We start from the raw sequence: 72,089 nt of genomic DNA, 5'->3' as shown, positions 1-72,089 counted from the left end.
GTGCTGATGATGAGAATTCAGAGGACAGAAAGAATGAAACCTACCTAATGTAAAACCTTTGTGAAGTAAGCAAGAGTATTGATGACGCACGAATCAGAATGAAATTATACATCCAAAAATGCCTCAGTTGATGAAAAATAAAATTGTACTATGAACAAATAAATGCAAACCATCAATGAAATTAAAGAACTACATCAAAACGTCAACTGATTTCCATAAATATAAGAGACCTCAATAATATCCCGTTTATCGGTAGAGGAGAAACTGGAACAGATATAAATGTAAAAGAAATATCGCGTGGGTCCTTCCTCGGCAATAGGACGTAAAGGATTATAAAATATTTTACGATAAACTCGTTTCTTACAGATACGGATCTCACAACCACGAAAGCAATAAAGCACCACATTCGTTGATCATATTCACAACCTAAAAGCGAGGTAACACTGATATCCTATCGGGGATATAGAAAATACAGATCCCTTAGCCTCGAGTGTCCTCCACACTGACGCTCATCAACAGAAGTCGTTTACGCACACTCATACACACAGCGGAATCCATTAAAATTAAGTAATAATAAGATATATTAACACCGATGGTTTTTTTTTACAAACTAATTCTTTAAATATAACTGTGTATTCTGCCATAAAAATGTTATACCATGCTGTAAAATATTGAAATTTCAAACATTATCGGAGAAAGCAAAGGGTCACACAGACCTCTGCTCGTCTTTGTAGGTATAGTTCCCCGACCCGTCTTTTCAATGTTAATTTGTATGAGTTAAAATACATGCTAATAGTTATGAAAAACGATATTCTTCATTTAAAAATATTTATTTAAGTCATATAGTATCAAAATATATTATATACAGAGGAAAAAAAACCGTCACTTTGACAATTAAAAAGAAAAAAACGTCGGTGTTCTTACTAATTTCTTAGCAAACGGCTTTTCAAGGCGACACAAAATGAGAAATCTTCAGTCTGGATGGAAATTTCGTGGTTCTAAAATTGTTTAGTAACTTGTGGAAGTGGATGACGAAATACATGTGAAAAATTTAGTTTCATAAAGTAACAACTTTAAATTTAGTTTCATGTATCTGGAGAAACTGGAGAAACCGCGAGACACCCAGTTTCACGTATCTGGAATAATTATATATTAAATTTTTGTTTGTTGAAAAAGATGGAACAATTGAAAAAAGGAAATAAATAATCCTGAAATTTTCTCTAACGAGAAAGCTTCAAGTATTAATCCTAAAGGAGATGAGAATGTAAACATTTCGGGAATTTTACAAAATCTACACATTCTACCTGTTATGCATAAATGAATGTTTTGAGACGAAAAAAATGATAAAAATTATTATTATAGTGTGTAGTATATATAGAGAGCGTGATTTAGTCGTAAAATCAATAGTTATATTGCATTTCCGTTTATAACTTTGTTAAAACGTTTCAACTTATATTTTACGAAGCTCTGGTTTTTACTAAAAAAGTATTTGGTGAGTGAGATGTTGATAAATTTATATATGTGTTTATCTAAATTAAAGCCAAATCGAAATTAAACCGCATCTTAGAGTGCTCGAGAAGGCACCCTACTTGTGCAAATGACATGAAATTCGGACACATGATGAGCTCATTATTTATAAAACTATTTAATTTATTGGAGATATGTCACGAATAGTCAGGGACGTCAATTCAACTTTTTGCGGGGGGGGGGGGGCGGCGGCAAAGAACATGTACTCAGTGGATGTGTGTATATATATAAAATTTATATATACAGATATGTATATATATATATATATATCCAATTTTTAGTGCATTTTCAGAAGCCAGGAGGGGGCAGCGGCACCCCCCTGACCCCACGGTCCTGCGAAAAGGTATGAACTTTTATAATGCGACCATGCGTTTACCAAATTAAGTCATAATCAATTCTTTTTAAATTCCTTACTTTTTTTTGTTTTCACATCCACACACACAGTGCCCCTATTCATTAAAGTTACGAAAACAAAATTTCATTTTATTAAAACTGTCTTTTTGATCATTAAGTCGTCTGCGAGAGGAAAAAGAATAAATAAGCAGTCGAATGAGTAGTGAACTGTGAATTCATCTATGACGTGATTTTAAAACCGGCCAAAGTCAGTCAGGTCTGCCTCGAACGTAACTCTTGTAATGGTATTTGAACCATTTGGAAATTCAAGGTCAACTTCAACTGTGAAAATTCATTCGGGACTTGAGTATAAAAGCGCAGGCTTCTACTCGATCTGATCACAGTTCTATCTTTGCATTCAAACAAGAAGCAAACTAATCAATCAGAAGAAAATGATCGCCAAGGTGAGAAATATGCTACCCCATGGTTTTTTATTGATAGCTTTTGCATTTTAAGGTATCAGCGCAACTCTTAGAGTTTGACTATTGTTTACTTGCTTCGAGCTTATTTTCAAGGGTGATATATTGTTTTTCCAAACTAATTATTTGCGAACACATTTTGATTGTAGTACTTGAGGAAAATTAAATTCTGTAATTTAGATGATATTTCAACCTAACCCATCCAAGTGTTTGATCGAAATCACGTAGAAGAATTTCATGTACATTATCAAAGATATGAATGATTTATAATTCGCAAATATTTAATTTTGCACACACATTTGTCAGTTTTGGAAAGAAGTCATTATTGATATTTCATTTTCATTTCAGTTTGTCCTTATTGCTTTCACCGCTGCCACTGTACAAGCCGATATTTTACCACTTCATGGAGTAAGTACTAATTTGACAGGTTTAATTTCGAATAACCATTGATGAATGAAAGATCAATCCAGAATATTATATGGACGAATTAAGAAAAAATTGCCGTAAAAATAACTGAAAATTTGAATATAGTTTCATGGCTTATAACTTATAACATATGCCTTTAGATATAAAAGCGTTATAATTTTTTTTGTCAATGAAAATAATGCATACCACTGGCATTTCAGGCTCACCACCATGCACCTCAGCCATTCTCTTTTGGATACAGCGTAAAAGACAAACACGGTGAACAGCACAGACAAGAGACTGGTAATGGTGCCGGACATGTGAAAGGCAACTACGGATTCACTGATGACCGCGGTGTCCAACGTCAGGTGAACTACGTGGCTGACCACGCTGGCTTCCGCGCTCAGGTCAAGACCAACGAACCGGGTACTGCCAACCAGGATCCAGCTGCTATCAAAATCATCTCTTCAGCTCACCCATACTTCGGTGCCGGACATGGACTGGGGTATGGTGGCTACGGATACGGAGGTGTTGGATTCGCCGGTAATGGAGGCTACGGACTTGGACTCGGTCACGGTATCAAGGTGCCATTGGCCGCAGGACATCTCGGAGCATATGGTGGATATGGCCTCGGATACGGTGGATATGGACTCGGATACGATGGTTATGGCCTCGGATACGGTGGTTACGGACACGGTACTGTCCAAAGGTACGACAGCAGAGAACAACATCTCGGCCTGTTTTAAATCAGAATGCATGTTGTTAAGAAATCATTCAAAATGTAAGCTTTTCCAACTTCGGTCACATTTTTATCAACATCGAAATAAACATAACTTATAATTTATTATTTGTTTGCAAATTCTTTCACTTCTTTTAAATGTTTGAATTCACGTGAATTATTAATATCTTTACCAATAAACCCTAAATGTTCATTAAATATATAAAATTAAGCGTAATTTCGGATCAATGACTGAAAAGTGGAATAGTTGTCTTTTTAATATATTGTCTATAATTTCAATAATTTCTGATGCTCGTGAACAACTTCACGAAATGTTGTCATGAAATAGCTATAAAATATAAAGGCGTATACAATATTTTCGACAGCGTATACGTAAATAGCTTATAAATATAAAGGTTATGGTGCTAAAATGTTTGATAATAGAAATTTAGTAAAAATGCTGGAGATACATCAAGTGGCTTTCTACATTTATTACACCAAATAAATACCATCCGTACTTATCAAATAAGTACCATGCATATTCAGTGAATAAATAAATACAGCGCAACAATAAAAGAAATGTATTTAATCTGATAGGTCCGCTAAAGTACTGTTGATGGGAATTCGGTAACGAGTGTTCAGTTCTTAAGTAGTAGCTACATCTTAAAAGTTGATAAATATTATTTAATCACAGATACTCAAAAAAAAACATGCCCAGTAAATTTATTAATTCAGCAGATGAATTATATGATGCTTGGTTAGACTGTTTTCATCAGAGATTTACAATAATCTTGATTAATAAATTTATATCTCATTTCCGACAACTAAAAAACTGACGAACGTCAAAAATACAGAAAAGGAATATACTGTGAACACATCTCTTCCTGAGCATATATAGACTAAACACCGCAAAATATCAAGCACACTAATTATGACATGTAGACAATTTGCCATTCAGAATTATCCACCAAGTACAGTCAAATGAGATAAAAAAAATTACCTAACTAATATTTTATATTTGGAAGCTGTCCATTATGATATTAAGGTATCTAGACATTTTCGGATTTTACGACCGGCATTCGAAGATCTAGTGTCATTGGTCTAGTACCATGATCTTATTTGACCAATGCACTTTCCTTAATTATGAAGAATCCTAAGTGAAGATTTTTTGGAATGAGAAGACATCAAATTAGATCATAAGAGGAAATTAATGCCTGGAATTTTGTGATCATACATGCTGCTAATTATGGAAAACCATATTTGATATTTTGCTGATTATTGTATTATATGGAGAAGAAAGAAATCCTCTGTTGAAGAATTCCATAAATTCGAGTAACGGACATACAGATGATGCACTGACTTTTTAATAAACGAGAAACAAATGTCACTGAAAATTCTCCGATGGATTGCAAATAATTTTTTTGCATATTTAATGCGTATTTATATTGGGTTTCAAAAGCTTTCGATTCTAAAAACGATATACTGCAACCTTATGATCGCATTGACTGCATATCCCAAGAAGATCCCCCTCGGATGTGGAATTATTTCCCGGTAGACCAATAACTGCAAAGCTTATGAGATCATCGTTGATAACCAAGTTGTGACAATATGAACATTTCTGAAAGACGATTTATTTTCCCAAGGTTTTTAAGAAATGAAATGGGGAGCACACATAATCTAAATCGGTTTCCCAAGCTTACCTTTCTATCGCCCCATTCTTAAAAATTTCCTTTTTTCAACGCCCCCATAACTCCAGCATGCGCATAGGATGTTATAAAATATTCATAGCTGTTTTTACTGCTCCTATGGATATCGCCCTCTATCAGGTTCGAAGTTTCTTTTCAGTTTTATGCAATTGTTTTTCCGATTGATGACAACGCTTTTGATGACAATTGGTGACGTCCCGTATTTAAGATCCCAGTTCCACTTGTTTTTCTGCATGAATAAATAAATACAGAGATTTGTTCACAACTAGTCATTTGAACGTTTTTTCGTCAAGTACAACATTATTTACGGTAGCTTGTAGCGTTTTTTTTTTCAACTTTCCCCATTTTGGCAAGGATTAGAAAATCGGTCGATTATTGATATCCCGCACTTAAGAACCGATATGTGGATATTGTTATTATCAATAAAAACAATTGAATAATTTTTCTTTTTTTTTGTTGTTTTTTCTTAATTTCAGAATTTTTCATTTACTTATAATTAAATTATAAAATCTGCCTGCGGACAACTTATGCCAATGTTGTTGGCCAGCTCTGGTCAACGATAGGTTGAGTAACTCTGATCCGAAGCTCCATGAACCACAGTAGAATGCATTCCAGGTCTCTCTGAGATGGGGAAATTTAACTTCGATATTTCTTAATACGTAAATACAGGGGGATTCTGAATTCGCGGGGGAAAATTTCAGAAGCAGAGCAAGACCGAGAAAAATACATTTTTTGGTAGCAATGGTAATGCATTGTAGAGGTTCTTATAGAAAATGCACTATCGCTGTTCACCGTAATCAAGCGAAATTCCATTTTTTCAAGGTTGTGGCTTACAACATGTAATCCGTGGTTACTCTGACGATGTTAATCACTAAATTCAGTGAATAAATAAAAAAAAGAGGCTTTTTTTAGTGGGCCTCACCAATTATATTCTTAAAAAGGTTCCTTGAATCAATAAGTTTGGGATCCGCTGGTTTGAAATGTGCGAACGACGCTACGATCGAAATGATACTGAAAAAGGAAAAATTGTGAACGAAAATGAGAGAGGATGCCAACTGAACCACTAAAAAATTTATATGAAATTTCGATTTAATTTAATGAAATATAAATTTCAATGTAAAGGTTGATTAATGGTATATTTTGAAATGCTACAAGAAAAAAAGAAGAACCATGCTTTTAATATCAAATCCGTATGAAACCAGTTTTTCAGTAAAGTACAACATTTTATATATAAATGTGAAAGTATGTATGTATTTGTTTTTTATACAAATCCGCACTGTTGATCGTATCACTCGAAATGCAATTCTTTTTAGAATTCTTCGCTAATGTGTGGAAGGGGAGCCGTAAACTTATTCCCGCCAAAAAATATTTTTATGAATTCTTTTAATATAGCAGAAGTTTTCCAAAACACCCTTTTTTCACGACGTTTTCATGTTTTCAGTCAGATGCAACTAAGTTTCCCAAATGTTTCCGGCACTAAATATGCGCATCTTAATAGGTTTTCCACTGCAATTTAAAATTTAAAAATCGGTTAACAAATAACGGAGTCAGATACGTTTTTGTTTCAGACCATATCTTAATTTATGAGTACAAATGTTGCTTTGACGAATGTATTTTTTACAAATGTAACTGAATTTTTAGAGAATAATTAATAAAAACTGATATCAAATTTTGAACTTTCTAATTTTTAACATTTATAAAACTTTAATTATTAACATTTATAAAATTTTAATTATTAACATTTATAAAACTTTATTTATTACCATTTAAAAAACTTTAATTTATAACATTTATAAAATTTAGTTATTAAATTTATTTAATACTTAAATTTTAGCATTATGGAATGACTTTTTAAGATGAGCCAGGAAAATACCAGCTGATTGAACTATAAATACATAATATTTTTACGGGGTGGGAAACGTCACCGACTGCAGCTAGTTGAAGATAAAAACCGAGATCATAGTTAGAATGTATGGAAAACTCTTTAACACTGTTCCTGTCGCAAAACGAAAATATTCTACAAATATTTGTCAAGTACAATTATATAATTAAGTTTTGTTTCAGGAATTTCAATTACTTTTATAACAATAATTACTAGTTAATAAAATTATAAATTAACTATAATTAACTCATGATTAATAATTATTGCAAGCAAAATTTTCAGTAACATCATTTTTTAAAATATCAAAAATTAAGTGTGTCGTGGAAGTTCAACTGTGCGCTGCATAAAAAGGTTCAAAAACGCTGTGCTACGCATCGTGTAAACTGTTCAGACAAACACTTTCAAGGACCTCATCGCCCAAATCAGTGACATCGGTGACTTAGCCCGATGGGTTTTGTTACTGTATCTGGACACGAACCTTTCATATTCTACCACATTTGTTCCATAACAAAATATATGCTTGTTTCTGTGTATTCTATCATCCCTTCAAGTTTGACCTATGAAATTTGAATCACCCTGTATGTCTGGAATACGCATAAAATTTTTTTATAACACGGTCATGTGCCAAGCAACATAGTTCCTAAACCAATTCTTTGCGATTCGCTTATTTGCAATTTTTCATCCTCGCGTTACTCATTTGTCTTAAAGTTACGCAAAGAAAAAATTTATTCGCCAGGTTTTTTTTGTTTTTTTTATGAATATCAAGTAAAATAAGAAATGAAACGTTGAACGAGCTGGAAGAGGACTGTGAAGTGATCTATGACGTGATCTTAAAAAGGGGCCAAAGTCAGTCATGTCTGCGTCGGAGATAATACTTTCCTTGGTATTTGAATAATTTGTGTGCAATTTCGAGTTCAAGATCAAGTATGAAATTCAGTTTGGGTCCTTCAGTATAAAAGGCATAGTTTCTATCCGATATGATCACAGTTCTCTCTATCTTTGCATTCCAACAAGAAGCAAACTATCCCCTCAAAAGAAAATGATCGCCAAGGTGAGAAATATAATTTATAGCTCATTCAATATGATGACTTTCGCATTCGGTAAAACTTCTATAGTTTGAATATTGCTTACGACAAAAGCTTACGTGGTTTTCCGCATGAGTTATATAGTATTTTATCCAGAATAATTATTTGATAAAAACATCTTTAGCTCCTCAAAAATTACAATTTTCATATAAAATGATATTTTCATCAAAAGTCCACACAAGTCACTGATCGAAACCAAGTAACAAAAGTTTTCATTTAGACTATCAAAAATATTCACGATTGAAATTTCTCGCAAAAGTTCGTTATTTACCGCATAATTATTATTGCAAAATGGGATAAGTTATATTGATATTTCCATTTCAGATTGTTCTCATTGCTTTTGCGGCTGCCGCTGTACAGGCCAGCATTTTACCACTTCCCAAAGTAAGTTTTAATTTAGGTTTCATTTCGAATGAGCGTTAGTGGGTCGAATGATATAAAGGATATAAAACAATCATGGATATAATATGGATCGATAAAGAAAATATGTTATGTTAGTATTGCCGTAAAAAATACCTGCATGCTGGAATATAATTTTATGGCGAAAAAATTGTAAATTGTGCGTTTAGATATAAAAATGGTGTCAAATGAAAGTAATGCTTGTCACTGGAATTTCAGGTTCACCACCATGCACCTCAGCCATACTCATTTGGATACAGCGTGAAAGACAAACACGGTGAACAGCACAGACAAGAAACTGGTAATGGTGCCGGACATGTGAAAGGCAACTACGGATTCACTGATGACCGCGGTGTCCAACGTCAGGTGAACTACGTGGCTGACCACGCTGGCTTCCGCGCTCAGGTCAAGACCAACGAACCGGGTACTGCCAACCAGGATCCAGCTGCTGTCAACATCATCTCCTCAGCTCACCCATACTATGGAGCCGGACACGGACTCGGATATGACGGCTATGCTTACGGAGGTCTCGGAGGCTACGGATTCGGTCACGGTATCAAGGCACCATTGGCCGCTGGATATCTCGGAGCATATGATGGATATGGTCTCGGACACGGTGAATATGGTCTCGGATACGGTGGATATGGCCTCGGATACGGTGGTTATGGCCTAGGATTCGGTGGTTATGGACATGGTACTGTCCAAAAGTACGACAGCAGAGAACACCATCTCGGCAAATTCTAGATTTCAATAAATGTTCGTCAAAAAATTAACCAAAATGCAGCTTGTGCAATTTCTGTGATATGGTTATTAGCAGAAAAATAAACACAGTTATGATTGATAATTTGGTGTAGCATTTGTTTACTAGTATAACTAATTGCTTTGTACACGGGGCATTCAAATTGTTTTCTAAACTCCTAAAAGATTTGGTCCCATATGGGAAATAAATGATTGGATTGGTATCACATAAAACTTCCCTCTCTTCTGATTTTACAATGATCAAAAACCGTTTATGGTACATTAAATGTGGTATAAATATATACTTTATAATAATACGCGTTAATACACGTTATATACATTTAAATATGTTATCGTTTAATATTAAATATATTTTTACTCAGACAAAAGCTTAACTCTTATACCGTTATCTTTGATAAATAAGCCACTGGGATGTATTAGCACCAAATTTTTTTTCGTAGAAACGTCGGAGAGTTTTACATCTCACAGCTTCGTAGAGTAGATTCCGCAGTCACATGCAATTTTCCTTCTAGAAGTAAACAGAATACAAAAATTTGAACAAAACTAAATTTTGTAATGATCAACTTATATTTAATCTCTTTGAGAATTTTATAATATTACTGCCCAAACATAAGTCGTTATCTTGGATTGGATACAATAAAACTATGCTACAACAGTACTCCATATAACGATAAATTTCTCTATAACGATTTCTTAAAGTTTTGTTGGGAAATGTCCTATGGTCTAATTGCTAAACTGTTACCTCACGATATAACGTTAAACCCTCTACAACGATAATTTTTCTTGCTCAACAGAATATCGTTAGATCGTGTTTTCACTGTATTTCCCAAAATTCCATTAACATAATTCAAAATTAATGTCAGAAAAAGTTGTTTCATTGACCGCGGTATGGAATTTGCCGCGACAGAGAAAAATTAACTTCGCAGTATAAGCTATGTTTTACAGTAAGGGGAGTTACGGGGAATGTATATTTGAGAGCTAAGATGCCTTAACTCAGTGTCTGGAATATAATAGAAAGAATGAGGAAGGTATTCGGAGAGTTTAGCTGTCTAAGAGAGTCAAAGTGAAATGCATTTCAGAAATTCTTTGTTTTCATAATTAATGAAACAACATGTGACACATTACTGAACATGCGATGTTTTATTTGAGACAGTAATATACTGGGTGCATAGCTGGCAGCACGCACCGCGAATTAATTGAAATATTTTTACATTAAATGAGAAAACGTATCCAAATTACGTGCGGACCGTAGACACGTCATTCATATTGCAAGAGGTTGTGTAGTTAATAAAATAAAAGTGTAACCACACTCAAATGGAGACCCTGTGTTCAAAAACAAATCAGGAAGTAGTTTTTTCGTCTCTTCCTGATGAGGCTAAAAGGAAGAAAAGACAATCCACGTTTTTCCGTGAAATATCCGCAGATATATTTGAATTTGAAAGACGGAGAAGTAACGAGAAAGCAAGATAATAGCTAATGCAATAACAAGCAAGGTGCATAGCTAATAGCTTTAGCTATGCTCCTTGTATAATGCCTATGTTGTTTTGAAATTTATTTATCTATTGATTTATCCAAAAATTCATTAAATATCAATACATTCTTGATGAAAATATTTCACCCAGACGCAAATATATCTTCTCAACTCAAATACCATTACCTTTCTTTTAATTATTTAATTTGATTAATTGACTTTTTCAGACAGATGTATTTTCTATTATCGAAGACCAGCATCTTAACTCTACGCCACGTAGAATAACTCTGAGAGCCCTCCGGCACGGCAATTCTCTGGCTAAACCTTCATCCTAAACGCGTACTTTCAATTGGAAAAAAATATGCAAATAACGTGTGGCCCTCAGATAAATCATTCATCTTTCAAAAGGTTGTATCGTGATTGAAATGGAAAAATATTTTCTTATACGAATGAAACGGTGGTGCTCTAAAACCCAATACAAATATTATTGTCCCGTGTTTGCTGAGGCAAACAAAGGGAATTCCATGTTTCTAAATGCAATATTCCCTGAGATATTTGAATTCAAATAATGAGTGAGAAGAAAAAAGCATAAAGTTATGCTGCTTTATGTGAAAGGACATTTTGCACTTGGAAATGTAGAATCTATTTTGTTTTCGTATCTGTTTCTAACTGGCCACCTCTGTAATTCGGTTTTTGAGTACAGGGTGTACATATAAGAAGTTAATTTGTTTGTGTTTCAAGCTACTCGCTAGCTTGTTACAAAATTGGTATTTACACTAGAAAGACGAACGGGGTCTGTGTCATACTGTGGTCTCTTTCTGCTAGAATATCTCAAGTAAGATGAATGCTTCGAAATTTCTCGAATTTACCTGAATTATCATGTTCTTAGAGTACACCAAAGCTCTTTTCATTACCTTTCTTAACAACGGAGAAAGGAACGTATATACCTAGAAAGACGGAAGGTGGCCACAGTGACCCTCACCAATATTTTAGAATACATTCGCCATATAATACTAGCAACGTTGTCAGAATTGATTTTGTTAGGTCGAAATTCTTCTGATAGTTTGTTTCTGCATCAAATATGGTATAACTCCCGAATTGTGAGAGTTATCTTTAACCTTCATTCCTATGTGAAGATGTTGGTCAGCAGGTGTCTCAGCTTATGTTGTCGAGCGTTTTTGTCGTCTTGTGCAATAAATTGTTTTTTCTGCAAAGTAGATCCTTCGCTTATAATTGCTGTAGAAATGCCATAAAGATACAGAATCGCCGATGATAAACTTTTCAGAAGTTGGCAAAGATTGTGCGTGAAACACCAGTAGTGCTGATGATGAGAATTCAGAGGACAGAAAGAATGAAACCTACCTGATGAAAAACCTTTGTTAAGTAAGCAAGAGTATTGATGACGCACGAATCAGAATGAAATTATACATCCAAAAATGCCTCAGTTGATGAAAAATAAAATTATACTATAAACAAATAAATGCAAACCACCAATGAAAACAAAGAACTACATCAAAACGTCAACTGATTTCCATAAATATAAGAGACCTCAATAATATCCCGTTTATCGGTAGAGGAGAAACTGGAGCAGATATAAATGTAAAAGAAATATAGCGTGGGTCCTTCCTCGGGAATAGGACGTAAAGGATTATAAAATATTTTACGATAAACTCGTTGCTTACAGATACGGATCCCACAACCACGAAAGAAATAAAGCACCACATTCGTTGATCATATTCACAACCTAAAAGCGAGGTAACACTGATATCCTATCGGGGATATAGAAAACACAGATCCCTTAGCCTCGAGTTTCCTCCACACTGACGCTCATCAACAAAAGTCGTTTACGCACACTCATACACACAGCGGAATCCGTTAAAATTAAGTAATAATAAGATATATTAACACCGATGGTTTTTTTTTTACAAACTAATTCTTTAAATATAACTGTGTATTCTGCCATAAAAATGTTATACCATGCTGTAAAATATTGAAATTTCAAACGTTATCGGAGAAAGCAAAGGGTCACACAGACCTCTGCTCGTCTTTGTAGGTATAGTTCCCCGACCCGTCTTTTCAATGTTAATTTGTATGTGTTAAAATACATGCTAATAGTTATGAAAAACGATATTCTTCATTTAAAAATATTTATTTAAGTCATATAGTATCAAAATATATTATATACAGAGGGAAAAAAACCGTCACTTTGACAATTAAAAAGAAAAAAACGTCGGTGTTCTTACTAATTTCTTAGCAAACGGCTTTTCAAGGCGACACAAAATGAGCAATCTTCAGTCTGGATGGAAATTTCGTGGTTCTAAAATTGTTTAGTAACTTGTGGAAGTGGATGACGAAATACATGTGAAAAATTTAGTTTCATAAAGTAACAACTTTAAATTTAGTTTCATGTATCTGGAGAAACTGGAGAAACCGCGAGACACCCAGTTTCACGTATCTGGAATAATTATATATTAAATTTTTGTTTGTTGAAAAAGATGGAACAATTGAAAAAAGGAAATAAATAATCCTGAAATTTTCTCTAACGAGAAAGCTTCAAGTATTAATCCTAAAGGAGATGAGAATGTAAACATTTCGGGAATTTTACAAAATCTACACATTCTACCTGTTATGCATAAATGAATGTTTTGAGACGAAAAAAATGATAAAAATTATTATTATAGTGTGTAGTATATATAGAGAGCGTGATTTAGTCGTAAAATCAATAGTTATATTGCATTTCCGTTTATAACTTTGTTAAAACGTTTCAACTTATAATTTACATAGCTCTGGTTTCTACTAAAAAAAGAATTTGTTGAATGAGATGTTGATAAATTTATATATGTGTTTATGTAAATTAAAGCCAAATCGAAATTAAACCGCATCTTAGAGTGCTCGAGAAGGCACTCTACTTGTGCAAATGACATGAAATTCGGACACATGATGAGCTCATTATTTATAAAACTATTTAATTCATTGGAGATATGTCACGAATAGTCAGGGACGTCAATTCACCTTTTTGCGGGGGGGGGGGGCGGCAAAGAACATGTACTCAATGTATGTGTGTATATATATAAAATTTATATATACAGATATGTATATATATATATCCAATTTTTAGTGCATTTTCAGAAGCCAGGAGGGGGCAGTGGCACCCCCCTGACCCCACGGTCCTGCGAAAAGGTATGAACTTTTATAATGCGACCATGCGTTTACCAAATTAAGTCATAATCAATTCTTTTTAAATTCCTTACTTTTTTTTGTTTTCACATCCACACACACAGTGCCCCTATTCATTAAAGTTACGAAAACAAAATTTCATTTTATTAAAACTGTCTTTTTGATCATTAAGTCGTCTGCGAGAGGAAAAAGAATAAATAAGCAGTCGAATGAGTAGTGAACTGTGAATTCATCTATGACGTGATTTTAAAACCGGCCAAAGTCAGTCAGGTCTGCCTCGAACGTAACTCTTGTAATGGTATTTGAACCATTTGGAAATTCAAGGTCAACTTCAACTGTGAAAATTCATTCGGGACTTGAGTATAAAAGCGCAGGCTTCTACTCGATCTGATCACAGTTCTATCTTTGCATTCAAACAAGAAGCAAACTAATCAATCAGAAGAAAATGATCGCCAAGGTGAGAAATATGCTACCCCATGGTTTTTTATTGATAGCTTTTGCATTTTAAGGTATCAGCGCAACTCTTAGAGTTTGACTATTGTTTACTTGCTTCGAGCTTATTTTCAAGGGTGATATATTGTTTTTCCAAACTAATTATTTGCGAACACATTTTGATTGTAGTACTTGAGGAAAATTAAATTCTGTAATTTAGATGATATTTCAACCTAACCCATCCAAGTGTTTGATCGAAATCACGTAGAAGAATTTCATGTACATTATCAAAGATATGAATGATTTATAATTCGCAAATATTTAATTTTGCACACACATTTGTCAGTTTTGGAAAGAAGTCATTATTGATATTTCATTTTCATTTCAGTTTGTCCTTATTGCTTTCACCGCTGCCACTGTACAAGCCGATATTTTACCACTTCATGGAGTAAGTACTAATTTGACAGGTTTAATTTCGAATAACCATTGATGAATGAAAGATCAATCCAGAATATTATATGGACGAATTAAGAAAAAATTGCCGTAAAAATAACTGAAAATTTGAATATAGTTTCATGGCTTATAACTTATAACATATGCCTTTAGATATAAAAGCGTTATAATTTTTTTTGTCAATGAAAATAATGCATACCACTGGCATTTCAGGCTCACCACCATGCACCTCAGCCATTCTCTTTTGGATACAGCGTAAAAGACAAACACGGTGAACAGCACAGACAAGAGACTGGTAATGGTGCCGGACATGTGAAAGGCAACTACGGATTCACTGATGACCGCGGTGTCCAACGTCAGGTGAACTACGTGGCTGACCACGCTGGCTTCCGCGCTCAGGTCAAGACCAACGAACCGGGTACTGCCAACCAGGATCCAGCTGCTATCAAAATCATCTCTTCAGCTCACCCATACTTCGGTGCCGGACATGGACTGGGGTATGGTGGCTACGGATACGGAGGTGTTGGATTCGCCGGTAATGGAGGCTACGGACTTGGACTCGGTCACGGTATCAAGGTGCCATTGGCCGCAGGACATCTCGGAGCATATGGTGGATATGGCCTCGGATACGGTGGATATGGACTCGGATACGATGGTTATGGCCTCGGATACGGTGGTTACGGACACGGTACTGTCCAAAGGTACGACAGCAGAGAACAACATCTCGGCCTGTTTTAAATCAGAATGCATGTTGTTAAGAAATCATTCAAAATGTAAGCTTTTCCAACTTCGGTCACATTTTTATCAACATCGAAATAAATATAACTTATAATTTATTATTTGTTTGCAAATTCTTTCACTTCTTTTAAATGTTTGAATTCACGTGAATTATTAATATCTTTACCAATAAACCCTAAATGTTCATTAAATATATAAAATTAAGCGTAATTTCGGATCAATGACTGAAAAGTGGAATAGTTGTCTTTTTAATATATTGTCTATAATTTCAATAATTTCTGATGCTCGTGAACAACTTCACGAAATGTTGTCATGAAATAGCTATAAAATATAAAGGCGTATACAATATTTTCGACAGCGTATACGTAAATAGCTTATAAATATAAAGGTTATGGTGCTAAAATGTTTGATAATAGAAATTTAGTAAAAATGCTGGAGATACATCAAGTGGCTTTCTACATTTATTACACCAAATAAATACCATCCGTACTTATCAAATAAGTACCATGCATATTCAGTGAATAAATAAATACAGCGCAACAATAAAAGAAATGTATTTAATCTGATAGGTCCGCTAAAGTACTGTTGATGGGAATTCGGTACCGAGTGTTCAGTTCTTAAGTAGTAGCTACATCTTAAAAGTTGATAAATATTATTTAATCACAGATACTCAAAAAAAAAAAAAAAAAACATGCCCAGTAAATTTATTAATTCAGCAGATGAATTATATGATGCTTGGTTAGACTGTTTTCATCAGAGATTTACAATAATCTTGATTAATAAATTTATATCTCATTTCCGACAACTAAAAAACTGACGAACGTCAAAAATACAGAAAAGGAATATACTGTGAACACATCTCTTCCTGAGCATATATAGACTCAACACCGCAAAATATCAAGCACGCTAATTATGACATCTAGACAATTTGCCATTCAGAATTATCCACCGAGTACAGTCAAATGAGATAAAAAAAATTATCTAACTAATATTTTATATTTGGAAGCTGTCCATTATGATATTAAGGTATCTAGACATTTTCGGATTTTACGACCGGCATTCGAAGATCTAGTGTCATTGGTCTAGTACCATGATCTTATTTGACCAATGCACTTTCCTTAATTATGAAGAATCCTAAGTGAAGATTTTTTGGAATGAGAAGACATCAAATTAGATCATAAGAGGAAATTAATGCCTGGAATTTTGTGATCATACATGCTGCTAATTATGGAAAACCATATTTGATATTTTGCTGATTATTGTATTATATGGAGAAGAAAGAAATCCTCTGTTGAAGAATTCCATAAATTCGAGTAACGGACATACAGATGATGCACTGACTTTTTAATAAACGAGAAACAAATGTCACTGAAAATTCTCCGATGGATTGCAAATAATTTTTTTGCATATTTAATGCGTATTTATATTGGTTTTCAAAAGCTTTCGATTCTAAAAACGATATACTGCAACCTTATGATCGCATTGACTGCATATCCCAAGAAGATCCCCCTCGGATGTGGAATTATTTCCCGGTAGACCAATAACTGCAAAGCTTATGATATCATCGTTGATAACCAAGTTGTGACAATATGAACATTTCTGAAAGACGATTTATTTTCCCAAGGTTTTTAAGAAATGAAATGGGGAGCACACATAATCTAAATCGGTTTCCCAAGCTTACCTTTCTATCGCCCCAATCTTAAAAATTTCCTTTTTTCAACGCCCCCATAACTCCAGCATGCGCATAGGATGTTATAAAATATTCATAGCTGTTTTTACTGCTCCTATGGATATCGCCCTCTATCAGGTTCGAAGTTTCTTTTCAGTTTTATGCAATTGTTTTTCCGATTGATGACAACGCTTTTGATGACAATTGGTGACGTCCCGTATTTAAGATCCCAGTTCCACTTGTTTTTCTGAATGAATAAATAAATACAGAGATTTATTCACAACTAGTCATTTCAACGTTTTTTCGTCAAATACATCATTATTTGCGGTAGCTTGTAGCATTCCGGTGTTTTAAACTTTCTCCATTTTGGCAAGGATTAGAAAATCGGTCGATTATTGATATCCCGCACTTAAGAACCGATATGTGGATATTGTTATTATCAATAAAAACAATTGAATAATTTTTCTTTTTTTTTGTTGTTTTTTCTTAATTTCAGAATTTTTCATTTACTTATAATTAAATTATAAAATCTGCCTGCGGACAACTTATGCCAATGTTGTTGGCCAGCTCTGGTCAACGATAGGTTGAGTAACTCTGATCCGAAGCTCCTTGAACCACAGTAGAATGCATTCCAGGTCTCTCTGAGATGGGGAAATTTAACTTCGATATTTCTTAATACGTAAATACAGGGGGATTCTGAATTCGCGGGGGAAAATTTCAGAAGCAGAGCAAGACCGAGAAAAATACATTTTTTGGTAGCAATGGTACAAAAAAAAAAAAAATGTATTCTTTGTATGTATCAGAATGCTTGGAAAATCTATAAAAAGAACAGATGTATTAAAATACCTCGGCGTGTACATAGATTCTAGACTAACTTGGAGTCCACACATAGAAAAGCAAACCGAAAAAATTAATAAGCTTCTTCTCCAGCTCCAAAACATCGGCGGAGCGAAATGGGGAATCAAATATCGACACCGACGAGTTCTCTATTGGACAATAGCAACACGAATAATGGCTTACGCAACACCTATTTGGTACGCAGGCGCAACCAACTCCATGCAACAGAAATTAGACTCAGCCCAACGTAATTTACTATTATATATCACAGGAGCGTACCACACAACACCAAATAGCGCATTATATGTCATTACAGGTTGTCCGCCTTGGAGCCTATGGATGAATTATGAAGCACAAATGGGTCTATTGTTACGTCTACTCCGACCAGCAAAGATTGGTGCATTAAACTTTGCTCCAGAAGAGTATCAGAGACGGGAAAAACAAATAACTATCCACCCATCGGAAGACCTGCATCAACACCAAGTATCTATCGGGAATAACCAGAACAAAGAAATAGCAGGCCAAAGAACTCATATGTACACAGATGGCTCGAAAACTAGCTCCGGAACAGCATCAGCATATGTAGTAGCGAAAGATCATAAGATCATCGAGTGCTGGAGTAGTAAGCTAGAAAACGACAATAATATCTTTCAAGCTGAATTACTAGCGTTATACATGGCAACCATAAAAGCTCAAGAATTCAAACAAGCATCTATAATCTATAGCGATAGCCTTTCAAGTATATATGCAATACAGAACCCGATGACCATCCATGCTATGGCTAGGGAAATTCGGCAGGTCCTCCACAAGAACCCACAAATTCGCATATCTTGGATCAAAGCGCATGTGGGTGAGTGGGGGAACGAAGAAGCAGACGCAATAGCCAAAGCAGCGACAATCAATGGCGCCCATTTAATTAAAATATTATTACTATCATCAACAGCGAAACAAAAGGCAAGAAAAGAAATACTCAATCTATGGCAAACCCGATGGAATGATGCCAAAACTGGAAGAAGTGACCACAAAATAGTACCAAAAGTTTCATACAATGCAAAAAATTGGAGCAGAGAACTTGTATTTTTTACAACCAATCACGGACCTTTTCCAAATTACCTTCACCGCTTCAAAAAACGAGGAACAGATCATTGCCTTTGGGGTGAAATCGGCACTCCCATCCATTACTTGACAACATGTACATTAACTGCACATCTAAAGCACATGGCTGTGCCCGCTGCTGAAAATGCCACACTCTGGATCAGAGAGATTTTTAAAAACAAAAGTAGAATAAATAAAGTCAAGAAAATAATTAGATGGATAGAAGACAATGAAGACAAAGTGATCCCACGGACGCCTTATCAGCCTATAGCACAAGTACAAACTGAAACCACCTCGCCGCTCACAAAGAAAAAAGAAACTGATCAACTACAAAGAAGACTGACTGATAGCACAAGACCAGTATAATGTCATGGAAATCGACCGATTTAAATTGAGGATGAAATCGATTATGAATTTTATCTGATTTTTATTATTGATTTCAATATGTGATTTAGGACTTTATATTCGAATTAAGATTTAATATGGAATATATAGGATTATATGCTTGATTTCCGATTGTATACGTAGTTTTGTGATCTCGCAATTGATTTTACACTTAGATTATGATTTTATAGTTGTTATGATTGTAATGTATATTTTGTAATGTATGCTTTTTATGAATAAATTGCCAGAGGTATCCAGTCCGTGTGGACAATGAGCCGATATTGCCATATGGCGATGTGGCCTGGGTATCTTTCGGTTTGACGGTAGCAATGGTAATGCATTTTAGAGGTTCTTATAGAAAATGCACTATCGCTCTTCACCGTAATCAAGCGAAATTCCATTTTTTCAAGGTTGTGGCTTACAACATGTAAACCGTGGTTACTCTGACGATGTTAATCACTAAATTCAGTGAATAAATAAAAAAAAGAGGCTTTTTTTTAGTGGGCCTCACCACAGAATTATATTCTTAAAAAAGGTTCCTTGAATCAATAAGTTTGGGATCCGCTGGTTTGAAATGTGCGAACGACGCTACGATCGAAATGATACTGAAAAAGGAAAAATTGTGAACGAAAATGAGAGAGGATGCCAACTGAACCACTAAAAAATTTATATGAAATTTCGATTTAATTTAATGAAATATAAATTTCAATGTAAAGGTTGATTAATGGTATATTTTGAAATGCTACAAGAAAAAAAGAAGAACCATGCTTTTAATATCAAATCCGTATGAAACCAGTTTTTCAGTAAAGTACAACATTTTATATATAAATGTGAAAGTATATATGTATATGTTTTTTATACAAATCCGCACTGTTGATCGTATCACTCGAAATGCCATTTTTTTTAGGATTCTTCGCTAATGTGTGGAAGGAGAGCCGTAAACATATTCCCGCCAAAAAATATTTTTATGAATTTTTTTAATATAGCAGAAGTTTTTCCAAAAACACCTTTTTTTCACGACGTTTTCAGGTTTTCAGTCAGATGCAACAAGTTTCCCAAATGTTTTCGGCACTAAATATGCGCATCTTAATAGGTATTCCACTGCAATTTAAAATTTAAAAATCGGTGAACAAATAACGGAGTCAGATACGTTTTTGTTTCAGACCATATCTTAATTTATGAGTACGAATGTTGCTTTGACGAATGTATTTTTTACAAATGTAACTGAATTTTTAGAGAATAATTAATAAAAACTGATATCAAATTTTGAACATTCTAATTTTCAACATTTATAAAACTTTAATTATTAACATTCACAAAATGTTAATTACTAACATTTATAGAAACTTTAATTATTAACATTAATAAAACTTTAATTATTAACATTAATAAAACTTTAATTATTAACATTAATAAAACTTTAATTATTAACATTAATAAAACTTTAATTATTAACATTAATAAAACTTTAATTATTAACATTAATAAAACTTTAATTATTAACATTAATAAAACTTTAATTATTAACATTAATAAAACTTTAATTATTAACATTTATAAAATTAGTTATTAAATTTATTTAATACTTAAATTTTAGCATTATGGAATGACTTTTTAAGATGAGCCTGGAAAATACCGGCTGATTGAACTATAAATACATAATATTTTTACGGGGTGGGAAACGTCACCGACTACAGCTAGTTGAAGATAAAAACCGAGATCATATTTAGAATGTATGGAAAACTCTTTAACACTGTTGCTGTCGCAAAACGAAAATATTCTACAAATATTTGTCAAGTGCAATTATATAATTAAGTTTTGCTTCAGGAATTTCAATTACTTTTATAACAATAATTACTAGTTAATAAAATTATAAATTAACGATAATTAACTCATGATTAATAATTATTGCTAGCAAAATTTTCAGTGACATCATTTTTTAAAATATCAAAAATTAAGTGTGTCGTGGAAGTTCAAATGCAAGTTCAAGTGTGCGCTGCATAAAAAGGTTCAAAAACGCTGTGCTACGCATCGTGTAAACTGTTCAGACAAACACTTTCAAGGACCTCATCGCCCAAATCAGTGACATCGGTGACTTAGCCCGATGGGTTTTGTTACTGTATCTGCAGACGAACCTTTCATATTCTACCACATTTGTTCCATAACATTCCTGTATGCTTGTTTCTTTCATTCCTATGCTTGTTTCTGTGTATTCTATCATCCCTTCAAGTTTGACCTATGAAATTTGAATCACCCTGTATGTCTGGAATACGCATAAAATTTTATAACACGGTCATGTGCCAAGCAACATAGTTCCTAAACCAATTCTTTGCGATTCGCTTATTTGCAATTTTTCATCCTCGCGTTACTCATTTGTCTTAAAGTTACGCAAAGAAAAAATTTATTCGCCAGGTCTTTTATGTTTTTTTTATGAATATCAATTAAAATAAGAAATGAAACGTTGAACGAGCTGGAAGAGGACTGTGAAGTGATCTATGACGTGATCTTAAAAAGGGGCCAAAGTCAGTCATGTCTGCGTCGGAGATAATACATTCCTTGGTATTTGAATAATTTGTGTGCAATTTCGAGTTCAAGATCAAGTATGAAATTCAGTTTGGGTCCTTCAGTATAAAAGCCATAGTTTCTATCCGATATGATCACAGTTCTCTCTATCTTTGCATTCCAACAAGAAGCAAACTATCCCCTCAAAAGAAAATGATCGCCAAGGTGAGAAATATAATTTATAGCTCATTCAATATGATGACTTTCGCATTCGGTAAAACTTCTATAATTTGAATATTGCTTACGACAAAAGCTTACGTGGTTTTCCGCATGAGTTATATAGTATTTAATCCAGAATAATTATTTGATAAAAACATCTTTAGCTCCTCAAAAATTACAATTTTCATATAAAATGATATTTTCATCAAAAGTCCACACAAGTCACTGATCGAAAACAAGTAACAAAAGTTTTCATTTAAACTATCAAAAATATTCACGATTGAAATTTCTCGCAAAAGTTCGTTATTTACAGCATAATTATTATTGCAAAATGGGATAAGTTATATTGATATTTCCATTTCAGATTGTTCTCATTGCTTTTGCGGCTGCCGCTGTACAGGCCAGCATTTTACCACTTCCCAAAGTAAGTTTTAATTTAGGTTTCATTTCGAATGAGCGTTAGTGGATCGAATGATATAAAGGATATAAAACAATCACGGATATAATATGGATCGATAAAGAAAATATGTTATGTTAGTATTGCCGTAAAAATACCTGCATGCTTGAATATAATTTTATGGCGAATAAATTGTAAATTGTGCGTTTAGATATAAAAATGGTGTGAAATGAAAGTAATGCTTGTCACTGGAATTTCAGGTTCACCACCATGCACCTCAGCCATACTCATTTGGATACAGCGTGAAAGACAAACACGGTGAACAGCACAGACAAGAAACTGGTAATGGTGCCGGACATGTGAAGGGCAACTACGGATTCACTGATGACCGTGGTGTCCAACGTCAGGTGAACTACGTGGCTGACCACGCTGGCTTCCGCGCTCAGGTCAAGACCAACGAACCGGGTACTGCCAACCAGGATCCAGCTGCTGTCAACATCATCTCCTCAGCTCACCCATACTATGGTGCCGGACACGGACTCGGATATGACGGCTATGCTTACGGAGGTCTCGGATATGGCGGTCTCGGAGGCTACGGATTCGGTCACGGTATCAAGGCACCATTGGCCGCTGGATATCTCGGAGCATATGATGGATATGGCCTCGGATACGGTGAATATGGTCTCGGATACGGTGGATATGGCCTCGGATACGGTGGTTATGGCCAAGGATTCGGTGGTTACGGACATGGTACTGTCCAAAAGTACGACAGCAAAGAAAACCATCTCGGCCAATTCTAGATTTCAATAAATGTTCGTCAAAAAATTAACCAAAATGCAGCTTGTGCAATTTCTGTGATATGGTTATTAGCAGAAAAATAAACAAAGTTATGATTGATAATTTGGTGTAGCATTTGTTTACTAGTATAACTAATTGCTTTGTACACGGGGCATTCAAATTGTTTTCTAAACTCCTAAAAGATTTGGTCCCATATGGGAAATAAATGATTGGATTGGTATCACATAAAACTTCCCTCTCTTCTGATTTTACAATGATCAAAAACCGTTTATGGTACATTAAATGTGGTATAAATATATACTTTATAATAATACGTGTTAATACACGTTATATACATTTAAATATGTTATCGTTTGAATATTAAATATTTTTTTACTCAGACGAAAGCTTAACTCTTATACCGTTATCTTTGGTAAATAAGCCACTGGGATGTATTAGCACCAAATTTTTTTTCGTAGAAACGTCGGAGAGTTTTACATCTCACAGCTTCGTAGAGTAGATTCCGCAGTCACATGCAATTTTCCTTCTAGAAGTAAACAGAATACAAAAATTTGAACAAAACTAAATTTTGTAATGATCAACTTATATTTAATCTCTTTGAGAATTTTATAATATTACTACACAAACATAAGTCGTTATCTTGGATTGGATACAATAAAACTATGCTACAACAGTATTCCATATAACGATAAATTTCTCTATAACGATTTCTTAAAGTTTTGTTGGGAAACAAAACAAAACCCTCTACAACGATAATTTTTCTTGTAGTGTTTTCACTGTATTTCCCAAAAATCCATTAACATAATTCAAAATTAATGTCAGAAAAAGTTGTTTGATTGACCGCGGTATGGAATTTGCCGCGACAGAGAAAAATTAACTTCGCAGTAAAAGCTATGTTTTACAGTAAGGGGAGTTACGGGGAATGTATATCTGAGAGCTAAGATGCCTTAACTCAGTGTCTGGAATATAATAGAAAGAATGAGGAAGATATTCGGAGAGTTTAGCTGTCTAAAAGAGTCAAAGTGAAATGCATTTCAGAAATTCTTAGTTTTCATAATTAATGAAACAACATGTGACACATTACTGAACATGCGATGTTTTATTTGAGACAGTAATATACTGGGTGCATAGCTGGCAGCACGCACCGCGAATTAATTGAAATATTTTTACATTAAATGAGAAAACGTATCCAAATTACGTGCGGACCGTAGATACGTCATTCATATTGCAAGAGGTTGTGTAGTTAATAAAATAAAACTGTAACCACACTCATATGGAGACCCTGTGTTCAAAAACAAATCAGGAAGTAGTTTTTTCGTCTCTTCCTGATGAGGCTAAAAGGAAGAAAAGACAATCCACGTTTTTCCGTGAAATATCCGCAGATATATTTGAATTTGAAAGACGGAGAAGTAACGAGAAAGCAAGATAATAGCTAATGCAATAACAAGCAAGGTGCATAGCTAATAGCTTTAGCTATGCTCCTTGTATAATGCCTATGTTGTTTTGAAATTTATTTATCTATTGATTTATCCAAAAATTCATTAAATATCAATACATTCTTGATGAAAATATTTCACCCAGACGCATTTGCGTCTTCTCAATATATATATCTGCGCATATATCTTCTCAACTCAAATACCATTACCTTTCCTTTAATTAAATAATTTGATTAATTGACTTTTTCAGACGGATGTATTTTCTATTATCGAAGACGGATGAAACGGTGGTGCTCAAAAACCCAATACAAAAATTATTGCCCCGTGTTTGCTGAGGCAAAAAAAGGGAATTCCATGTTTCTAAATGCAATATTCCCTGAGATATTTGAATTCAAATAATGAGTGGAAAGAAAAAAGCATAAAGTTATGCTGCTTTATGTGAAAGAACATTTTGCACTTGGAAATGTAGAATCTATTTTGTTTTCGTATCTGTTTCTAACTGGCCACCTCTGTAATTCGGTTTTCGAGTACAGGGTGTACATATAAGAAGTTAATTTGTTTGTGTTTCAAGCTACTCGCTAGCTTGTTAAAAAATTGGTATTTACACTAGAAAGACGAACGGGGTCTGTGTCATACTGTGGTCTCTTTCTGCTAGAATATCTCAAATAAGATGAATGCTTCGAAATTTCTCGAATTTACCTGAATTATCATGTTCTTAGAGTACACCAAAGCTCTTTTCATTACCTTTCTTAACAACGGAGAAAGGAACGTATATACCTATTTAGACGGAAGGTGGCCACAGTGACCCTCACCAATATTTTAGAATACATTCGCCATATAATACTAACAACGTTGTCAGAACTGATTTTGTTAGGTCGAAATTCTTCTGATAGTTTGTTTCTGCATCAAATATGGTATAACTCCCGAATTGTGAGAGTTATCTTTAACCTTCATTCCTGTGTGAAGATGTTGGTCAGCAGGAGTCTCAGCTTATGTTGTCGAGCGTTTTTGTCGTCTTGTGCAATAAATTGTTTTTTCTGCAAAGTAGATCCGTCGCTTATAATTGCTGTAGAAATGCCATAAAGATACAGAATCGCCGATGATAAACTTTTCAGAAGTTGGCAAAGATTGTGCGTGAAACACCAGTAGTGCTGATGATGAGAATTCAGAGGACAGAAAGAATGAAACCTGCCTGATGAAAAACCTTTGTGAAGTAAGCAAGAGTATTGATGACGCACGAATCAGAATGAAATTATACATCCAAAAATGCCTCAGTTGATGAAAAATAAAATTGTACTATGAACAAATAAATGCAAACCACCAATGAAATTAAAGAACTACATCAAAACGTCAACTGTTTTCCATAAATATAAGAGACCTCAATAATATCCCGTTTATCGGTAGAGGAGAAACTGGAACAGATATAAATGTAAAAGAAATATCGCGTGGGTCCTTCCTCGGCAATAGGACGTAAAGGATTATAAAATATTTTACGATAAACTCGTTTCTTACAGATACGGATCTCACAACCACGAAAGAAATAAAGCACCACATTCGTTGCTCATATTCACAACCTAAAAGCGAGGTAACACTGATATCCTATCGGGGATATAGAAAACACAGATCCCTTAGCCTCGAGTTTCCTCCACACTGACGCTCATCAACAGAAGTCGTTTACGCACACTCATACACACAGCGGAATCCCTTAAAATTAAGTAATAATAAGATATATTAACACCGATGGGTTTTTTTTTACAAACTAATTCTTTAAATATAACTGTGTATTCTGCCATAAAAATGTTATACCATGCTGTAAAATATTGAAATTTCAAACATTATCGGAGAAAGCAAAGGGTCACACAGACCTCTGCTCTTCTTTGTAGGTATAGTTCCCCGACCCGTCTTTTCAATGTTAATTTGTATGTGTGAAAATACATGCTAATAGTTATGAAAAACGATATTCTTCATTTAAAAATATTTATTTAAGTCATATAGTATCAAAATATATTATATACACAGGAAAAAAATCCGTCACTTTGACAATTAAAAAGTAAAAAACGTCGGTGTTCTTACTAATTTCTTAGCAAACGGCTTTTCAAGGCGACACAAAATGAGAAATCATCAGTCTGGATGGAAATTTCGTGGTTCTAAAATTGATTAGTAACTTGTGAAAGTGGATGACGAAATACATGTCAAAAATTTAGTTTCATAAAGTAACAACTTTAAATTTAGTTTCATGTATCTGGAGAAACTGGAGAAACCGCGAGACACCCAGTTTCACGTATCTGGAATAATTATATATTATATTTTTATTTGTTGAAAAAGATGAAACAATTGAAAAAAGGAAATAAATAATCCTGAAATTTTCTCTAACGAGAAAGCTTCAAGTATTAATCCTAAAGGAGATGAGAATGTAAACATTTCGGGAATTTTACAAAATCTACACATTCTACCTGTTATGCATAAATGAATGTTTTGAGACGAAAAAAATGATAAAAATTATTATTATAGCGTGTAGTATATATAGAGAGCGTGATTTAGTCGTAAAATCAATAGTTATATTGCATTTCCGTTTATAACTTTGTTAAAACGTTTCAACTTATATTTTACGTAGCTCTGGTTTTTACTAAAAAAGGATTTGGTGAATGAGATGTTGATAAATTTATATATGTGTTTATGTAAATTAAAGCCAAATCGAAATTAAACCGCATCTTAGAGTGCTCGAGAAGGCAATCTACTTGTGCAAATGACATGAAATTCGGACACATGATGAGCTCATTATTTATAAAACTATTTAATTCATTGGAGATATGTCACGAATAGTCAGGGACGTCAATTCACCTTTTTGCGGGGGGGGGGGCGGCAAAGAACATGTACTCAATGTATGTGTGTATATATATAAAATTTATATATACAGATATGTATATATATATATCCAATTTTTAGTGCATTTTCAGAAGCCAGGAGGGGGCAGCGGCACCCCCCTGACCCCACGGTCCTGCGAATAGGTATGAACTTTTATAATGCGGCCATGTGTTTACCAAATTAATTCATAATCAATTCTTTGGAATTTCCCTACTTTCTTTTTTGTTTTCACATCCACACACACAGTGCCCCTATTCATTAAAGTTACGAAAACAAAATTTCATTTTATTAAAACTTTCTTTTTGATCATTAAGTCGTCTGCGAGAGGAAAAAGAATAAATAAGCAGTCGAATGAGTAGTGAACTGTGAATTCATCTATGACGTGATTTTAAAACCGGCCAAAGTCAGTCAGGTCTGCCTCGAACGTAACTCTTGTAATGGTATTTGAACCAGTTGGAAATTCAAGGTCAACTTCAAGTGTGAAAATTCATTCGGGACTTGAGTATAAAAGCCCAGGCTTCTACTCGATCTGATCACAGTTCTATCTTTGCATTCAAACAAGAAGCAAACTAATCAATCAGAAGAAAATGATCGCCAAGGTGAGAAATATGCTACCCCACGGTTTTTTATTGATAGCTTTTGCATTTTAAGGTATCAGCGCAACTCTTAGAGTTTGACTATTGTTTACTTGCTTCGAGCTTATTATCAAGGGTGATATATTGTTTTTCCAAACTAATTATTTGCGAACACATTTTGATTGTAGTACTTGAGGAAAATTAAATTCTGTACTTTAGATGATATTTCAACCTAACCCATCCAAGTGTTTGATCGAAATCACGTAGAAGAATTTCATGTACATTATCAAAGATATGAATGATTTAAAATTCGCAAATATTTAATTTTGCACACACATTTGTCAGTTTTGGAAAGAAGTCATTATTGATATTTCATTTTCATTTCAGTTTGTCCTTATTGCTTTCGCCGCTGCCACTGTACAAGCCGATATTTTACCACTTCATGGAGTAAGTACTAATTTGACAGGTTTAATTTCGAATAACCATTGATGAATGAAGGATCAATCCAGAATATTATATGGACGAATTAAGAAAAAATTGCCGTAAAAATAACTGAAAATTTGAATATAGTTTCATGGCTTATAACTTATAACATATGCCTTTAGATATAAAAGCGTTATAATTTTTTTTGTCAATGAAAATAATGCATACCACTGGCATTTCAGGCTCACCACCATGCACCTCAGCCATTCTCTTTTGGATACAGCGTAAAAGACAAACACGGTGAACAGCACAGACAAGAGACTGGTAATGGTGCCGGACATGTGAAAGGCAACTACGGATTCACTGATGACCGCGGTGTCCAACGTCAGGTGAACTACGTGGCTGACCACGCTGGCTTCCGCGCTCAGGTCAAGACCAACGAACCGGGTACTGCCAACCAGGATCCAGCTGCTATCAAGATCATCTCTTCAGCTCACCCATACTTCGGTGCCGGACATGGACTGGGGTATGGTGGCTACGGATACGGAGGTGTTGGATTCGCAAGTAATGGAGGCTACGGACTTGGACTCGGTCACGGTATCAAGGTGCCATTGGCCGCAGGACATCTCGGAGCATATGGTGGATATGGCCTCGGATACGGTGGATATGGACTCGGATACGATGGTTATGGCCTCGGATACGGTGGTTACGGACACGATACTGTCCAAAGGTACGACAGCAGAGAACAACATCTCGGTCTGTTTTAAATCAGAATGCACGTTTTTAAGAAATCCTTCAAAATGTAAGCTTTTCCCACTTCGGTCACATTTTTTTCAACATCGAAATAAACATAACTTATAATTTATTATTTGTTTGCAAATTCTTTCACTTCTTTTAAATGTTTGAATTCACGTGAATTATTAATTTCTTTTCCAATAAACCGTAAATGTTCATTAAATATATAAAATTAAGCGTAATTTCGGATCAATGACTGAAAAGTGGAATAGTTGTCTTTTTAATATTCTGACTATAATTTCAATAATTTCTGATGCTCGTGAACACCTTTACGAAATGTTGTCATGAAATAGCTATAAAATATAAAGGCGTATACAATATTTTCGACAGCGTATACGTAAATAGCTTATAAATATAAAGGTTATGGTGCTAAAATGTTTGATAATAGAAATTTAGTAAAAATGCTGGAGATACATCAAGTGGCTTTCTACATTTATTACACCAAATAAATACCATCCGTAGTCATCAAATAAGTACCATGCATATTCAGTGAATAAATAAATACAGCGCAACAATAAAAGAAATGTATTTAATCTGATAGGTCCGCTAAAGTACTGTTGATGGGAATTCGGTACCGAGTGTTCAGTTCTTAAGTAGTAGCTACATCTTAAAAGTTGATAAATATTATTTAATCACAGATACTCAAAAAAAAAAACAAAAAAAAAAAAAACATGCCCAGTAAATTTATTAATTCAGCAGATGAATTATATGATGCTTGGTTAGACTGTTTTCATCAGAGATTTACAATAATCTTGATTAATAAATTTATATCTCATTTCCGACAACTAAAAAACTGACGAACGTCAAAAATACAGAAAAGGAATATACTGTGAACACATCTCTTCCTGAGCATATATAGACTCAACACCGCAAAATATCAAGCACGCTAATTATGACATCTAGACAATTTGCCATTCAGAATTATCCACCGAGTACAGTCAAATGAGATAAAAAAAATTATCTAACTAATATTTTATATTTGGAAGCTGTCCATTATGATATTAAGGTATCTAGACATTTTCGGATTTTACGACCGGCATTCGAAGATCGAATGATCAATGCACTTTCCTTAATTATGAGGAATCCTAAGTGAAGATTTTTTGGAATGAGAAGACATCAAATTAGATCATAAGAGGAAATTAATGTCTTGAATTTTGTGATCATACATGCTGCTAATTATGGAAAACCATATTTGATATTTTGCTGATTATTGTATTATATGGAGAGGAAAGAAATCCTCTGTTGAAGAATTCCATAAATTCGAGTAAAGGACATACAGATGATGCGCTGACTTTTTAATAAACGAGAAACAAATGTCACTGAAAATTCCCCGATGGATGGCAAATAATTTTTTTGCATATTTAATGCGTATTTATATTGGTTTTCAAAAGCTTTCGATTCTGAAAACGATATACTGCAACCTTATGATCGCATTGACTGCATATCCCAAGAAGATCCCCCTCGGATGTGGAATTATTTCCCGGTAGACCAATAACTGCAAAGCTTATGATATCATCGTTGATAACCAAGTTGTGACAATATGAACATTTCTGAAAGACGATTTATTTTCCCAAGGTTTTTAAGAAATGAAATGGGGAGCACACATAATCTAAATCGGTTTCCCAAGCTTACCTTTCTATCGCCCCATTCTTAAAAATTTCCTTTTTTCAACGGTCCCATAACTCCAGCTAGCGCATAGGATGTTATAAAATATTCATAGCTGTTTTTACTGCCCCTATGGATATCGCCCTCTATCAGGTTCGAAGTTTCTTTTCAGTTTTATGCAATTGTTTTTCCGATTGATGACAACGCTTTTGATGACAATTGGTGACGTCCCGTATTTAAGATCCCAGTTCCACTTGTTTTTCTGAATGAATAAATAAATACAGAGATTTATTCACAACTAGTCATTTCAACGTTTTTTCGTCAAATACATCATTATTTGCGGTAGCTTGTAGCATTCCGGTGTTTTAAACTTTCTCCATTTTGGCAAGGATTAGAAAATCGGTCGTAAATTGCATTCATTGGCTACAATTAGTGATATCCCGCACTTAAGAACCGATATGTGGATATTGTTATTATCAATAAAAACAATTGAATGATTTTTCTTTTTTTTGTTGTTTTTTTGTTTTGCCTGCGGACAACTTATGCCAATGTTGTTGGCCAGCTCGGGTCAACGATAGGTTGAGTAACGCTGATCGGAAGCTCCTTGAACCACAGTAGAATGCATTCCAGGTCTCTCTGAGATGGGGAAATTTAACTTCGATATTTCTTAATACGTAAATACAGGGTGATTATGAATTCGCGGGGGAAAATTTCAGAAGCAGAGCAAGACCCAGAAAAATACATTTTTTGGTAGCAATGGTAATGCATTTTAGAGGTTCTTATAGAAAATGCACTATCGCTCTTCACCGTAATCAAGCGAAATTCCATATTTTCCAGGTTGTGGCTTACATCATGTAAACCGTGGTTACTCTGACGATGTTAATCACTAAATTCAGTGAATAAATAAAAAAAAGAGACTTTTTTTTAGTGGGCCTCACCATAGAATTATATTCTTAAAAAAGGTTCCTTGAATCAAGAAGTTTGGGATCCGCTGGTTTGAAATGTGCGAACGACGCTACGATCGAAATGATACTGAAAAAGGAAAAATTGTGAAGGAAAATGAGAGAGGATGCCAACTGAACCACTAAAAAATTGATATTAAATTTCGATTTAATTTAATGAAATATAAATTTCAATGTAAAGGTTGATTAATGGTATATTTTGAAATGCTACAAGAAAAAAAGAAGAACCATGCTTTTAACATCAAATCCGTATGAAACCAGGTTTTCAGTAAAGTACAACATTTTATATATAAATGTGAAAGTATATATGTATATGTTTTTTATACAAATCCGCACTGTTGATCGTATCACTCGAAATGCCATTTTTTTTAGGATTCTTCGCTAATGTGTGGAAGGAGAGCCGTAAACATATTCCCGCCAAAAAATATTTTTATGAATTCTTTTAATACAGCAGAAGTTTTTCAAAAAACACCCTTTTTTCACGACGTTTTCATGTTTTCAGTCAGATGCAACTAAGTTTCCCAAATGTTTTCGGCACTAAATATGAGCATCTAAATAGGTTTTCCACTGCAATTTAAAATTTAAAAATCGGTTAACAAATAACGGAGTCAGATAGGCTTTTGCTTCAGACCATATCTTAATTTATGAGTACAAATGTTGCTTTGACGAATGCATTTTTTACAAATGTAACTGAATTTTTAGAGAATAATTAATAAAAACTGATATCAAATTTTGAACTTTCTAATTTTTAACATTTATAAAACTTTAATTATTAACAATTATAAAATTTTAATTATTAACATTTATAAAACTTTATTTATTACCATTTATAAAACTTTAATTATTTACATTAATAAAACTTTAATTATTTACATTAATAAAACTTTAATTATTTACATTAATAAAACTTTAATTATTTACATTAATAAAACTTTAATTATTTACATTTATAAAATTTAGTTATTAAATTTATTTAATACTTAAATTTTAGCATTATGGAATGACTTTTTAAGATGAGCCTGGAAAATACCGGCTGATTGAACTATAAATACATAATATTTTTACGGGGTGGGAAACGTCACCGACTACAGCTAGTTGAAGATAAAAACCGAGATCATATTTAGAATGTATGGAAAACTCTTTAACACTGTTGCTGTCGCAAAACGAAAATATTCTACAAATATTTGTCAAGTGCAATTATATAATTAAGTTTTGTTTCAGGAATTTCAATTACTTTTATAACAATAATTACTAGTTAATAAAATTATAAATTAACGATAATTAACTCATGATTAATAATTATTGCTAGCAAAATTTTCAGTGACATCATTTTTTAAAATATCAAAAATTAAGTGTGTCGTGGAAGTTCAACTGCAAGTTCAAGTGTGCGCTGCATAAAAAGGTTCAAAAACGCTGTGCTACGCATCGTGTAAACTGTTCAGACAAACACTTTCAAGGACCTCATCGCCCAAATCAGTGACATCGGTGACTTAGCCCGATGGGTTTTGTTACTGTATCTGCACACGAACCTTTCATATTCTACCACATTTGTTCCATAACATTCCTGTGTGCTTGTTTCTTTCATTCCTATGCTTGTTTCTGTGTATTCTATCATCCCTTCAAGTTTGACCTATGAAATTTGAATCACCCTGTATGTCTGGAATACGCATAAAATTTTATAACACGGTCATGTGCCAAGCAACATAGTTCCTAAACCAATTCTTTGCGATTCGCTTATTTGCAATTTTTCATCCTCGCGTTACTCATTTGTCTTAAAGTTACGCAAAGAAAAAATTTATTCGCCAGGTTTTTTTTGCTTTTTTTATGAATATCAAGTAAAATAAGAAATGAAACGTTGAACGAGCTGGAAGAGGACTGTGAAGTGATCTATGACGTGATCTTAAAAAGGGGCCAAAGTCAGTCATGTCTGCGTCGGAGATAATACTTTCCTTGGTATTTGAATAATTTGTGTGCAATTTCGAGTTCAAGATCAAGTATGAAATTCAGTTTGGGTCCTTCAGTATAAAAGCCATAGTTTCTATCCGATATGATCACAGTTCTCTCTATCTTTGCATTCCAACAAGAAACAAACTTTTCCCTCAAAAGAAAATGATCGCCAAGGTGAGAAATATAATTTATAGCTCATTCAATATGATGACTTTCGCATTCGGTAAAACTTCTATAGTTTGAATATTGCTTACGACAGAAGCTTACGTGGTTTTCCGCATGAGTTATATAGTATTTTATCCAGAATTATTATTTGATAAAAACATCTTTAGCTCCTCAAAAATTACAATTTTCATATAAAATGATATTTTCATCAAAAGTCCACACAAGTCACTGATCGAAACCAAGTAACAAAAGTTTTCATTTAAACTATCAAAAATATTCACGATTGAAATTTCTCGCAAAAGTTCGTTATTTACAGCATAATTATTATTGCAAAATGGGATAAGTTATATTGATATTTCCATTTCAGATTGTTCTCATTGCTTTTGCGGCTGCCGCTGTACAGGCCAGCATTTTACCACTTCCCAAAGTAAGTTTTAATTTATGTTTCATTTCGAATGAGCGTTAGTGGATCGAATGATATAAAGGATATAAAACAATCACGGATATAATATGGATCGATAAAGAAAATATGTTATGTTAGTATTGCCGTAAAAATACCTGCATGCTTGAATATAATTTTATGGCGAATAAATTGTAAATTGTGCGTTTAGATATAAAAATGGTGTGAAATGAAAGTAATGCTTGTCACTGGAATTTCAGGTTCACCACCATGCACCTCAGCCATACTCATTTGGATACAGCGTGAAAGACAAACACGGCGAACAGCACAGACAAGAAACTGGTAATGGTGCCGGACATGTGAAGGGCAACTACGGATTCACTGATGACCGTGGTGTCCAACGTCAGGTGAACTACGTGGCTGACCACGCTGGCTTCCGCGCTCAGGTCAAGACCAACGAACCGGGTACTGCCAACCAGGATCCAGCTGCTGTCAACATCATCTCCTCAGCTCACCCATACTATGGTGCCGGACACGGACTCGGATATGACGGCTATGCTTACGGAGGTCTCGGATATGGCGGTCTCGGAGGCTACGGATTCGGTCACGGTATCAAGGCACCATTGGCCGCTGGATATCTCGGAGCATATGATGGATATGGCCTCGGATACGGTGAATATGGTCTCGGATACGGTGGATATGGCCTCGGATACGGTGGTTATGGCCAAGGATTCGGTGGTTACGGACATGGTACTGTCCAAAAGTACGACAGCAAAGAACACCATCTCGGCCAATTCTAGATTTCAATAAATGTTCGTCACAAAAATTAACCAAAATGCAGCTTGTGCAATTTCTGTGATATGGTTATTAGCAGAAAAATAAACAAAGTTATGATTGATAATTTGGTGTAGCATTTGTTTACTAGTATAACTAATTGCTTTGTACACGGGGCATTCAAATTGTTTTCTAAACTCCTAAAAGATTTGGTCCCATATGGGAAATAAATGATTGGATTGGTATCACATAAAACTTCCCTCTCTTCTGATTTTACAATGATCAAAAACCGTTTATGGTACATTAAATGTGGTATAAATATATACTTTATAATAATACGTGTTAATACACGTTATATACATTTAAATATGTTATCGTTTGAATATTAAATATTTTTTTACTCAGACGAAAGCTTAACTCTTATACCGTTATCTTTGGTAAATAAGCCACTGGGATGTATTAGCACCAAATTTTTTTTCGTAGAAACGTCGGAGAGTTTTACATCTCACAGCTTCGTAGAGTAGATTCCGCAGTCACATGCAATTTTCCTTCTAGAAGTAAACAGAATACAAAAATTTGAACAAAACTAAATTTTGTAATGATCAACTTATATTTAATCTCTTTGAGAATTTTATAATATTACTACCCAAACATAAGTCGTTATCTTGGATTGGATACAATAAAACTATGCTACAACAGTATTCCATATAACGATAAATTTCTCTATAACGATTTCTTAAAGTTTTGTTGGGAAATGTGCTATGGTCTAATTGCTAAACTGTTACCTCACGATATAACGTTAAACCCTCTACAACGATAATTTTTATTGTAGTGTTTTCACTGTATTTCCCAAAAATCCATTAACATAATTCAAAATTAATGTCAGAAAAAGTTGTTTGATTGACCGCGGTATGGAATTTGCCGCGACAGAGAAAAATTAACTTCGCAGTAAAAGCTATGTTTTACAGTAAGGGGAGTTACGGGGAATGTATATCTGAGAGCTAAGATGCCTTAACTCAGTGTCTGGAATATAATAGAAAGAATGAGGAAGATATTCGGAGAGTTTAGCTGTCTAAAAGAGTCAAAGTGAAATGCATTTCAGAAATTCTTAGTTTTCATAATTAATGAAACAACATGTGACACATTACTGAACATGCGATGTTTTATTTGAGACAGTAATATACTGGGTGCATAGCTGGCAGCACGCACCGCGAATTAATTGAAATATTTTTACATTAAATGAGAAAACGTATCCAAATTACGTGCGGACCGTAGATACGTCATTCATATTGCAAGAGGTTGTGTAGTTAATAAAATAAAACTGTAACCACACTCATATGGAGACCCTGTGTTCAAAAACAAATCAGGAAGTAGTTTTTTCGTCTCTTCCTGATGAGGCTAAAAGGAAGAAAAGACAATCCACGTTTTTCCGTGAAATATCCGCAGATATATTTGAATTTGAAAGACGGAGAAGTAACGAGAAAGCAAGATAATAGCTAATGCAATAACAAGCAAGGTGCATAGCTAATAGCTTTAGCTATGCTCCTTGTATAATGCCTATGATGTTTTGAAATTTATTTATCTATTGATTTATCCAAAAATTCATTAAATATCAATACATTCTTGATGAAAATATTTCACCCAGACGCATTTGCGTCTTCTCAATATATATATCTGCGCATATATCTTCTCAACTCAAATACCATTACCTTTCCTTTAATTATTTAATTTGATTAATTGACTTTTTCAGACGGATGTATTTTCTATTATCGAAGACGGATGAAACGGTGGTGCTCAAAAACCCAATATAAAAATTATTGCCCCTGTGTTTGCTGAGGCAAACAAAGGGAATTCCATGTTTCTAAATGCAATATTCCCTGAGATATTTGAATTCAAATAATGAGTGGAAAGAAAAAAGCATAAAGTTATGCTGCTTTATGTGAAAGAACATTTTGCACTTGGAAATGTAGAATCTATTTTGTTTTCGTATCTGTTTCTAACTGGCCACCTCTGTAATTCGGTTTTCGAGTACAGGGTGTACATATAAGAAGGTAATTTGTTTGTGATTCAAGCTACTCGAAAGCTTTTTACAAAATTGGTATTTACACTAGAAAGACGAACGGGGTCTGTATCATACTGTGGTCTCTTTCTGCTAGAATATCTCAAGTAAGATGAATGCTTCGAAATTTCTCGAATTTACCTGAATTATCATGTTCTTAGAGTACACCAAAGCTTTTTTCATTACCTTTCTTAACAACGGAGAAAGGAACGTATATACCTATTTAGACGGAAGGTGGCCACAGTGACCCTCACCAATATTTTAGAATACATTCGCCATATAATACTAGCAACGTTGTCAGAATTCATTTTGTTAGGTCGAAATTCTTCTGATAGTTTGTTTCTGCATCAAATATGGTATAACTCCCGAATTGTGAGAGTTATCTTTAACCTTCATTCCTGTGTGAAGATGTTGGTCAGCAGGAGTCTCAGCTTATGTTGTCGAGCGTTTTTGTCGTCTTGTGCAATAAATTGTTTTTTCTGCAAAGTAGATCCTTCGCTTATAATTGCTGTAGAAATGCCATAAAGATACAGAATCGCCGATGATAAACTTTTCAGAAGTTGGCAAAGATTGTGCGTGAAACACCAGTAGTGCTGATGATGAGAATTCAGAGGACAGAAAGAATGAAACCTACCTGATGAAAAACCTTTGTTAAGTAAGCAAGAGTATTGATGACGCACGAATCAGAATGAAATTATACATCCAAAAATGCCTCAGTTGATGAAAAATAAAATTATACTATGAACAAATAAATGCAAACCACCAATGAAATTAAAGAACTACATCAAAACGTCTACTGATTTCCATAAATATAAGAGACCTCAATAATATCCCGTTTATCGGTAGAGGAGAAACTGGAACACATATAAATGTAAAAGAAATATCGCGTGGGTCCTTCCTCGGCAATAGGACGTAAAGGATTATAAAATATTTTACGATAAACTCGTTGCTTACAGATACAGATCTCACAACCACGAAAGAAATAAAGCACCACATTCGTTGCTCATATTCACAACCTAAAAGCGAGGTAACACTGATATCCTATCGGGGATATAGAAAACACAGATCCCTTAGCCTCGAGTTTCCTCCACACTGACGCTCATCAACAGAAGTCGTTTACGCACACTCATACACACAGCGGAATCCCTTAAAATTAAGTAATAATAAGATATATTAACACCGATGGTTTTTTTTTTTACAAACTAATTCTTTAAATATAACTGTGTATTCTGCCATAAAAATGTTATACCATGCTGTAAAATATTGAAATTTCAAACATTATCGGAGAAAGCAAAGGGTCACACAGACCTCTGCTCTTCTTTGTAGGTATAGTTCCCCGACCCGTCTTTTCAATGTTAATTTGTATGTGTGAAAATACATGCTAATAGTTATGAAAAACGATATTCTTCATTTAAAAATATTTATTTCAGGCATATAGTATCAAAATATATTATATACAGAGGAAAAAAAACCGTCACTTTGACAATTAAAAAGAAAAAAACGTCGGTGTTCTTACTAATTTCTTAGCAAACGGCTTTTCAAGGCGACACAAAATGAGAAATCTTCAGTCTGGATGGAAATTTCGTGGTTCTAAAATTGTTTAGTAACTTGTGAAAGTGGATGACGAAATACATGTCAAAAATTTAGTTTCATAAAGTAACGACTTTAAATTTAGTTTCATGTATCTGGAGAAACTGGAGAAACCGCGAGACACCCAGTTTCACGTATCTGGAATAATTATATATTATATTTTTATTTGTTGAAAAAGATGAAACAATTGAAAAAAGGAAATAAATAATCCTGAAATTTTCTCTAACGAGAAAGGTTCAAGTATTAATCCTAAAGGAGATGAGAATGTAAACATTTCGGGAATTTTACAAAATCTACACATTCTACCTGTTATGCATAAATGAATGTTTTGAGACGAAAAAAATGATAAAAATTATTATTATAGCGTGTAGTATATATAGAGAGCGTGATTTAGTCGTAAAATCAATAGTTATATTGCATTTCCGTTTATAACTTTGTTAAAACGTTTCAACTTATATTTTACGTAGCTCTGGTTTTTACTAAAAAAGGATTTGGTGAATGAGATGTTGATAAATTTATATATGTGTTTATGTAAATTAAAGCCAAATCGAAATTAAACCGCATCTTAGAGTGCTCGAGAAGGCACTCTACTTGTGCAAATGACATGAAATTCGGACACATGATGAGCTCATTATTTATAAAACTATTTAATTCATTGGAGATATGTCACGAATAGTCAGGGACGTCAATTCAACTTTTTGCGGGGGGGGGGGGGCGGCGGCAAAGAACATGTACTCAGTGGATGTGTGTATATATATAAAATTTATATATACAGATATGTATATATATATCCAATTTTTAGTGCATTTTCAGAAGCCAGGAGGGGGCAGCGGCACCCCCCTGACCCCACGGTCCTGCGAATAGGTATGAACTTTTATAATGCGGCCATGTGTTTACCAAATTAATTCATAATCAATTCTTTGGAATTTCCCTACTTTCTTTTTTGTTTTCACATCCACACACACAGTGCCCCTATTCATTAAAGTTACGAAAACAAAATTTCATTTTATTAAAACTTTCTTTTTGATCATTAAGTCGTCTGCGAGAGGAAAAAAAATAAATAAGCAGTCGAATGAGTAGTGAACTGTGAATTCATCTATGACGTGATTTTAAAACCGGCCAAAGTCAGTCAGGTCTGCCTCGAACGTAACTCTTGTAATGGTATTTGAACCAGTTGGAAATTCAAGGTCAACTTCAAGTGTGAAAATTCATTCGGGACTTGAGTATAAAAGCCCAGGCTTCTACTCGATCTGATCACAGTTCTATCTTTGCATTCAAACAAGAAGCAAACTAATCAATCAGAAGAAAATGATCGCCAAGGTGAGAAATATGCTACCCCACGGTTTTTTATTGATAGCTTTTGCATTTTAAGGTATCAGCGCAACTCTTAGAGTTTGACTATTGTTTACTTGCTTCGAGCTTATTATCAAGGGTGATATATTGTTTTTCCAAACTAATTATTTGCGAACACATTTTGATTGTAGTACTTGAGGAAAATTAAATTCTGTACTTTAGATGATATTTCAACCTAACCCATCCAAGTGTTTGATCGAAATCACGTAGAAGAATTTCATGTACATTATCAAAGATATGAATGATTTAAAATTCGCAAATATTTAATTTTGCACACACATTTGTCAGTTTTGGAAAGAAGTCATTATTGATATTTCATTTTCATTTCAGTTTGTCCTTATTGCTTTCGCCGCTGCCACTGTACAAGCCGATATTTTACCACTTCATGGAGTAAGTACTAATTTGACAGGTTTAATTTCGAATAACCATTGATGAATGAAGGATCAATCCAGAATATTATATGGACGAATTAAGAAAAAATTGCCGTAAAAATAACTGAAAATTTGAATATATTTTCATGGCTTATAACTTATAACATATGCCTTTACATATAAAAGCGTTATAATTTTTTTTGTCAATGAAAATAATACATACCACTGGCATTTCAGGCTCACCACCATGCACCTCAGCCATTCTCTTTTGGATACAGCGTAAAAGACAAACACGGTGAACAGCACAGACAAGAGACTGGTAATGGTGCCGGACATGTGAAAGGCAACTACGGATTCACTGATGACCGCGGTGTCCAACGTCAGGTGAACTACGTGGCTGACCACGCTGGCTTCCGCGCTCAGGTCAAGACCGACGAACCGGGTACTGCCAACCAGGATCCAGCTGCTATCAAAATCATCTCTTCAGCTCACCCATACTTCGGTGCCGGACATGGACTGGGGTATGGTGGCTACGGATACGGAGGTGTTGGATTCGCAAGTAATGGAGGCTACGGACTTGGACTCGGTCACGGTATCAAGGTGCCATTGGCCGCAGGACATCTCGGAGCATATGGTGGATATGGCCTCGGATACGGTGGATATGGACTCGGATACGATGGTTATGGCCTCGGATACGGTGGTTACGGACACGATACTGTCCAAAGGTACGACAGCAGAGAACAACATCTCGGTCTGTTTTAAATCAGAATGCATGTTTTTAAGAAATCCTTCAAAATGTAAGCTTTTCCCACTTCGGTCACATTTTTTTCCACATCGAAATAAACATAACTTATAATTTATTATTTGTTTGCAAATTCTTTCACTTCTTTTAAATGTTTGAATTCACGTGAATTATTAATTTCTTTATCAATAAACCCTAAATGTTCATTAAATATATAAAATTAAGCGTAATTTCGGATCAATCACTGAAAAGTGGAATAGTTGTCTTATTAACATTTTGACTATAATTTCAATAATTTCTGATGCTCGTGAACAACTTCACGAAATGTTGTCATGAAATAGCTATAAAATATAAAGGCGTATACAATATTTTCGACAGCGTATACGTAAATAGCTTATAAATATAAAGGTTATGGTGCTAAAATGTTTGATAATAGAAATTTAGTAAAAATGCTGGAGATACATCAAGTGGCTTTCTACATTTATTACACCAAATAAATACCATCCGTAGTCATCAAATAAGTACCATGCATATTCAGTGAATAAATAAATACAGCGCAACTATAAAAGAAATGTATTTAATCTGATAGGTCCGCTAAAGTACTGTTGATGGGAATTGAGTACCGAGTGTTCAGTTCTTAAGTAGTAGCTACATCTTAAAAGTTGATAAATATTATTTAATCACAGATACTCAAAAAAAAAAAAAAAAAAACATGCCCAGTAAATTTATTAATTCAGCAGATGAATTATATGATGCTTGGTTAGACTGTTTTCATCAGAGATTTACAATAATCTTGATTAATAAATTTATATCTCATTTCCGACAACTAAAAAACTGACGAACTTCAAAAATACAGAAAAGGAATATACTGTGAACACATCTCTTCCTGAGCATATATAGACTCAACACCGCAAAATATCAAGCACGCTAATTATGACATCTAGACAATTTCCCATTCAGAATTATCCACCAAGTACAGTCAAATGAGATAAAAAAAATTATCTAACTAATATTTTATATGTGGAAGCTGTCCATTATGATATTAAGGTATCTAGACATTTTCGGATTTTACGACCGGCATTCGAAAATCGAATGATCAATGCACTTTCCTTAATTATGAGGAATCCTAAGTGAAGATTTTTTGGAATGAGAAGACATCAAATTAGATCATAAGAGGAAATTAATGCCTTGAATTTTGTGATCATACATGCTGCTAATTATGGAAAACCATATTTGATATTTTGCTGATTATTGTATTATATGTAGAAGAAAGAAATCCTCTGTTGAAGAATTCCATAAATTCGAGTAAAGGACATACAGATGATGCGTTGACTTTTTAATAAACGAGAAACAAATGTCACTGAAAATTCTCCGATGGATGGCAAATAATTTTTTTGCATATTTAATGCGTATTTATATTGGTTTTCAAAAGCTTTCGATTCTAAAAACGATATACTGCAACCTTATGATCGCATTGACTGCATATCCCAAGAAGATCCCCCTCGGATGTGGAATTATTTCCCGGTAGACCAATAACTGCAAAGCATATGATATCATCGTTGATAACCAAGTTGTGACAATATGAACATTTCTGAAAGACGATTTATTTTCCCAAGGTTTTTAAGAAATGAAATGGGGAGCACACATAATCTAAATCGGTTTCCCAAGCTTACCTTTCTATCGCCCCATTCTTAAAAATTTCCTTTTTTCAACGGTCCCATAACTCCAGCTAGCGCATAGGATGTTATAAAATATTCATAGCTGTTTTTACTGCCCCTATGGATATCGCCCTCTATCAGGTTCGAAGTTTCTTTTCAGTTTTATGCAATTGTTTTTCCGATTGATGACAACGCTTTTGATGACAATTGGTGACGTCCCGTATTTAAGATCCCAGTTCCACTTGTTTTTCTGAATGAATAAATAAATACAGAGATTTATTCACAACTAGTCATTTCAACGTTTTTTCGTCAAATACATCATTATTTGCGGTAGCTTGTAGCATTCCGGTGTTTTAAACTTTCTCCATTTTGGCAAGGATTAGAAAATCGGTCGTAAATTGCATTCATTGGCTACAATTAGTGATATCCCGCACTTAAGAACCGATATGTGGATATTGTTATTATCAATAAAAACAATTGAATGATTTTTCTTTTTTTTGTTGTTTTTTTGTTTTGCCTGCGGACAACTTATGCCAATGTTGTTGGCCAGCTCGGGTCAACGATAGGTTGAGTAACGCTGATCGGAAGCTCCTTGAACCACAGTAGAATGCATTCCAGGTCTCTCTGAGATGGGGAAATTTAACTTCGATATTTCTTAATACGTAAATACAGGGTGATTATGAATTCGCGGGGGAAAATTTCAGAAGCAGAGCAAGACCCAGAAAAATACATTTTTTGGTAGCAATGGTAATGCATTTTAGAGGTTCTTATAGAAAATGCACTATCGCTCTTCACCGTAATCAAGCGAAATTCCATTTTTTCAAGGTTGTGGCTTACAACATGTAATCCGTGGTTACTCTGACGATGTTAATCACTAAATTCAGTGAATAAATAAAAAAAAGAGGCTTTTTTTAGTGGGCCTCACCAATTATATTCTTAAAAAGGTTCCTTGAATCAATAAGTTTGGGATCCGCTGGTTTGAAATGTGCGAACGACGCTACGATCGAAATGATACTGAAAAAGGAAAAATTGTGAACGAAAATGAGAGAGGATGCCAACTGAACCACTAAAAAATTTATATGAAATTTCGATTTAATTTAATGAAATATAAATTTCAATGTAAAGGTTGATTAATGGTATATTTTGAAATGCTACAAGAAAAAAAGAAGAACCATGCTTTTAATATCAAATCCGTATGAAACCAGTTTTTCAGTAAAGTACAACATTTTATATATAAATGTGAAAGTATGTATGTATTTGTTTTTTATACAAATCCGCACTGTTGATCATATGCAATTTTTTTAGGATTCTTCGCTAATGTGTGGAAGGAGAGCCGTAAACATATTCCCGCCAAAAAATATTTTTATGAATTCTTTTAATACAGCAGAAGTTTTTCAAAAAACACCCTTTTTTCACGACGTTTTCATGTTTTCAGTCAGATGCAACTAAGTTTCCCAAATGTTTTCGGCACTAAATATGAGCATCTTAATAGGTTTTCCACTGCAATTTAAAATTTAAAAATCGGTTAACAAATAACGGAGTCAGATAGGCTTTTGCTTCAGACCATATCTTAATTTATGAGTACAAATGTTGCTTTGACGAATGTATTTTTTACAAATGTAACTGAATTTTTAGAGAATAATTAATAAAAACTGATATCAAATTTTGAACTTTCTAATTTTTAACATTTATAAAACTTTAATTATTAACATTTATAAAACTTTAATTATTAACAATTATAAAATTTTAATTATTAACATTTATAAAACTTTATTTATTACCATTTATAAAACTTTAATTATTTACATTAATAAAACTTTAATTATTTACATTAATAAAACTTTAATTATTTACATTAATAAAACTTTAATTATTTACATTAATAAAACTTTAATTATTTACATTAATAAAACTTTAATTATTTACATTTATAAAATTTAGTTATTAAATTTATTTAATACTTAAATTTTAGCATTATGGAATGACTTTTTAAGATGAGCCAGGAAAATACCGGCTGATTGAACTATAAATACATAATATTTTTACGGGGTGGGAAACGTCACCGACTACAGCTAGTTGAACATAAAAACCGAGATCATAGTTAGAATGTATGGAAAACTCTTTAACACTGTTGCTGTCGCAAAACGAAAATATTCTACAAATATTTGTCAAGTGCAATTATATAATTAAGTTTTGTTTCAGGAATTTCAATTACTTTTATAACAATAATTACTAGTTAATAAAATTATAAATTAACGATAATTAACTCATGATTAATAATTATTGCTAGCAAAATTTTCAGTGACATCATTTTTTAAAATATCAAAAATTAAGTGTGTCGTGGAAGTTCAACTGCAAGTTCAAGTGTGCGCTGCATAAAAAGGTTCAAAAACGCTGTGCTACGCATCGTGTAAACTGTTCAGACAAACACTTTCAAGGACCTCATCGCCCAAATCAGTGACATCGGTGACTTAGCCCGATGGGTTTTGTTACTGTATCTGCACACGAACCTTTCATATTCTACCACATTTGTTCCATAACATTCCTGTGTGCTTGTTTCTTTCATTCCTATGCTTGTTTCTGTGTATTCTATCATCCCTTCAAGTTTGACCTATGAAATTTGAATCACCCTGTATGTCTGGAATACGAATAAAATTTTATAACACGGTCATGTGCCAAGCAACATAGTTCCTAAACGAATTCTTTGCGATTCGCTTATTTGGAATTTTTCATCCACGCGTTACTCATTTGTCTTAAAGTTACGCAAACAAAAAATTTATTCGCCAGGTTTTTTTTGTTTTTTTTATGAATATCAAGTAAAATAAGAAATGAAACGTTGCACGAGCTGGAAGAGGACTGTGAAGTGATCTATGACGTGATCTTAAAAAGGGGCCAAAGTCAGTCATGTCTGCGTCGGAGATAATACTTTCCTTGGTATTTGAATAATTTGTGTGCAATTTCGAGTTCAAGATCAAGTATGAAATTCAGTTTGGGTCCTTCAGTATAAAAGCCATAGTTTCTATCCGATATGATCACAGTTCTCTCTATCTTTGCATTCCAACAAGAAACAAACTTTCCCCTCAAAAGAAAATGATCGCCAAGGTGAGAAATATAATTTATAGCTCATTCAATATGATGACTTTCGCATTCGGTAAAACTTCTATAGTTTGAATATTGCTTACGACAAAAGCTTACGTGGTTTTCCGCATGAGTTATATAGTATTTTATCCAGAATAATTATTTGATAAAAACATCTTTAGCTCCTCAAAAATTACAATTTTCATATAAAATGATATTTTCATCAAAAGTCCACACAAGTCACTGATCGAAACCAAGTAACAAAAGTTTTCATTTAAATTATCAAAAATATTCACGATTGAAATTTCTCGCAAAAGTTCGTTATTTACAGCATAATTATTATTGCAAAATGGGATAAGTTATATTGATATTTCCATTTCAGATTGTTCTCATTGCTTTTGCGGCTGCCGCTGTACAGGCCAGCATGTTACCACTTCCCAAAGTAAGTTTTAATTTAGGTTTCATTTCGAATGAGCGTTAGTGGATCGAATGATATAAAGGATATAAAACAATCACGGATATAATATGGATCGATAAAGAAAATATGTTATGTTAGTATTGCCGTAAAAATACCTGCATGCTTGAATATAATTTTATGGCGAATAAATTGTAAATTGTGCGTTTAGATATAAAAATGGTGTGAAATGAAAGTAATGCTTGTCACTGGAATTTCAGGTTCACCACCATGCACCTCAGCCATACTCATTTGGATACAGCGTGAAAGACAAACACGGTGAACAGCACAGACAAGAAACTGGTAATGGTGCCGGACATGTGAAGGGCAACTACGGATTCACTGATGACCGTGGTGTCCAACGTCAGGTGAACTACGTGGCTGACCACGCTGGCTTCCGCGCTCAGGTCAAGACCAATGAACCGGGTACTGCCAACCAGGATCCAGCTGCTGTCAACATCATCTCCTCAGCTCACCCATACTATGGTGCCGGACACGGACTCGGATATGACGGCTATGCTTACGGAGGTCTCGGATATGGCGGTCTCGGAGGCTACGGATTCGGTCACGGTATCAAGGCACCATTGGCCGCTGGATATCTCGGAGCATATGATGGATATGGCCTCGGATACGGTGAATATGGTCTCGGATACGGTGGATATGGCCTCGGATACGGTGGTTATGGCCAAGGATTCGGTGGTTACGGACATGGTACTGTCCAAAAGTACGACAGCAAAGAACACCATCTCGGCCAATTCTAGATTTCAATAAATGTTCGTCACAAAAATTAACCAAAATGCAGCTTGTGCAATTTCTGTGATATGGTTATTAGCAGAAAAATAAACAAAGTTATGATTGATAATTTGGTGTAGCATTTGTTTACTAGTATAACTAATTGCTTTGTACACGGGGCATTCAAATTGTTTTCTAAACTCCTAAAAGATTTGGTCCCATATGGGAAATAAATGATTGGATTGGTATCACATAAAACTTCCCTCTCTTCTGATTTTACAATGATCAAAAACCGTTTATGGTACATTAAATGTGGTATAAATATATACTTTATAATAATACGTGTTAATACACGTTATATACATTTAAATATGTTATCGTTTGAATATTAAATATTTTTTTACTCAGACGAAAGCTTAACTCTTATACCGTTATCTTTGGTAAATAAGCCACTGGGATGTATTAGCACCAAATTTTTTTTCGTAGAAACGTCGGAGAGTTTTACATCTCACAGCTTCGTAGAGTAGATTCCGCAGTCACATGCAATTTTCCTTCTAGAAGTAAACAGAATACAAAAATTTGAACAAAACTAAATTTTGTAATGATCAACTTATATTTAATCTCTTTGAGAATTTTATAATATTACTACCCAAACATAAGTCGTTATCTTGGATTGGATACAATAAAACTATGCTACAACAGTATTCCATATAACGATAAATTTCTCTATAACGATTTCTTAAAGTTTTGTTGGGAAATGTCCTATGGTCTAATTGCTAAACTGTTACCTCACGATATAACGTTAAACCCTCTACAACGATAATTTTTCTTGCTCAGCAGAATATCGTTAGATCGTGTTTTCACTGTATTTCCCAAAAATCCATTAACATAATTCAAAATTAATGTCAGAAAAAGTTGTTTGATTGACCGCGGTATGGAATTTGCCGCGACAGAGAAAAATTAACTTCGCAGTAAAAGCTATGTTTTACAGTAAGGGGAGTTACGGGGAATGTATATCTGAGAGCTAAGATGCCTTAACTCAGTGTCTGGAATATAATAGAAAGAATGAGGAAGATATTCGGAGAGTTTAGCTGTCTAAAAGAGTCAAAGTGAAATGCATTTCAGAAATTCTTAGTTTTCATAATTAATGAAACAACATGTGACACATTACTGAACATGCGATGTTTTATTTGAGACAGTAATATACTGGGTGCATAGCTGGCAGCACGCACCGCGAATTAATTGAAATATTTTTACATTAAATGAGAAAACGTATCCAAATTACGTGCGGACCGTAGATACGTCATTCATATTGCAAGAGGTTGTGGTGTCTCACGCAGACGACCCCCCAAGAGTCGGGTCAACGACCTCGAGTGTGTCAGGTGATCCCGGGTACTGGAGACGACCGTCTGGAAAACAGCAGAGCAGAGAGTCACTGCACACGAAAGCGTGAGGTTCAAAAATTTCTATGCCTGTCTTTTTCATTAACCCAGATTATCATGTTTGTGTCGTCGTAATAAATGTTTATTAAGAAGCTGTGGCTCTGTGTAGTGACTCCGCAGTGGTGACCCGGACGTGATTTGAACACGCAACCTTCTGATATGTATATCTTGATGACATTCTATGCTTTTCTGAAAATGCCGAAGAACACAAAATTCATTTAAAACAAATATTCCAACGTCTTCAACAGTATGGCTTAGTTTTAAATGTGTCAAAATGCATATTTGGTGTTTCTGAGCTTGAATTTCTGGGACATGTGATCAAACCATCGGGTATCACACCTCGTCCAGACAAAGTGCGAGCTGTACTCGATTTCAAGCAACCAGAAACAATTGAGCAATTGCGTAAATTTTTAGGTCTCATAAATTTTTATCGCCGTTTCCTACCGCATGCAGCTGAGACACAAGTGCCACTGCATGATCTATTGAAAGGTTCTACGAAAAACAGAAAAGACAAAACAAAAGTTGTGTGGTCTACATCAACTTTGAAAGCATTTGAAGATTGCAAAAATCTACTAGCTAATGCCGCATTGTTGGCACATCCATCCCCGTCTGCCCAATTAGCTCTACACGTAGATGCTTCCGACTATGCTATAGGCGGTGCACTGCACCAGGTGACGGACAATGGTCTTCAACCGCTAGGTTTTTTCTCACGTAAACTTTCACCCACCGAAACACGGTATAGCGCATACGATCGAGAACTTCTTGCCGCATATTCTTCCATAAAATTTTTCAGATATATGCTTGAAGCTCGTGAGTTTATACTTTTCAGTGACCATAAACCACTGTGCTATGCGTTTCGACAAAAAAGTGAAAAATGCTCACCTAGACAGCTAAGGCATTTAGATTATATATCGCAGTTCACAACGAACATTTGCCATATTCCTGGATCGCAAAATATTTCCGCTGATATCTTATCACGCGTAACAGCAATTTCAGTTCCTGGACCTCTCGATTTTACTGCCATCGCTGAGCAACAAGAGAGGGATAAAGAACTAGAGGAACTTCTAAAGAGCAAATCAGCTTTGCAACTGAAGAAAGTATTTCTTCCAGACGCAGCTAAAGCGCTCTACTGCGATTTATCAACAGGTGCTGTTCGACCTTATATTCCAGAAAAATTTCGATATGATGTGTTTTGGAATATGCACAGACTCTCACACCCAGGAATTAGACGTACTATTGATTTGGTCAGAAAGCGATTCATTTGGCCATGTCTAGCTAAAGACTGTGCTAAATGGACAAAAGTGTGCATACCATGCAAAGGTTCCAAAGTGCACAAGCACACGAGATCCACACTACAATCGTTTGTGGAACCTTCCCAACGATTTCAACATATTCATTTGGATATCATTGGCCCACTGCCCATTTCCGATGGATATTCTTATTGCCTAACAATGATAGACCGGTTTTTACGATGGCCAGAAGCGGTACCTATCCGCGACATCACAGCAACCACGGTAGCTGCAGCTTTTATTTCCACCTGGATTTCTCGATACGGCACACCTTTGACAGTAACAACTGATCAAGGTCGCCAATTCGAATCGCAGCTATTCCGAGAGCTGTCCAAATTCATCGGAGCAAAACGGGTTAGAACAACTGGATACCATCCACAAGCGAACGGTATGTTGGAAGAGTGGCATCGCCCTCTCAAAGCCGCGTTGAAATGCAATCAAACCCATAAATGGACTGAAGCATTACCTACAGTTCTACTCGGTCTTCGGTGCTCTCTGAAACAAGATTTGGGGTGCACACCTGCAGAACTACTGTACGGAGAAACTTTACGATTACCTGGTGAATTTTTCGAGCACGAGCTAATTCCAACTCAACTGACGCTTCCGAGTTTCTACAAATGCTGAGAACTCACGTCCAAACTTTCAAATACAAATACAAATACAAATACAACGCCACAACAGGCAAAATGCCCAACGAGGTGGCTGATAAAAAGATGCCCATAAAAATATGGATGTCATATGTTTCAAAAATACAGCAACCCCATTAAAAATGCAATTAACACAAATTATAAACAATATATACACATGATAAAATATTATACAATGCCCATAAAGAATACTTATGGTTGTCTTATTCTAAGAATGGATAGCTTCTCGATTTACCCCAACATGTTTATCGTATTTCTTTTTAAACGTGTCAATTGTGTTACAATTTACTACCTCCGAGGGTAAGCTATTCCATTTATTAACAAACCTATTAGAGAAAAATTCCCTGCGACACCATAACCTTGCATTGTCCCTCACCAATCGATACTGGTGTCCCCTTGTAAAAGCATTTGTTTGGCGGTGTACTAAAAGTTCATGGTCCATCCTATCCATCCCATTGAAAATTTTGAACACTTCGATCATATCTCCTCGACACCTGCGTTCATCCAATGTAAACATATTCAAAAAATGAAGTCTCTCTTCATAACTCAAGCCCTGTGTGCCAATAAGGACACGTGTAGCTCTTCTCTGCACCCCTTCAATCAAGTCTATGTCCCTCTGTAGGTATGGTCTCCAGCCACGACCAATCAAACGGCATGGAGGACATCCTACATTTGTTCACCATGATTTGAAAACTACTTCTCACGTTTTCGTAAGAACTGATAGGGTGAAACGTCCTCTGGAACAGCCATTTGAAGGACCATACAGAGTGATCAGCCGGACCGACAAAGTGTTCAACATGGACATAAGAGGAAAAACTGTGTCAGTGTCAGTCGATCGGCTTAAGCCAGCATTTCTCGTGAATCCGACGGTGGAGCCGGTACCTGTATCTCCAAACGTACCAACTGCAGTTACGTCTGACAGACTCGCAGCTGATTCTGCTGTGAAACCAGTCAGAACCACTCGTTCTGGACGTACTGTCCACTTTCCAGATCGCCTGCAGTGCTCGTGATCACTGATGCTACTCCATAGTACGCGATCACCTCTTATTACTCGTGATCACTGGGGAGGGAGTGTGTGGTGTCTCACGCAGACGACCCCCCAAGAGTCGGGTCAACGACCTCGAGTGTGTCACGTGATCCCGGGTACTGGAGACGACCGTCTGGAAAACAGCAGAGCAGAGAGTCACTGCACACGAAAGCGTGAGGTTCAAAAATTTCTATGCCTGTCTTTTTCATTAACCCAGATTATCATGTTTGTGTCGTCGTAATAAATGTATATTAAGAAGCTGTGGCTCTGTGTAGTGACTCCGCAAGGTTGTGTAGTTAATAAAATAAAACTGTAACCACACTCATATGGAGACCCTGTGTTCAAAAACAAATCAGGAAGTAGTTTTTTCGTCTCTTCCTGATGAGGCTAAAAGGAAGAAAAGACAATCCACGTTTTTCCGTGAAATATCCGCAGATATATTTGAATTTGAAAGACGGAGAAGTAACGAGAAAGCAAGATAATAGCTAATGCAATAACAAGCAAGGTGCATAGCTAATAGCTTTAGCTATGCTCCTTGTATAATGCCTATGTTGTTTTGAAATTTATTTATCTATTGATTTATCCAAAAATTCATTAAATATCAATACATTCTTGATGAAAATATTTCACCCAGACGCATTTGCGTCTTCTCAATATATATATCTGCGCATATATCTTCTCAACTCAAATACCATTACCTTTCCTTTAATTATTTAATTTGATTAATTGACTTTTTCAGACGGATGTATTTTCTATTATCGAAGACCAGCATCTTAACACTACGCCATGTAGAATAACTCTAAGAGCCATCCGGCACGGCAATTCTCTGGCTAAACCTTCATCCTAAACGCGTACTTTCAATTGGAAAAAAGTATGCAAATAACGTGTGGCCCTCAGATAAATCATTCATCTTTCAAAAGGTTGTATCGTGATTGAAATGGAAAAATATTTTCTTATACGAATGAAACGGTGGTGCTCAAAAACCCAATACAAAAATTATTGCCCCGTGTTTGCTGAGGCAAACAAAGGGAATTCCATGTTTCTAAATGCAATATTCCCTGAGATATTTGAATTCAAATAATGAGTGGAAAGAAAAAAGCATAAAGTTATGCTGCTTTATGTGAAAGAACATTTTGCACTTGGAAATGCAGAATTTATATTGTTTTCTTATCTCTTTCTTACTGGCCAACTCTGTAATTGGGTTTTCGAGTACAGGGTGTCCATATAAGAAGTTAATTTGTTTGTGTTTAAAGCTACTCGCTAGCTTTTTACAAAATTGGTATTTACACTAGAAAGACGAACGGGGTCTGTGTCATACTGTGGTCTCTTTCTGCTAGAATATCTCAATTAAGATGAATGCTTCGAAATTTCTCGAATTTACCTGAATTATCATGTTCTTAGAGTACACCAAAGCTTTTTTCATTACCTTTCTTAACAACGGAGAAAGGCACGTATATACCTAGAAAGACGGAAGGTGGTCACAGTGACCCTCACCAATATTTTAGAATACATTCGCCACATAATACTAGCAACGTTGTCAGAATTGATTTTGTTAGGTCGAAATTCTTCTGATAGTTTCTTTGTGCATCAAATATGGTATAACTCCCGAATTGTGAGAGTTATCTTTAACCTTCATTCCTATGTGAAGATGTTGGTCAGCAGGTGTCTCAGCTTATGTTGTCGAGCGTTTTTGTCGTCTTGTGCAATAAATTGTTTTTTCTGCAAAGTAGATCCCTCGCTTATAATTGCTGTAGAGATGCCATAAAGATACAGAATCGCCGATGATAAACTTTTCAGAAGTTGGCAAAGATTGTGCGTGAAACACCAGTAGTGCTGATGAGGAGAATTCCGAGTACAGAAAGAATGAAACCTACCTAATGTAAAACCTTTGTTAAGTAAGCAAGAGTATTGATGACGCACGAATCAGAATGAAATTATACATCCAAAAATGCCTCAGTTGATGAAAAATAAAATTGTACTATGAACAAATAAATGCAAACCACCAATGAAATTAAAGAACTACATCAAAACGTCAACTGATTTCCATAAATATAAGAGACCTCAATAATATCCCGTTTATCGGTAGAGGAGAAACTGGAACACATATAAATGTAAAAGAAATATCGCGTGGGTCCTTCCTCGGCAATAGGACGTAAAGGATTATAAAATATTTTACGATAAACTCGTTGCTTACAGATACGGATCTCACAACCACGAAAGAAAGAAAGCACCACATTCGTTGCTCATATTCACAACCTAAAAGCGAGGTAACACTGATATCCTATCGGGGATATAGAAAACACAGATCCCTTAGCCTCGAGTTTCCTCCACACTGACGCTCATCAACAGAAGTCGTTTACGCACACTCATACACACAGCGGAATCCCTTAAAATTAAGTAATAATAAGATATATTAACACCGATGGTTTTTTTTTTACAAACTAATTCTTTAAATATAACTGTGTATTCTGCCATAAAAATGTTATACCATGCTGTAAAATATTGAAATTTCAAACATTATCGGAGAAAGCAAATAGTCACACAGACCTCTGCTCGTCTTTGTAGGTATAGTTCCCCGACCCGTCTTTTCAATGCTAATTTGTATGTGTTAAAATATATGCTAATAGTTATGAAAAACGATATTCTTCATTTAAAAATATTTATTTAAGTCATATAGTATCAAAATATATTATATACAGAGGAAAAAAAACCGTCACTTTGACAATTAAAAAGAAAAAAAAACGTCGGTGTTCTTACTAATTTCTTAGCAAACGGCTTTTCAAGGCGAAAGAAAATGAGAAATCTTCAGTCTGGATGGAAATTTCGTGGTTCTAAAATTGTTTAGTAACTTGTGAAAGTGGATGACGAAATACATGTGAAAAATTTAGTTCCATAAAGTAACGACTTTAAATTTAGTTTCATGTATCTGGAGAAACTGGAGAAACCGCGAGACACCCAGTTTCACGTATCTCGAATAATTATATATTAAATTTTTATTTGTTGAAAAAGATCGAAAAATTGAAAAAAGGAAATAAATAATCCTGAAATTTTCTCTAACGAGAAAGGTTCAAGTATTAATCCTAAAGGAGATGAGAATGTAAACATTTCGGGAATTTTACAAAATCTACACATTCTACCTGTTATGCATAAATGAATGTTTTGAGACGAAAAAAATGATAAAAATTATTATTATAGTATGTAGTATATATAGAGAAGGTCATTTAGTCATAAAATCCAGAGTTATATTGCATTTCCGTTTATAACTTTGTTAAAACGTTTCAACTTATAATTTACATAGCTCTGGTTTTTACTAAAAAAAGGATTTGGTGAATGAGATGTTAATAAATTTATATATGTGTTTATGTAAATTAAAGCCAAATCGAAATTAAACCGCATCTTAGAGTGCTCGAGAAGGCACTCTACTTGTGCAAATGACATGAAATTCGGACACATGATGAGCTCATTATTTATAAAACTATTTAATTTATTGGAGATATGTCACGAATAGTCAGGGACGACAATTGAACTATTTTCGGGGGGGATGCAAAGAACATGTACTCAATGTATGTGTGTATATATATAAAATGTATATATACAGATATATATATATATCCAATTTTTAGTGCATTTTCAGAAGCCAGGAGGGGGCAGCGGAACCCCCCTGAACCCACGGGCCTGCGAATAGGTATGAACTTTTATAATGCGGCCATGTGTTTACCAAATTAAGTCATAATCAATTCTTTTTAAATTCCTTACTTTTTTTTGTTTTCACATCCACACACACACAGTGCCCCTATTCATTAAAGTTACGAAAACAAAATTTCATTGTATTAAAATTTTCTTTTTGATCATTAAGTCGTCTGCAAGAAGGAAAAAGAATAAATAAGCAGTCGAATGAGTAGTGAACTGTGAATTCATCTATGACGTGATTTTAAAACCGGCCAAACTCAGTCAGGTCTGCCTCGAACGTAACTCTTGTAATGGTATTTGAACCATTTGGAAATTCAAGGTCAACTTCAAGTGTGAAAATTCTCTCGGGACTTGAGTATAAAAGCCCAGGCTTCTACTCGATCTGATCACAGTTCTATCTTTGCATTCAAACAAGAAGCAAACTAATCAATCAGAAGAAAATGATCGCCAAGGTGAGAAATATGCTACCCCATTGGTTTTTATTGATAGCTTTTGCATTTTAAGGTATCAGCGCAACTCTTAGAGTTTGACTATTGTTTACTTGCTTCGAGCTTATTTTCAAGGGTGATATATTGTTTTTCCAAACTAATTATTTGCGAACACATTTTGATTGTAGTACTTGAGGAAAATTAAATTCTGTACTTTAGATGATATTTCAACCTAACCCATCCAAGTGTTTGATCGAAATCACGTAGAAGAATTTCATGTACATTATCAAAGATATGAATGATTTAAAATTCGCAAATATTTAATTTTGCACACACATTTGTCAGTTTTGGAAAGAAGTCATTATTGATATTTCATTTTCATTTCAGTTTGTCCTTATTGCTTTCGCCGCTGCCACTGTACAAGCCGATATTTTACCACTTCATGGAGTAAGTACTAATTTGACAGGTTTAATTTCGAATAACCATTGATGAATGAAAGATCAATCCAGAATGTTATATGGACGAATTAAGAAAAAATTGCCGTAAAAATAACTGAAAATTTGAATATAATTTCATGGCTTATAACTTATAACATATGCCTTTAGATATAAAAGCGTTATACTTTTTTTTTATCGATGAAAATAATGCATACCACTGGCATTTCAGGCTCACCACCATGCACCTCAGCCATTCTCTTTTGGATACAGCGTAAAAGACAAACACGGTGAACAGCACAGGCAAGAGACTGGTAATGGTGCCGGACATGTGAAAGGGAACTACGGATTCACTGATGACCGCGGTGTCCAACGTCAGGTGAACTACGTGGCTGACCACGCAGGCTTCCGCGCTCAGGTCAATACCAATGAACCGGGTACTGCCAACCAGGATCCAGCTGCTGTCAAAATCATCTCCTCAGCTCACCCATACTTCGGTGCCGGACATGGACTGGGATATGGTGGCTACGGATACGGAGGTCTTGGATTCGCCGGTAATGGAGGCTACGGACTTGGACTCGGTCACGGTATCAAGGTGCCATTGGCCGCAGGACATCTCGGAGCATATGGTGGATATGGCCTCGGATACGGTGGATATGGACTCGGATACGATGGTTATGGCCTCGGATACGGTGGATATGGACTCGGATACGATGGTTATGGCCTCGGATACGGTGGTTACGGACACGGTACTGTCCAAAGGTACGACAGCAAAGAACAACATCTCGGCCTGTTTTAAATCAGAATGCATGTTGTTAAGAAATCATTCAAAATGTAAGCTTTTCCAACTTCGGTCACATTTTTATCAACATCGAAATAAACATAACTTATAATTTATTATTTGTTTGCAAATTCTTTCACTTCTTTTAAATGTTTGAATTCACGTGAATTATTAATTTCTTTACCAATAAACCCTAAATGTTCATTAAATATATAAAATTAAGCGTAATTTCGGATCAATGAGTGAAAAGTGGAATAGTTGTCTTTTTAATATATTGTCTATAATTTCAATAATTTCTGATGCTCGTGAACAACTTCACGAAATGTTGTCATGAAATAGCTATAAAATATAAAGGCGTATACAATATTTTCCGCAGCGTATACGTAAATAGCTTATAAATATAAAGGTTATGGTGCTAAAATGTTTGATAATAGAAATTTAACAAAAATGCTGGAGATACATCAAGTGGCTTTCTACATTTATTACACCAAATAAATACCATCCGTACTCATCAAATAAGTACCATGCATATTCAGTGAATAAATAAATACAGCGCAACAATAAAAGAAATGTATTGAATCTGATAGGTCCGCTAAAGTACTGTTGATGGGAATTCGGTACCGAGTGTTCAGTTCTTAAGTAGTAGCTACATCTTAAAAGTTGATAAATATTATTTAATCACAGATACTCAAAAAAAAAAAAAAAAAAAAAAAAAAAAAAACATGCCCAGTAAATTTATTAATTCAGCAGATGAATTATATGATGCTTGGTTAGACTGTTTTCATCAGAGATTTACAATAATCTTGATTAATAAATTTATATCTCATTTCCGACAACTAAAAAACTGACGAACGTCAAAAATACAGATACAGATTACAAATACAGATACATACTGTGAACACATCTCTTCCTGAGCATGTATAGACTAAACACCGCAAAATATCAAGCACACTAATTATGACATCTAGACAATTTGCCATTCAGAATTATCCACCGAGTACAGTCAAATGAGATAAAAAAAATTACCTAACTAATATTTTATATTTGGAAGCTGTCCATTATGATATTAAGGTATCTAGACATTTTCGGATTTTACGACCGGCATTCGAAGATCTAGTGTCATTGGTCTAGTACCATGATCTTATTTGATCAATGCACTTTCCTTAATTATGAAGAATCCTAAGTGAAGATTTTTTGGAATGAGAAGACATCAAATTAGGTCATAAGAGGAAATTAATGCCTTGAATTTTGTGATCATACATGCTGCTAATTATGGAAAACCATATTTGATATTTTGCTGATTATTGTATTATATGGAGAAGAAAGAAATCCTCTGTTGGAGAATTCCATAAATTCGAGTAAAGGACATACAGATGATGCGTTGACTTTTTAATAAACGAGAAACAAATGTCACTGAAAATTCTCCGATGGATGGCAAATAATTTTTTTGCATATTTAATGCGTATTTATATTGGTTTTCAAAAGCTTTCGATTCTAAAAACGATATACTGCAAACTTATGATCGCATTGACTGCATATCCCAACAAGATCCCCCTCGGATGTGGAATTATTTCCCGGTAGACCAATAACTGCAAAGCTTATGATATCATCGTTGATAACCAAGTTGTGACAATATGAACATTTCTGAAAGACGATTTATTTTCCCAAGGTTTTTAAGAAATGAAATGGGGAGCACACATAATCTAAATCGGTTTCCCAAGCTTACCTTTCTATCGCCCCATTCTTAAAAATTTCCTTTTTTCAACGGTCCCATAACTCCAGCTAGCACAGGGGATGTTTAAAATATTCATAGCTGCTTTCACTGCTCCTATGGATATCACTCATTATCAGGTTCGAAGTTTCTTTTCAGTTTTTCAGCAATTTTATGCAATTAGTTTTCCGATTGATGACAACGCTTTTGATGACAATTCGTGACATCCCGTATTTAAGATCCCAGTTCCACTTATTTTTCTGAATGAATAAATAAATACCGAGACTTATTCACATCGAGTCATTTCAACGTTTTTTCGTCAAATAGGTTCAACGATAGGTTGAGTAACGCTGATCGGAAGCTCCTTGAACCACAGTAGAATGCATTCCAGGTCTCTCTGAGATGGGGAAATTTAACTTCGATATTTCTTAATACGTAAATACAGGGTGATTCTGAATTCGCGGGGGAAAATTTCAGAAGCAGAGCAAGACCCAGAAAAATACATTTTTTGGTAGCAATGGTAATGCATTTTAGAGGTTCTTATAGAAAATGCACTATCGCTCTTCACCGTAATCAAGCGAAATTCCATTTTTTCAAGGTTGTGGCTTACAACATGTAATCCGTGGTTACTCTGACGATGTTAATCACTAAATTCAGTGAATAAATAAAAAAAAGAGGCTTTTTTTAGTGGGCCTCACCAATTATATTCTTAAAAAGGTTCCTTGAATCAATAAGTTTGGGATCCGCTGGTTTGAAATGTGCGAACGACGCTACGATCGAAATGATACTGAAAAAGGAAAAATTGTGAAGGAAAATGAGAGAGGATGCCAACTGAACCACTAAAAAATGTATATGAAATTTCGATTTAATTTAATGAAATATATATTTCAATGTAAAGGTTGATTAATGGTATATTTTGAAATGCTACAAGAAAAAAAGAAGAACCATGTTTTTAACATCAAATCCGTACGAAACCAGTTTTTCAGTAAAGTACAACATTTTATATATAAATGTAAAAGTATATATGTATTTGTTTTTTATACAAATCCGCACTGTTGATCGTATCACTCGAAATGCCATTTTTTTAGGATTCTTCGCTAATGTGTGGAAGGAGAGCCGTAAACATATTCCCGCCAAAAAATATTTTTATGAATTCTTTTAATATAGCAGAAGTATTTCCAAAAACACCCTTTTTTCACGACGTTTTCATGTTTTCAGTCAGATGCAACTAAGTTTCCCAAATGTTTTCGGCACTAAATATGCGCATCTTAATAGGTATTCCACTGCAATTTAAAATTTAAAAATCGGTGAACAAATAACGGAGTCAGATACGTTTTTGTTTCAGACCATATCTTAATTTATGAGTACGAATGTTGCTTTGACGAATGTATTTTTTACAAATGTAACTGAATTTTTAGAGAATAATTAATAAAAACTGATATCAAACTTTGAACTTTCTAATTTTTAACATTTATAAAACTTTAATTATTAACATTTATAAAACTTTAATTATTAACATTTATAAAACTTTAATTATTAACATTTATAAAACTTTAATTATTAACATTTATAAAACTTTAATTATTAACATTTATAAAACTTTAATTATTAACATTTATAAAACTTTAATTATTAACATTTATAAAACTTTAATTATTAACATTTATGAAATTTAGTTATTAAATTTATTTAATACTTAAATTTTAGCATTATGGAATGACTTTTTAAGATGAGCCAGGAAAATACCGGCTGATTGAACTATAAATACATAATATTTTTACGGGGTGGGAAACGTCACCGACTACAGCTAGTTGAACATAAAAACCGAGATCATAGTTAGAATGTATGGAAAACTCTTTAACACTGTTGCTGTCGCAAAACGAAAATATTCTACAAATATTTGTCAAGTACAATTATATAATTAAGTTTTGTTTCAGGAATTTCAATTACTTTTATAACAATAATTACTAGTTAATAAAATTATAAATTAACTATAATTAACTCATGATTAATAATTATTGCAAGCAAAATTTTCAGTAACATCATTTTTTAAAATATCAAAAATTAAGTGTGTCGTGGAAGTTCAACTGTGCGCTGCATAAAAAGGTTCAAAAACGCTGTGCTACGCATTGTGTAAACTGTTCAGACAAACACTTTCAAGGACCTCATCGCCCAAATCAGTGACATCGGTGACTTAGCCCGATGTGTTTTGTTACTGTATCTGCACACGAACCTTTCATATTCTACCACATTTGTTCCATAACAAAATATATGCTTGTTTCTGTGTATTCTATCATCCCTTCAAGTTTGACCTATGAAATTTAAATCACCCTGTATGTCTGGAATACGCATAAAATTTTTTTATAACACGGTCATGTGCCAAGCAACATAGTTCCTAAACCAATTCTTTGCGATTCGCTTATTTGGAATTTTTCATCCTCGCGTTACTCATTTGTCTTAAAGTTACGCAAAGAAAAAATTTATTCGCCAGGCTTTTTTTGTTTTTTTTTTATGAATATCAAGTAAAATAAGAAATGAAACGTTGAACGAGCTGGAAGAGGACTGTGAAGTGATCTATGACGTGATCTTAAAAAGGGGCCAAAGTCAGTCATGTCTGCGTCGGAGATAATACTTTCCTTGGTATTTGAATAATTTGTGTGGAATTTCGAGTTCAAGATCAAGTATGAAATTCAGTTTGGGTCCTTCAGTATAAAAGCCATAGTTTCTATCCGATATGATCACAGTTCTCTCTATCTTTGCATTCCAACAAGAAGCAAACTATCCCCTCAAAAGAAAATGATCGCCAAGGTGAGAAATATAATTTATAGCTCATTCAATATGATGACTTTCGCATTCGGTAAAACTTCTATAGTTTGAATATTGCTTACGACAAAAGTTTACGTGGTTTTCCGCATGAGTTATATAGTATTTTATCCAGAATAATTATTTGATCAAAACATCTTTAGCTCCTCAAAAATTACAATTTTCATATAAAATGATATTTTCATCAAAAGTCCACACAAGTCACTGATCGAAACCAAGTAACAAAAGTTTTCATTTAAATTATCAAAAATATTCACGATTGAAATTTCTCGCAAAAGTTCGTTATTTACAGCATAATTATTATTGCAAAATGGGATAAGTTATATTGATATTTCCATTTCAGATTGTTCTCATTGCTTTTGCGGCTGCCGCTGTACAGGCCAGCATGTTACCACTTCCCAAAGTAAGTTTTAATTTAGGTTTCATTTCGAATGAGCGTTAGTGGATCGAATGATATAAAGGATATAAAACAATCACGGATATAATATGGATCGATAAAGAAAATATGTTATGTTAGTATTGCCGTAAAAATACCTGCATGCTTGAATATAATTTTATGGTGAATAAATTGTAAATTGTGCGTTTAGATATAAAAATGGTATGAAATGTATTTCTGCGGATGAAAGTAATGCTTGTCACTGGAATTTCAGGTTCACCACCATGCACCTCAGCCATACTCCTTTGGATACAGCGTGAAAGACAAACACGGTGAACAGCACAGACAAGAAACTGGTAATGGTGCCGGAGATGTGAAGGGCAACTACGGATTCACTGATGACCGTGGTGTCCAACGTCAGGTGAACTACGTGGCTGACCACGCTGGTTTCCGCGCTCAGGTCAAGACCAACGAACCGGGTACTGCCAACCAGGATCCAGCTGCTGTCAACATCATCTCCTCAGCTCACCCATACTATGGAGCCGGACACGGACTCGGATATGACGGCTATGCTTACGGAGGTCGCGGATATGGCGGTCTCGGAGGCTACGGATTCGGTCACGGTATCAAGGCACCATTGGCCGCTGGATATCTCGGAGCATATGATGGATATGGCCTCGGATACGGTGAATATGGTCTCGGATACGGTGGATATGGCCTCGGATACGGTGGTTATGGCCTAGGATTCGGTGGTTACGGACATGGTACTGTCCAAAAGTACGACAGCAGAGAACACCATCTCGGCCAATTCTAGATTTCAATAAATGTTCGTCAAAAAATTAACCAAAATGCAGCTTGTGCAATTTCTGTGGTATAGTGATTAGCAGAAAAATAAACACAGTTATGATCGATAATTTGGTGTAGCATTTGTTTACTAGTATAACTAATTGCTTTGTACACGGGGCATTCAAATTGTTTTCTAAACTCCTAAAAGATTTGGTCCCATATGGGAAATAAATGATTGGATTGATATCACATAAAACTTCCCTCTCTTCTGATTTTACAATGGTCAAAAACCATTTATGGTACATTAAATGTGGTATAAATATATACTTTATAATAATACGCGTTAATACACGTTATATACATTTAAATATGTTATCGTTTGAATATTAAATATTTTTTTACTCAGACGAAAGCTTAACTCTTATACCGTTATCTTTGGTAAATAAGCCACTGGGATGTATTAGCACCAAATTTTTTTTAGTTGAAACGTCGGAGAGTTTTACATCTCACAGCTTCGTAGAGTAGATTCCGCAGCCACATGCAATTTTTCTTCTAGAAGTAAACAGAATACAAACATTTGAACAAAACTAAATTTTGTAATGATCAACTTATATTTAATTTCTTTGAGAATTTTATAATATTACTACCCCAATATAAGTCGTTATCTTGGATTGGATACAATAAAACTTTGCTACAACAGTACTCCATGTAACGATAAATCTCTCTATAAGAATTTCTTAAAGTTTTGTTGGGAAATGTCCTATGGTCTAAATGCTAAACTGTTGCCTCACGATATAACGTTAAACCCTCTGGAAGGCCAATTTTTCTTGCTCAACAGAATATCGTTAGATCGTGTTTTCACTTTATTTCCCAAAATTCCATTAGCATAATTCAAAATTAATGTCAGAAAATGTTGTTTGATTGACCGCGGAATGGAATTTGCCGCGACAGAGAAAAATTAACTTCGCAGTATAAGCTATGTTTTACAGTAAAGGGAGTTACGGGGAATGTATATCTGAGAGCTAAGATGCCTTAACTCAGTGTCTTGATTGAAAAAGTCAATTTGATTAATTGACTTTTTCAGACGGATGTATTTTCTATTATCGAAGACCAGCATCTTAACACTACGCCACGTAGAATAACTCTGAGAGCCCTCCGGCACGGCAATTCTCTGGCTAAACCTTCATCCTAAACGCGTACTTTCAATTGGAAAAAAGTATGCAAATAACGTGTGGCCCTCAGATAAATCATTCATCTTTCAAAAGGTTGTATCGTGATTGAAATGGAAAAGTATTTTCTTATACGGATGAAACGGTAGTGCTCGAAAACCAAATACAAAAATTATTGCCCCGTGTTTGCTGAGGGAAACAAAGGGAATTCCATGTTTCTAAATGCAATATTCGCTGAGATATCTGAATTCAAATAATGGGTGAAAAGAAAAAAAGCATAAATTTATGCTGCTTTATGTGAAAGAACATTTTGCACTTGAAAATGTAGAATTTATTTTGTTTTCTTATCTGTTTCTTACTGGCCAACTCTGTAATTGGGTTTTCGAGTACAGGGTGTCCATATAAGAAGTCAATTTGTTTGTGTTTCAATCTACTCGCTAGCTTGTTACAAAGTTGGTATTTACACTAGAAAGACGAACGGGGTCTGTGTCATACTGTGGTCTCTTTCTGCTAGAATATCTCAAGTAAGATGAATGCTTCGAAATTTCTCGAATTTACCTGAATTATCATGTTCTTAGAGTACACCAAAGCTTTTTTCATTACCTTTCTTAACAACGGAGAAAGGAACGTATATACCTAGAAAGACGGAAGGTGGTCACAGTGACCCTCACCAATATTTTAGAATGCATTCGCCATATAATACTAGCAACGTTGACAGAATTGATTTTGTTAGGTCGAAATTCTTCTGATAGTTTCTTTGTGCATCAAATATGGTATAACTCCCGAATTGTGAGAGTTATCTTTAACCTTCATTCCTATGTGAAGATGTTGGTCAGCAGGTGTCTCAGCTTATGTTGTCGAGCGTTTTTGTCGTCTTGTGCAATAAATTGTTTTTTCTGCAAAGTAGATCCGTCGCTTATAATTGCTGTAGAAATGCCATAAAGATAAAGAATCGCCGATGATAAACTTTTCAGAAGTTGGCAAAGATTGTGCGTGAAACACCAGTAGTGCTGATGATGAGAATTCAGAGGACAGAAAGAATGAAACCTACCTAATGTAAAACCTTTGTGAAGTAAGCAAGAGTATTGCTGACGCACGAATCAGAATGAAATTATACATCCAAAAATGCCTCAGTTGATGAAAAATAAAATTGTACTATGAACAAATAAATGCAAACCACCAATGAAATTAAAGAACTACATCAAAACGTCTACTGATTTCCATAAATATAAGAGACCTCAATAATATCCCGTTTATCGGTAGAGGAGAAACTGGAACACATATAAATGTAAAAGAAATATCGCGTGGGTCCTTCCTCGGCAATAGGACGTAAAGGATTATAAAATATTTTACGATAAACTCGTTGCTTACAGATACAGATCTCACAACCACGAAAGAAAGAAAGCACCACATTCGTTGATCATATTCACAACCTAAAAGCGAGGTAACACTGATATCCTATCGGGGATATAGAAAATACAGATCCCTTAGCCTCGAGTTTCCTCCACACTGACGCTCATCAACAGAAGTCGTTTACGCACACTCATACACACAGCGGAATCCCTTAAAATTAAGTAATAATAAGATATATTAACACCGATGGTTTTTTTTTTACAAACTAATTCTTTAAATATAACTGTGTATTCTGCCACAAAAATGTTATACCATGCTGTAAAACATTGAAATTTCAAACATTATCGGAGAAAGCAAAGGGTCACACAGACCTCTGCTCGTCTTTGTAGGTATAGTTCGCCGACCCGTCTTTTCAATGTTAATTTGTATGTGTTAAAATATATGCTAATAGTTATGAAAAACGATATTCTTCATTTAAAAATATTTATTTAAGTCATATAGTATCAAAATATATTATATACAGAGGAAAAAAAACCGTCACTTTGACAATTAAAAAGAAAAAAAAACGTCGGTGTTCTTACTAATTTTTTAGCAAACGGCTTTTCAAGGCGAAAGAAAATGAGAAATCTTCAGTCTGGATGGAAATTTCGTGGTTCTAAAATTGTTTAGTAACTTGTGAAAGTGGATGACGAAATACATGTGAAAAATTTAGTTCCATAAAGTAACCACTTTAAATTTAGTTTCATGTATATGGAGAAACTGGAGAAACCGCGAGACACCCAGTTTCACGTATCTGGAATAATTATATATTAAATTTTTATTTGTTGAAAAAGATCGAAAAATTGAAAAAAGGAAATAAATAATCCTGAAATTTTCTCTAACGAGAAAGGTTCAAGTATTAATCCTAAAGGAGATGAGAATGTAAACATTTCGGGAATTTTACAAAATCTACACATTCTACCTGTTATGCATAAATGAATGTTTTGAGACGAAAAAAATGATAAAAATTATTATTATAGTATGTAGTATATATAGAGAAGGTCATTTAGTCATAAAATCCAGAGTTATATTGCATTTCCGTTTATAACTTTGTTAAAACGTCTCAACTTATAATTTACATAGCTCTGGTTTTTACTAAAAAAAGGATTTGGTGAATGAGATGTTGATAAATTTATATATGTGTTTATCTAAATTAAAGCCAAATCGAAACTATACCGCATCTTAGAGTGCTCGAGATGGCACTCTACTTGTGCAAATGACATGAAATTCGGACACATGATGAGCTCATTATTTATAAAACTATTTAATTTATTGGAGATATGTCACGAATAGTCAGGGACGACAATTGAACTATTTTCGGGGGGGATGCAAAGAACATGTACTCAATGTATGTGTGTATATATATAAAATGTATATATACAGATATATATATATATATCCAATTTTTAGTGCATTTTCAGAGGCCAGGAGGGGGCAGCGGAACCCCCCTGAACCCACGGGCCTGCGAATAGGTATGAACTTTTATAATGCGGCCATGTGTTTACCAAATTAAATCATAATCAATTTTTTGGAAATTCCTTACTTTGTTTTCGTTTTCACATCCACACACACAGTGCCCCTATTCATTAAAGTTACGAAAACTAAATTTCATTTTATTAAAATTTTCTTTTTGATCATTAAGTCGTCTGCAAGAGGGAAAAAAATAAGCAGTCGAATGATTAGTGAACTGTGAATTCATCTATGACGTGATTTTAAAACCGGCCAAAGTCAGTCAGGTCTGCCTCGAACGTAACTCTTGTAATGGTATTTGAACCATTTGGAAATTGAAGGTCAACATCAAGTGTGAAAATTCATTCGGGACTTGAGTATAAAAGCCCAGGCTTCTACTCGATCCGATCACAGTTCTATCTTTGCATTCAAACAAGAAGCAAACTTATCAATCAGAAGAAAATGATCGCCAAGGTGAGAAATATGCTACCCTATTGTTTTTTATTGATAGCTTTTGCATTTTAAGGTATCAGCGCAACTCTTAGAGTTTGACTATTGTTTACTTGCTTCGAGCTTATTTTCAAGGGTGATATATTGTTTTTCCAAACTAATTATTTGCGAACACATTTTGATTGTAGTACTTGAGGGAAATTAAATTCTGTACTTTAGATGATATTTCAACCTAACCCATCCAAGTGTTTGATCGAAATCACGTAGAAGAATTTCATGTACATTATCAAAGATATGAATGATTTAAAATTCGCAAATATTTAATTTTACACACACATTTGTCAGTTTTGGAAAGAAGTCATTATTGATATTTGATTTTCATTTCAGTTTGTCCTTATTGCTTTCGCCGCTGCCACTGTACAAGCCGATATTTTACCACTTCATGGAGTAAGTACTGATTTGATAGGTTTAATTTCGAATAACCATTGATGAATGAAAGATCAATCCAGAATATTTTATGGACGAATTGAGAAAAAATTGCGGTAAAAATAACTGAAAATTTGAATATAATTTCATGGCTTATAACTTATAACATATGCCTTTAGATATAAAAGCGTTATACCTTTTTTTTATCGATGAAAATAATGCATACCACTGGCATTTCAGGCTCACCACCATGCACCTCAGCCATTCTCTTTTGGATACAGCGTAAAAGACAAACACGGTGAACAGCACAGGCAAGAGACTGGTAATGGTGCCGGACATGTGAAAGGCAACTACGGATTCACTGATGACCGCGGTGTCCAACGTCAGGTGAACTACGTGGCTGACCACGCTGGCTTCCGCGCTCAGGTCAAGACCAACGAACCGGGTACTGCCAACCAGGATCCAGCTGCTGTCAAAATCATCTCCTCAGCTCACCCATACTTCGGTGCCGGACATGGACTGGGATATGGTGGCTACGGATACGGAGGTCTTAGATTCACCGGTAATGGTGGCTACGGACTTGGACTTGGTCACGGTATCAAGGCACCATTGGCTGCAGGACATCTCGGAGCATATGGTGGATATGGCCTCGGATACGGTGGATATGGACTCGGATACGGTGGATATGGACTCAGATACGATGGTTATGGCCTCGGATACGGTGGTTACGGACACGGTACTGTCCAAAGGTACGACAGCAGAGAACAACAACTCGGCCTCTTTTAAATCAGAATGCATGTTGTTAAGAAATCATTCAAAATGTAAGCTTTTCCAACTTCGGTCAGATTTTTATCAACATCGAAATAAAGATAACTTATAATTTATTATTTGTTTGCAAATTCTTTCACTTTTAAATGTTCGAATTCACGTGAATTATTAATTTCTTTACCAATAAACCCTGAATGTTTATTAAATATATAAAATTAAGAATAATTTCGGAGCAATGACTGAAAATTGGAATAGTTGTCTTTACGAAATATTGTTATGAAATACCTACAAAATATAAAGGCGTATACAATATTTTGGACAGGATGTATGTAAATATGTTATAAATATAAAGGTTATGGTGCTAAAATGTTTGATAAATAGAAATTTAGTAAAAATGCTGGAAATACACAAAATAGTCATCAAGTGGCTTTCTACAGTTATTACTTCGTGCTTGTGTTGTGTATTTCTAACATATTTTAATAAATAAATTACTATTCTTGAAACATTTCAGCATCATTTAGCACCATATCAAACATTGTTGTATGCGAGTTGGGTTCACTTTTGCCTTAGTGAATACAGAATGAATTCATATCAAGTATAGAAATACATGCATACTCATTGATGGAATACAATGCTTATTTTTAAATAAGTAGAACGGATATTCACCAAAGAAATACCATCCGTGCTCATCAAATAAGTACCATGCATATTCAGTAAATATATAAATACAGAGCAACAATAAAAGAAATGTATTTCATGTGATAGTTCCGTTAAATATGGTGGAGCTACGGCAATGTATACAGTTTACTATCAAAACGTGCGTGGTTTGCGAATAAAATCTAGCGATTTATGGGTTAATTCCGCAGCAAATAACTATGATATAATCCGCTTAAATGAAACAGGGCTTCAAGACGACGTTTCTGACTCGGAACTTTTTGACAATCGATACATTGTGTTTAGGCAAGATAGAAACCTTGTGCTCACAAACAAACGAACAGGAGGAGGATGTCTTATTGCAGTCAAAAATTCTCTAGAAAAGGATAATTCATGATGCGGCACCTGAAGAGTGTGTTTGTCGAAATTAAAAATGTCAGTTCCCGTGTTATCATCGGCGTAATATACATTCCTCCCGGCTCGTCCGTGGAATTGTATCGAACATGTTTCTCTTTCATTGCCCACAATCGCGAATTCTCTGAATCTGACTGCATAATAGTTGGTGATTTTAATCTTCCGTCTTTAAATTGGGTCAGCGGCGTACCTCAACACAACTGTCTGCGAGACATTGAGCTTGAATTTTTATCATTTTTTAATTATCATGATTTTCAGCAACTGATATCTTCGCCGAATTCTAACGGACATTACTTGGAACTTTGCCTTGCGAAGCTTCTTCGTGTCAATGTCGTAGTGACCACATGTGATGATCCATTAATTACAGAAGACCTACATCACCCCAGTTTCGAGATTAACATTTTTTGTGTAAAAAATAGTTCTCGCGGTGTTGCTACAAAGTACGTTAGCAGTGAATACAACTTTCTTAAGGCGGACTTCTTCTTATTACATAATCTTCTAGATCAAACAGACTGGTCTTGCCTTCGAGCTCACTATGAAGTAGACGATGCTCTTACTTGCTTCTATAGTTTAATCTTTGCTGCATTTGACTCTGCTGTCCCTCGAAAAAGTGACTCCAAAAAATCTTTTCCTCGTTGGTTCGACACTAATGTAATCAAGGCAATACGCAAGAAAAATTCAATTAGAACTAAACTTCTATCTAGTAATGGTCATTTGCATCTTAACAATTTTCGTGACCAACGTAGAATCGTTAAATCCCTGATCCGAAGTGCACGGGACGCGTATTATCGCCGCATTGAAGATGATATTCATACGGACCCTTCTACATTTTTGAACTTTATGAAATCTCAATGACGAAAACTTACACCGAGTAACTTCAATTATGAAGGAATGAGTTTTTCGGTGGATGAGGAAATTGCAAACAAATTCGCCGAGTACTTCCAGTCTGTATTCTCTTCTCAGGTTCAAAGTACATCTTGGGAAGACTACAGTAGTGAACATCAGATAGCTAATAGACTTGATATTTTTGACATTGGTGAAATAACTGAAAGTGATGTTATCGACGCTATACGGCATATGAAATCTGTCAAATCCATAGGCCCAGATGGTATTCCAGCCTACATAATCAAAGCATGTGGAGATATTTTTTCAGAACCTCTCGTAATTCTCTTTAATCTCTCCTTGCGTGAAAATGTTTTCCCATCTTCTTGGAAGCTCGCAAATGTCATTCCGGTTTTAAAAAGCGGTCTAGTATCCGAAGTCACTAACTATAGACCCATTTCTATTTTAACCGCAGTGTCTAAACTCTTCGAGCACATCGTATATTGCAAATTGTACAACCATATACGTCTAGAATTATCTCCATCTCAACATGGGTTTTTTCCGAATCGCTCTACTGAAACAAATCTTGTTCATCTCACTCACGATCTTGCTAAGTCAATCGACGCCAGCAAGCAAACAGATGTCATTTACACGGATTTCGCTAAGGCTTTCGACAAAATAAATCACCAGACACTACTTTACAAACTCCGTTCTTTCAATGTGTCCGAGAACTCTATAATGTGGTTCACCAGCTACTTAAATTTGAGAATATCCCAAGTTTTATTTCATAACGCAATTTCAACAAAATATGTCAGTGGATCAGGTGTTCTCCAGGGTTCGAATCTTGGACCATTGCTTTTCTTAATATTCGTGAATGACCTTCCTCGGTGCTTCAAGGCATCAAAGTGTCTGATGTATGCTGATGACATGAAAATTTATCGTGAAGTTGGGGGTCTAGAAGATTGCATGGCTCTACAAAGAGACCTACAGTCTCTCCATGATTGGTGTGGGGCCAATTTCTTCCAGCTCAATGTTCGAAAATGCCACGTTATCTGCTATACAAGAAAATTGTCATCGACCGAATTCGACTACACCATTGATGCTGTCTCGATCAGTCGTGTTTCCGTAATCAAAGACCTTGGGGTTTTCTTTGACTCCAAGCTTGCATTTACCGATCATACACATGATCTTACCAATAAATGCTTAAAACTGCTAGGATTTGGGTTGAGGAGCAGCAATAATTTCAAATCAATCGCAACAATCGCGACACTTTTCAGGACTTATGTACTCCCGAAACTAGAGTACTGCACTATTATATGGAGTCCTCACAACAATCTAGACTCATTGATACTGAGAGAGTCCAGAACAGATTTCTACGTTACATGTTTTACAGGCAATTTCACGTCTACATAAATGACGTAAGTACAACCGAACTGCGACGTTTTTTCATTTCCAATCATTGGAATGCCGAAGAAGAAGAAGTTACCTTCGCTTTTTGTATAAAATTGTCAATAATATAATTGATGACTGCTACCTTCTTCAACTTGTTGATTTTTCTGTGCCAATTGGAAATAGCCCTGTTCGGCGAACTTTTCGCCTCCCTAAACCCCGAACAAATATTTTACGACGGTCCCCTATTTTTGAGATGTGCAATATATATAT

The 72,089-nt window shown here is 34.7% G+C and overlaps 10 protein-coding genes across 10 annotated transcripts; all 10 read left to right on the top strand.

Moving 5' to 3' along the window:
* The first annotated feature begins 2,312 nt into the window (after nt 1-2,312).
* LOC149076362 (uncharacterized) lies at nt 2,313-3,490 on the top strand. The gene is made up of 3 exons (XM_089242230.1): nt 2,313-2,324; nt 2,688-2,747; nt 2,966-3,490. Exons 1-3 carry the CDS (start codon nt 2,313-2,315, stop codon nt 3,488-3,490), a joined length of 597 nt encoding a protein of 198 aa, XP_089098356.1.
* Nucleotides 3,491-8,054: 4,564 nt separating this feature from the next.
* On the top strand, nt 8,055-9,278 carry LOC149076361 (uncharacterized). Its single transcript, XM_089242229.1, has 3 exons — nt 8,055-8,101; nt 8,460-8,519; nt 8,754-9,278. Exons 1-3 carry the CDS (start codon nt 8,090-8,092, stop codon nt 9,276-9,278), a joined length of 597 nt encoding a protein of 198 aa, XP_089098355.1. The 5' UTR covers nt 8,055-8,089.
* A 5,108-nt stretch (nt 9,279-14,386) lies between these two features.
* On the top strand, nt 14,387-15,564 carry LOC149076360 (uncharacterized). The gene is made up of 3 exons (XM_089242228.1): nt 14,387-14,398; nt 14,762-14,821; nt 15,040-15,564. Exons 1-3 carry the CDS (start codon nt 14,387-14,389, stop codon nt 15,562-15,564), a joined length of 597 nt encoding a protein of 198 aa, XP_089098354.1.
* Nucleotides 15,565-18,244: 2,680 nt separating this feature from the next.
* On the top strand, nt 18,245-19,100 carry LOC149076359 (uncharacterized). Its single transcript, XM_089242227.1, has 2 exons — nt 18,245-18,916; nt 19,014-19,100. The coding sequence occupies exons 1-2, from the start codon at nt 18,245-18,247 to the stop codon at nt 19,098-19,100; spliced, it is 759 nt and encodes a 252-aa protein (XP_089098353.1).
* A 3,129-nt stretch (nt 19,101-22,229) lies between these two features.
* LOC149076358 (uncharacterized) lies at nt 22,230-23,467 on the top strand. The gene is made up of 3 exons (XM_089242225.1): nt 22,230-22,276; nt 22,635-22,694; nt 22,928-23,467. Exons 1-3 carry the CDS (start codon nt 22,265-22,267, stop codon nt 23,465-23,467), a joined length of 612 nt encoding a protein of 203 aa, XP_089098351.1. The 5' UTR covers nt 22,230-22,264.
* A 4,886-nt stretch (nt 23,468-28,353) lies between these two features.
* On the top strand, nt 28,354-29,531 carry LOC149076357 (uncharacterized). The gene is made up of 3 exons (XM_089242224.1): nt 28,354-28,365; nt 28,729-28,788; nt 29,007-29,531. Exons 1-3 carry the CDS (start codon nt 28,354-28,356, stop codon nt 29,529-29,531), a joined length of 597 nt encoding a protein of 198 aa, XP_089098350.1.
* Nucleotides 29,532-34,280: 4,749 nt separating this feature from the next.
* LOC149076356 (uncharacterized) lies at nt 34,281-35,438 on the top strand. The gene is made up of 3 exons (XM_089242223.1): nt 34,281-34,296; nt 34,583-34,665; nt 34,899-35,438. The coding sequence occupies exons 1-3, from the start codon at nt 34,281-34,283 to the stop codon at nt 35,436-35,438; spliced, it is 639 nt and encodes a 212-aa protein (XP_089098349.1).
* A 4,931-nt stretch (nt 35,439-40,369) lies between these two features.
* On the top strand, nt 40,370-41,547 carry LOC149076355 (uncharacterized). Its single transcript, XM_089242221.1, has 3 exons — nt 40,370-40,381; nt 40,745-40,804; nt 41,023-41,547. Exons 1-3 carry the CDS (start codon nt 40,370-40,372, stop codon nt 41,545-41,547), a joined length of 597 nt encoding a protein of 198 aa, XP_089098347.1.
* A 9,888-nt stretch (nt 41,548-51,435) lies between these two features.
* LOC149076354 (uncharacterized) lies at nt 51,436-62,922 on the top strand. The gene is made up of 6 exons (XM_089242220.1): nt 51,436-51,777; nt 56,360-56,419; nt 56,639-57,168; nt 61,643-61,706; nt 62,065-62,124; nt 62,372-62,922. Exons 1-6 carry the CDS (start codon nt 51,436-51,438, stop codon nt 62,909-62,911), a joined length of 1,596 nt encoding a protein of 531 aa, XP_089098346.1. The 3' UTR covers nt 62,912-62,922.
* Nucleotides 62,923-67,355: 4,433 nt separating this feature from the next.
* Nucleotides 67,356-68,555, top strand: LOC149076353 (uncharacterized). The gene is made up of 3 exons (XM_089242219.1): nt 67,356-67,367; nt 67,731-67,790; nt 68,010-68,555. Exons 1-3 carry the CDS (start codon nt 67,356-67,358, stop codon nt 68,553-68,555), a joined length of 618 nt encoding a protein of 205 aa, XP_089098345.1.
* The last annotated feature ends 3,534 nt before the right edge of the window (nt 68,556-72,089 follow it).

Source organism: Pholcus phalangioides, unplaced genomic scaffold, assembly GCF_987345545.1.
Source record: "Pholcus phalangioides strain wild (caught in Gottingen) unplaced genomic scaffold, Ppha-v1.0 ptg000015l_1, whole genome shotgun sequence".
Classification (NCBI taxonomy): Eukaryota; Metazoa; Arthropoda; class Arachnida; order Araneae; family Pholcidae; genus Pholcus; species Pholcus phalangioides.
The sequence above is the reverse complement of the archived record's forward strand: the minus strand, read 5'-3'. Positions and strand labels throughout refer to the sequence as shown.

What these genes read in the sequence shown, in the direction of transcription:
- LOC149076359 (XM_089242227.1), top strand. Translation starts at nt 18,245, where the DNA reads ATGGCTTACGCAACACCTATTTGGTACGCAGGCGCAACCAACTCCATG. An exon ending in TATCTTGGATCAAAGCGCAT is followed by an intron (nt 18,917 to 19,013) that starts GTGGGTGAGTGG and finishes TATCATCAACAG; the next exon opens with CGAAACAAAAGGCAAGAAAA.
- LOC149076362 (XM_089242230.1), top strand. An exon ending in ATATTTTACCACTTCATGGA is followed by an intron (nt 2,748 to 2,965) that starts GTAAGTACTAAT and finishes CTGGCATTTCAG; the next exon opens with GCTCACCACCATGCACCTCA.
- LOC149076360 (XM_089242228.1), top strand. An exon ending in ATATTTTACCACTTCATGGA is followed by an intron (nt 14,822 to 15,039) that starts GTAAGTACTAAT and finishes CTGGCATTTCAG; the next exon opens with GCTCACCACCATGCACCTCA.
- LOC149076356 (XM_089242223.1), top strand. An exon ending in GCATTTTACCACTTCCCAAA is followed by an intron (nt 34,666 to 34,898) that starts GTAAGTTTTAAT and finishes CTGGAATTTCAG; the next exon opens with GTTCACCACCATGCACCTCA.
- LOC149076358 (XM_089242225.1), top strand. An exon ending in GCATTTTACCACTTCCCAAA is followed by an intron (nt 22,695 to 22,927) that starts GTAAGTTTTAAT and finishes CTGGAATTTCAG; the next exon opens with GTTCACCACCATGCACCTCA.
- LOC149076353 (XM_089242219.1), top strand. An exon ending in ATATTTTACCACTTCATGGA is followed by an intron (nt 67,791 to 68,009) that starts GTAAGTACTGAT and finishes CTGGCATTTCAG; the next exon opens with GCTCACCACCATGCACCTCA.
- LOC149076354 (XM_089242220.1), top strand. Translation starts at nt 51,436, where the DNA reads ATGTCCCTCTGTAGGTATGGTCTCCAGCCACGACCAATCAAACGGCAT. An exon ending in ATATTTTACCACTTCATGGA is followed by an intron (nt 56,420 to 56,638) that starts GTAAGTACTAAT and finishes CTGGCATTTCAG; the next exon opens with GCTCACCACCATGCACCTCA. An exon ending in AAAAGAAAATGATCGCCAAG is followed by an intron (nt 61,707 to 62,064) that starts GTGAGAAATATA and finishes TTTCCATTTCAG; the next exon opens with ATTGTTCTCATTGCTTTTGC.
- LOC149076357 (XM_089242224.1), top strand. An exon ending in ATATTTTACCACTTCATGGA is followed by an intron (nt 28,789 to 29,006) that starts GTAAGTACTAAT and finishes CTGGCATTTCAG; the next exon opens with GCTCACCACCATGCACCTCA.
- LOC149076361 (XM_089242229.1), top strand. An exon ending in GCATTTTACCACTTCCCAAA is followed by an intron (nt 8,520 to 8,753) that starts GTAAGTTTTAAT and finishes CTGGAATTTCAG; the next exon opens with GTTCACCACCATGCACCTCA.
- LOC149076355 (XM_089242221.1), top strand. An exon ending in ATATTTTACCACTTCATGGA is followed by an intron (nt 40,805 to 41,022) that starts GTAAGTACTAAT and finishes CTGGCATTTCAG; the next exon opens with GCTCACCACCATGCACCTCA.